The sequence below is a fragment of the Lepisma saccharinum genome, chromosome 1, assembly GCF_977018435.1.
Source record: "Lepisma saccharinum chromosome 1, izLepSacc3.1, whole genome shotgun sequence".
NCBI lineage: Eukaryota > Metazoa > Arthropoda > Insecta > Zygentoma > Lepismatidae > Lepisma > Lepisma saccharinum.
Genome location: NC_139229.1, coordinates 86,165,632 through 86,237,720, shown reverse-complemented (window position 1 = coordinate 86,237,720; position 72,089 = coordinate 86,165,632). Strand labels below are relative to the sequence as shown.

At 39.1% G+C, this 72,089-nt stretch overlaps 1 protein-coding gene and 1 non-coding gene across 3 annotated transcripts; both read right to left on the bottom strand.

Annotated features, from left to right (window-relative positions):
* Window positions 1-17,748: 17,748 nt before the first annotated feature.
* TRNAL-UAA (transfer RNA leucine (anticodon UAA)) lies at window positions 17,749-17,832 on the bottom strand. The gene has a single exon. It is a non-coding gene; the product is annotated as a tRNA-Leu (tRNA).
* A 10,544-nt stretch (window positions 17,833-28,376) lies between these two features.
* P5CS (Delta[1]-pyrroline-5-carboxylate synthase) lies at window positions 28,377-58,359 on the bottom strand. Of its 2 annotated transcripts, none has more exons than XM_083134282.1 (16): window positions 58,230-58,359; window positions 54,313-55,113; window positions 51,733-51,909; window positions 50,966-51,109; window positions 49,427-49,534; window positions 45,561-45,728; window positions 44,934-45,149; window positions 43,552-43,714; window positions 42,198-42,407; window positions 41,883-42,034; window positions 38,950-39,087; window positions 36,992-37,187; window positions 36,072-36,196; window positions 31,090-31,276; window positions 29,833-29,928; window positions 28,377-29,148 (listed from the first exon to the last, which is right to left on the bottom strand). In XM_083134282.1, exons 2-16 carry the CDS (start codon window positions 54,565-54,567, stop codon window positions 28,949-28,951), a joined length of 2,535 nt encoding a protein of 844 aa, XP_082990408.1. In that variant the 5' UTR covers window positions 54,568-55,113; window positions 58,230-58,359; the 3' UTR covers window positions 28,377-28,948. The 2 variants fall into 2 exon arrangements, with proteins under 2 accessions (XP_082990408.1, XP_082990417.1); XM_083134291.1 differs by lacking the exon at window positions 49,427-49,534 and adding an exon at window positions 48,769-48,873.
* Between the last annotated feature and the right edge of the window lie 13,730 nt (window positions 58,360-72,089).

Sequence of the window (72,089 nt, the reverse complement as noted above, 5' to 3'; positions counted from 1 at the left end):
TCGTCACGAAAAAGATTGTTCATTGTTGTATGATCACACATGTATATCAATCTCCATATAAAAGTAAACAAACGACAAACAGATTAACGTTAGTTTATTTACAGTATCCACTTAATGCCTGAAAGGATGAAAAGATAACATTCTTGTAGAATTGAAAGCACTATCAACTAAAACACACGAGCATTCAGATTAACGTTGTGCATATCTTAAGAATCACTAAAGTTTCCGTGCGTAATTCATCCCATGCGTTTGCGTACCGCCAAAAACGAAAAAGGCAAATAAAAGCTGTTTTCAGCTTGCCATGTTGTTCATTCCCTCCGTTATTTGCTTTCTCGACCCCAGCGCATCGTCAGGTAGCAATACACAGGCGGGTCCATTCGCTGGGTCTGGAGAATTAGAAGTTTGACGTCATCAGTAGTAGATTATGACTCCAAATTTCAGGAATAATCTTTGTTCTTGCATTTCAGTTATTTTGCCTTAGGGTAATGCCCATCTACCCTGAAACAATAATAATTAGTTTTCCTTTCCCTTTCTTTATTTGCTTACACTTACAGAGAATTTGGACGAATAAGAGGGAAAGAAGTGCTATGACTTTATTCAACAGAAGATGAAAACATAGAATATCACGCACAAAGGCTCAAACGATAAATATAATGATGACTGTTCCGTCATCCGGAAGTGATGAGTTAATGGAATGAATCCTATGTTCCAAACTATTCGTGCGTTAAGAGCAAAACACCAACATTCCATTGGGGAAACTTCCACAGCAGCTGAGCCCTTAGGGGTTGCAGTTGCAACGTATGTTTTAGCTTCTCTTTTTGGTTTCGAAGATTGCAAAGCGGGAAGGAAGGAATATTGCATGAAAGGAAATTGGAAACTGTGCAGAACGGGTTGTATTTGGAAAACGCGATAAGAGAAGTACTTGCTCAACGTTGAAGGACAGTAAAGATTTTATGGTAAGGCACTGTCAAGGGTGTCGAGAGGAAGTGAGGGGGGATCGATCTGGCCTGTTGACTCCCCTTGGAAACTGGCGTCTTCATTCGTTTAAAAAGGGAATATTTATTTATGGTCAAAGAAAGAAATGCATATCAGTTAGTACTGCAGCAAAATCACCGAAGTAAAAATTGAGTTTGAAATTTTGTTTCAGTCCACTTTTATGAACAGATAAGCTAATAGGGACTTGACCTGCAGTTTATGACAAGTTGTGACTTTGAAACCTTATACTGACTAAGACTGGAACTAAATTCATCGTTCGGCTCGTCCCAACTATGCGCGTCGGCACGGCTTCCTTTAGAGTAGACTGCTATTGGAATGGACATGCCGTGTGGCGAGTCGGCAAGGCCAACGACATGTACCAATTTGGTACCCGTCATCTCCAAAACTAAACTCTTAACCTAACTACGTAAAAGTATAGCTGCCCATATGGAATTCCGTGTTGGGTGCTATATTCACTTGAGCGAGTCCTTCGAGCTGTTCTGCTTCACTGTAAGGTAACACGCTAAGGTAACAGATGTACTTTATTTCACAATAACACATTTCCACGAGCTAAAAACAACTGAAAATGTTCATAAACAACAAAACATTCATAAAGCATACAAAATACTTCACTTTCTCGAGGGGGTAGCCTACAGAGGGTGAAGGGCATAAAGGTCCAAGAACCCATAAGTTCTATTGGGTTCCGCTGTAGGACCGGAACCTTTTTTCTTGCACAATTTAAATTCGGTCCAAGTTGCGTATTGTTACGTTGAAAAAAGGTTCCTGGACCTTATTTAAATTGATGCGGGAAAAAAGGTTCCTGGACCGAATTGAAATTCAATCTGCAAAAAAGGTTCCTGGACCGAATTTAAATTCATCCGGAAAAAAGGTACCTGGACTGTATTTAAATTGATCCGGAAAAGGGTTCCTGGACCGAATTGAAATGATTTAAATATGAAAAGGTTATACACTGTCTAGAACTCATTTACGTTTGCTTATTCTCTCTCCCAGTCAGGGATTGAATTTATTTACAATTACAGACCAAGGTTGACCGATTGAAAGTTACCTCCTAAAAATGTCCGCGAGTACGTTTTACATTGGAATGTCACACTGCGGTTGTAGAAAACGTAGCGCAGGGAATAAATCAAAACGCTGTTGTTCTCTCGTGGGCCAGATTAAAAAACTCCCTTGTCGAAGAGTTACTGTACATAACGCAATGGACTATATGGCGTCACATTGAGTTCAAACAAACCCGTCACGTTTTGCTCCGGAATCCGATCCAGGAACCACAGCCAATAAGAGCCGTCGATGAGGTAACGTGAGGCTGCTGTGTTCCAAGCAGATATTACTGAGGGAACGGCAGTGCTACTACGTACAACCAAGCGAAGGAACGCGCGCGAGAGAATGGGGCTATGTGGAGAGTGGTAACGTGTTTGCAGCGTTTGCGTGTTTGCAGCGTTTGCGTTTCGCCCATTTCTACCTTGTACCTTAGATTCTCGAGACAGCCAGCACCTGGATTACTCTCTCATGCTCACAAGTGGATAATTGTTTATCGTCAGGTCCGTATTCGATCCAAGTTGTGTATTGTTTCATTTCAATACAGAATGTGGACCCTATTTAAACTGATTCGGAAAAAAAAGTTCCTGGTTCGTATTCAAATTGATCTGGAAAAAGGTTCCTGGACCGAATTGAAAATCTTTACAGATAAAAAGGTTCTTTACAGTCAAGAACCCATTTACGCTTGCTGATTTTCTCTCCTTCACCGGAATTGAATTTATTTAAAATTCCTGGACCTTTAACAACCCTGGTCAAGGGTACCGAGTCTTTCTCAATGGCTTAAATTGGCGAAAACTTACTTTTACACTATATCCCAGTGGGACTCTGCAAGATTCTTCGCATTTGTTAAACAATTTGATCATAATTCAGCAAAAATCATGAAAAACAAAGTTTATTAACGTGTATTAATTTCAGACTCTATTCAAGGTTAAATAACAGTTTACCAAGAATTTCGGATATATCATTTCCTTATCCAATAATTCACATTAAACATTTTATAACACTGACAAGCATACATTCGTAAAGAAGATGCTCATTTAAGGAAGAGTTTCTATGCAAAATTTAACGGGAGTGCAAGGTTGGTAATCTTGAGCATTGGATTTGAACCACTTGCTAACTATAGTTAGCTATGCGGTGACGTAATACACGGTTACAAAGCTTCAAATTCACCGTACGTACATTTGATTCCCACAGAACGTAACAAGTAGTAATCAGTGGCGTAGCGTTATAGTACGCCCGTACGCCCGGCGTTCCCAGATTTAAAATTTCAAAAATGCTAAAATGCTGTGATTATAAAGTAAAACGTGACTAATTTCAAATATGTTTGACCTTCATGGCATTATAATAGCTATTTTTCGCGATCCGCTTGCAACGCTCCACTCTCAACACTCGTTCTAGCATATCTTTTCAATGCCTTTCCCGGCCGGACGCCGAGCAGGTTCGGCGTACAGGACTCCTATATTCCTTGCTGCCTTTATCGAGGGAAAGCTTCGATCTCTACAGCACGCGCGTAAATGGGCTCTCTTACGCTGGCGTACGAGAGGTCTACCGTGATTGGTTCATGTGACCCTTCCTGCCTTCTGAAGCAGACGACAGCGGTAGCATTCCTACCCGGTTCTTCGCTCTCATGCAACTCGTGCTATGTGATGCTACAATACGCAATATTGACTGACGTAACTTTACCAATCTCAAATATACTGCTTCTTAATGGTCACTGCATTGTATGATTTATCGCACGAACAGCGATGTGCATTAGAAACTAAAAGATCAACACAGTTTTTGTGAAGTAAGTTGGTGAAGTCCTCGTGGTAGAAATTCAGCGTGTTGCTGCTCTACCACTTAACACGCAAAACTATTAATTTTTTTTATTGTATTTTTTCGTTATTATCTAACTGCTTAATATTGTGTCAATAGAAATGTTTAGCATTCATTTGAAAACTCTTAACATCGAATGGTCTCTGGACAAAATTATTTTAAAATGTTTATCAGCATTCTCAAGATGTAATAAACAGTGGTATGAATTACTAATCGGCACTGTTACGTCAGTAGTGTGTACGATATTTGGATCATCTACTCTGCTTTGCACAGTGCGCCAAGACGACAGAGGTCCCAGGTTCAAATCCCAGCGTGAGCACGGGTGTTCTTTGTCAGTGTCCGTTCATCAATATCATCACTCATATTCATATTCGCGATTAACCAAAAGTGGTAGAAAAGCGAAGTAAAATAAACCAAATCAATGAGTAGTTGGATCAACCACAACAATGACGTCTGCTGTTGTTCAAAGGCGCTTGTGATTCAAGTAGGTTTTCTAATAACTTGCGTCATGCGGAAAGGTATAAAACTCCAGAGTTCAAAACATTTGTTGCTGAGTGAGGCATCTCATTTTCTAGCTAAAACATGCATGGATGATGTTTTATTGAAAACCCAGCTGACTTCAGGCAAATATACAATACCTGTGGCGACTTATACCATAAGTAAATTATTAAGCAAGAAAGGGCCGACCCTTCCTTCGGACTTGGCGTTCCCACCCGAAATGTCCATGCTACGCCACTGGTAGTAATACACGTACAATGATAATTCACATCGTAAGTAAGACGAAGAAACAATTGACAAATGTTTCCAATTCGCAAATTTACTCACGGTTAAAATGGAGTTTGCTCGAAACGTTGATAAAATAGACAACATAGTTATTAAGTAATCTACAGGACGTGATTCGTGCTTTTTATCTCAATCAGATCTTGAAAAAAGATGTACGCTCTGCTAACAATATCATTTCTGTAGAATGGCGACAAAAAATCCATTTAAAACATATGGCTCTTCATCGCGTAATAGCCAAGGCTTACGCTTTAAATTCAGCAGTGGGACATTTCAATGGTATTTAGCACTATCTAGTACTAAACGCATTAATTTGTGTTCTCCCACTAGAACGAGGTGTTTAGTTGTTTGAAACAAAGCGTCGTAAAAAGTGGTCAAATTTCGACTTCTGCAGAAGCACAAAATAAAGTCAAAATATACTTTACGTAATAGTCGTTTCAAGACTTGCTTGAGAATGTACTAATATGTATTGTATTTTTGTTAAAACTCTAGAACGATCGACCTATTTTGGTCTATGATGCGGTAGCCCAAGGGAAACTTAGACTCGGGAAGGCATGACGTAGGCTGCGTACTTCCTCGTTCTTTAGGTTGAGATTGTGAAGTTTTCGCATCAGCGTCGCCAACCTCTCAGCTACAAAAAGTGCTGTTCTAGTTGTGATATGCCAAAGACTACTCAATTGTGCTAGAATTTGTTTATGGGGTGGTTCAAGCATGCTTGACGAAGGTCTTCGAAGCACGTTACACTCATTGGCGCGCCCCAGGGAAGGGGAGTCATACCCCACCTTTGGCCCAGAATTTAAAAAAAGTATATGTAAATCACCCCACCATTGGTTACACTGACCACTCTGCAAAAGAGGCAGACCAAAATCACCATTTACACGTATCGTTATTGTCTGTATGTAACTTTCTCCTAAATATGCAGTCACTTTCCCACTTCTTTCTGTATTTCTGGGCACAAGACTCCCAGTTTTGATTTCAGAAGTCTCGCATTTACTTCTTACATGAGTGCTATTAGTACACATTTTTAGAAAACTGCAAAATATTTACAAAAAGAAATAACGGGTCTCCCCAATGACGTAGTGGTAATTTCATCGCCTTGCAATCAAGGCTTTTCTGCCATTTTTGGCTACTCGCGAAGATGAGGATGAATGGTGATAACATGAGTTGAGTAAAGTTGGTGTTTTAAGTCCACTTTATGCACAATAAGGCTAATCGAGACTGGACCTACAGTTTAAATTGGAATCCGAACCACTATATAGGGCTTTGCCTTCACTGGGTGCGTGTCTCTTTTAAAAAGAGTTGGATTTATTGTTGATAAGAATTAATTGAAGTTACTGCTGTATAACATAATAAGAAAATTGCAAAATCATGTAAATAAGGCAATATATCGCCATTGAAATCGTAATTGTATAACATGGTCATATTTTTTTTTTATTGGAGGAAGGAGAATCATAATAGAAAGATATGGGGAGGAGCACTGTTTGGATGATATCATCCACTTCCTCACAACCCTCTCAAATCCCTGTGGAGATGAAGGAAACATGATTTTACCCTTCCCGTTCGGGATGGGGGATGGTTACTCCAAAGCAAGTGACATCAGAGGAAGCGAATATGAGAATCAGAATCAAGGAAGTGGGTGCAAAAGGCTGGATCTCCTTTGTGGCCGACTGCATATTCGTATTCGTGACGTCACCTTGTAGTGACACGTGTAGGACCCGCCCCCTACACTTTACGATTGCGGAGAAGCTCATAGACGAGCAAGCAAGAATTTAATAAAGGCAGCAAACGTCGTGTAGGCGAAAAGAGAGAAACCAAGATAAAGGCGGGAAAAGAAATGACGGGAAGACATAAAAAGGCGGGAAAAGAAGACGCCATATGCATTTTGATGAGGTCAATGGTATTGGTTCCACGGGAAAGGGAGCAAAGAATTCATGAATGTCTTCTACCCACACTTCTGCCCTTTGAGTTTCTGCTGTGAGGTCTTCACGCAGATGTAGTAATTCCTGTTCGATTTCTTAAGGGACTACATCTATAAGTGTGTGCTTGGTCGGACCTATTGAGCTCAGGAAGAACGTCCAGCAAAGTTAGTTAGTTAGTTATGTACCACTACCGGGTATCGAACCCGGGACCCCTTGACTTGATGACAGTTCAATCGGATAAAGAAAGATTTCAGTTCATCTCACTGTTTTATTGTACTGGTGGGCAGCGCCGGATTAAGGTGGGTGCTATTGATGCTGCAGCATTAGGCCCATTCCTGAAATAGGCCCAGATGAAAACAGACGAGAATTCTCCTGAAAGCTGAACAGTTTTCTTTTGCTATATTAACCTGAAAATAAATCTTAGAATGAAATTAGACCACAATTTCGGACGCCTAGACACAGCGTTACTTATTATACACTAACTATTATTCTTTGCGCTGTGAAGTAACTATAACGTCGTTGTGTTTATTGTTGCCTGCAGTATCAGGCCCAATTTCGTCTTAATCAGGCCCTGCTGGTGGGTATGGAACAAGGCGTATACAGTGTGTCTGGACCCGCAGAAAAGCACTGTATTAGAATAATTCAAACTTCCAGGGCACCAGCGTTCTTTGCCCCTCCTTTATTTCCCCCCTCTATGTGGTCAAAAGGTAAAATTCCCCGTCCATATAGCACCGTGAGATGAAGATACATTTAGGGAATGGGGGGTAGGATCTCAATGTAGGTCATTTTGGAGGTGATCAGCACCAGGCTCCGCAGCGTGGACGTCCACGTTATTACCAGTGCCAAGGGTAAACCTTGTCTCTTTCTGGACGGACATCAGTATCTTGTTGGCCGTAAGACTGAAAATGTCTGGAACACCTCTTTGTGTGAAATACGTAGGAAAACACTGGGAACAACCCAAAATCCGATTGGTAGTTCCGAAATCTCCTTGGATGAAAATGTGTTGAGACTTTCCGACGGGACGAGCTTCCTTATGCTTGACCTGACAGTGGACAACGAAAAGAGATGTCTAGTGTTTGCAAGTAACAGTGGCAAGAAATTATTAACATCTTGTGATTCTTTCTACCTTGACGGAACATTCAAAAGTTGTCCGAAACAGTTTGAGTAAATGTATTCAATTCATGCTGATGCAGGAAGTTCCGAAGAGGAAACAACCATCTGGCCAGCCGTTTATGTTTTACTGGAAGATAAAAAGAAATCTACATATATGCAGTTGTTTACGGCGCTCAAACATTGTGGTTGGACTCCGCAGCATGTTAAAGCAGACTTTGAGATGGCAGTAGTAGAAGCAATAAGAGAAGTGTTTCCTCAGGCATCAGTATCAGGTTGTAATTACCATTTTAATGACTGCCTTTGGCGTCATATACAAAACATAGGTCTAGCCACAACATATACGGAAAATGAAAAATATATATATGCGCGCTAATCCCACTAACACCTGAGATCCTATTCGCTAGTCCCACGAAATCTTTGCTGTACGCTGATCTCACGTGCGCTCCTCCCACGTAATCTGTGAGAGTGTTAATAACAAGAAATTTGCTGAAGAACGAAGTTGGATATTTCAATTTCAGGTGAAAGTATGCAGCTCCGTAGTTCCATGGAACTTTCGTCAGCTTAACATTTAATTTTGTTTAATAACGGTAATAATATTCTAAATTGTAAGTGAGAGTATTAGGGGACAACTGCTTCCTATTGCCCCGTGCGCACGCTTATGGAAATATGGGTCACTGGGATCGTAAGGAGTTAGGGAGAATTCACACCGAAGAAACACGCAACATGCAACATGCGACATGCGACATGCAACACGCGACACGAGTGTTTCACACCGAAGAAACAAGATGCACGCGGCAAGCGACACTTGGTTTCTTTGCTCAGTTTGCATGATGGTACCGATATAATTGCATTAATCAGTTTATTAGTCACCCGAAAATAACGTAACAAGAAACACTGTTACATGTAAGCTGCGTTGTAAAATTTGTACAAGGTATTGAAACTTGGGAGAGACATGTTGTGCACGAGAAAACTGAGAAATAATATGGACTGAAATCAAACTGTATACGCTAGACTTTTCAGCCTGAATAAAGCGAATACCTAAACACTAGAGAAATGGTTCTCAACCTTCTTGAAACCAGTCACGGTATTCTTTTTAAGTCAATGCCCTTAGCCGAAGAATTTTCGTCGCAAATCTTTACAGTATTGAAGATTTTATGCATAAATTAACATGTATCTATGAAATTAAATATTGATAAATAAATTCTGGCATAATTATAAGAGTAATAATAGTTTGATTACGTGTGTATATTTGTTGACAAATATAAAAATATGGAAGACAAAGTGGTAACGTCGTCTCCTTGTAATTAAGTGATCCCGGGTTCGATAACCGGGGAGGCACCGGGCAGATCCAGTTCTGATTAGTCTTTTTGTGCATACAATGGACTTAAAAAACGAAAACTCACAACTCAAATATGATATTGGGATTATGATAGTTGTCAACCAGTTTCAGCAGATCATTTCACAGCTCAGTATAGTTGATACGAGGGCACGGTATCGGGTCGCGGCCCGTTGTTGAAAAACAATGCGCTAGAGTACTTTACCATGTTTACTAATATAGTTTGGACTAAAGTGCTTCCATAAGCTGACTTTTTCAAATAAAAGCAGTCAGGTAAATGGCCAAAATACGGCCTCTTTTCACGATGTTGAAGGCAAATTACAGCCGATAGATTACTGCATCAAAAAACTTGATAAAGCGAAATGAACGTTGTGTTTAAATCTTAAAACATTGTACAAATCGATACTTTATTATATCAACAAATTAGAGGATCAAACATAGTGCAGGTTGGGCTCTCTTCTAGAGTCTAAATACAGCTCGTTCGAATGAAGCATTCGCTGCGCATGCGCGAACAACAAACTGACGCAACACGATGCACGGTATTGAGAAAACGGCACAGTCCGAGAGGCACGTAAGCGACATTTCGACACGTGCATCTTGCCGTGTTTCTTCGGTTCGAAAGGTTGCATTGATTACTGAGTGTTGGCTTCCAAGCGACACGTGTTTCGTGTTGCATGTTGCGTGTCGCGTGTTGCGTGTTTCTTCGGTGTGAATTCTCCCTAAAACAAGCTAGAACATGTTTCTCTGGGCGGAGCGAAACGACGCGACAAACTGCCGCAAATCATCCTGAAATCTGTAAATCGGTGTCGAAAAATGTTTTCTATTTCGTACGTTTTTGCTGCATTCTGCACATGTGTAGTTCTGTGTTTCATTAGTGTTAGCGCACATTGCCAAATGAAAATGTCCTTTGATGTGATCTGGTGATTACACCAATTAAGCATAGTTTCACACTTCACTGCCAGTGGTATTTCGCAGTATAAAGTACTACTGATATAATTGTGTACGCACATACGGAAGCAAGAAAAGATACTAAGACAACACAACAAAACTAAGCTGAACAGAAATAACACAATAAAGCAAGATCACAAACAACAGCTTATTGCAATACACCAGTGCATAGGCACGATTGTTAGAACGTAAATCTCTTCGTGGTCACATTTCGGGGTTAAAATATTTTGCTTATTCGTGGTTTCTGCATGTTGAAAGAACTTTCAAGCAGCGAAATCTGTAGATTGAAAAACAAAAAGTCGAAATTTTCGAGGGTCTGCGGGACAACAATTAACGAAATGAAAATACTGCACAATTCTCTGCAGTAAGCAGCAAAACAGAACATGAACTGAACACTTAGTTATGCTGTTAAATGCTTACCTGAATTGATTATCGTAGTGCAGAAAAAACTTACACCAAATAGGGTATTTCTTGATCTGTACACACGCACACGAACTTTTGCACGTCATAAGGATAATGTATGCACACGGAGAGAACATTATTAGAGCCAAATTTGCTTGTTAAGTCATCAAATCAACGCGTAAATCCGACACATTTTTCCAGCCCTCACAACCACTTGTACGAGTCTTCGCCTCAACTGCCAAACATTAACGCCGCAGGGCGCTGTTGTCGCACCACGTTGTTTGCATAGACAGGCGTTTAGTATCAACCCGTCAAGACAGATTAATAAGCTCATGCATAACTTGGACCGGCTGCATAATGGGATTTGTATTCTAAATGAAAGTAATTGATAGGAAATGAATATGATATAGTAGAAAAACATATTGTTTTCTATTTTAGGGTTTTTATTTGACCCTTGATGAAGGGATTTCAATGCCAGTCTTGTTAGCAGCAGATAAATTGTTCATAGTGGCCCAATTGCAAGCATCATAACGGGTAGACTACCAGCAGCAAGCAACAGATGTTTTCGTTGCTTTGAATGAGTGGTGTTGTAAGACATGGATACGAGTATAATTACTTTGATTACTGGGACTTGGAAGTTGATGAAAAATTACCTGTTTTTCAGTGCCTTGAGGACAATGCTAAACCTGATGGTAGTACGTTTCCATTCAGTTATCGGCCATCTCCTGTGGCGCAGTGGTAGCTAGGCTTGGGGCCCCCTTGTAAATATTTTGGGGGAAGTTACATTTTAAATATCATGTGTGAAACTAATATTACTGGTAAAAGTAAGGTCATGAATTATCAAGTTTGTTTGTTTAGGTATTGTGTAGCAATAAGGCATCGACTGGTTGAGCAACTGAATCTCTCTACTGGATTCATAACTGTCCTACACTACACTACGTTTACGACAAACTGCGTAGCTATAGGGAGAGAATTTTCTTATCGATTGCCATCTGTGAGCAAGTAAGTTAATTCTGCATTTCGGAGGAGACTCATATGTCAAGTTGCCCGGGCTCCTCTGGCTGAGGCAATACGCCACTGCTTATCATTGCAGACGTCATCATATGATATGTTAATGGGAACCAGAGTTCTGATTCGCAAATCCATTTTTTTTAAATAAGCGGCACTATGTAATGAATTTTTTCTATTATGTACAATTTCAGGAGCACACAGAGAGAGAACATTGAGGGCCCCCCTGCATTGCGGGGGTTGCGGGGCGGCCGCTCGCCGCTGGATCACACTAATAATAATAAAATCGTGTCTCTACAGCCCGTATGACCAAAGTAAGTATATAATATAGTTGAGAAAGTAGCGCAGTCTTCCCTCCCGAAGCTGAAAAAAGAGGGTCGTGGGCGGTCCCAACCCTGACGTCACTCACGGGACAGGGGTGACGCTGTCACAGACCATTCCGCTTGTTATAGGATCTGCATTTGTGCGAGGGAGCGTGAAAGTACTTTGTGTTTCATTTTTCTGTAGCTTGTGTGAAGTGGAGTTTTTTCCTCAACAACAGTAACACTTCGGCCCGACCCTGTGGCCGAGTGGTTAGCACATCGCGCTGCGACGCCAAGGGTCCCGGGTTCGAATCCCGGTCGGGCTTGGTTGTTTGTGAATGTCCATTCATCAATTTCATCACTCATCCCCATCTTCGCAAATTAGCCAAGAGGCACAAAACGCGAAGTAAAATAAACTAAATCAAATCAAATCAAACAGTAACACTTCAGGAAGATGCCGTGCAATTGTGCTGTTTCATTGTGTCCGGACAACGCAAGAAATACAGTAGATTGATTGATTGATCTGCTTTATTTTACTTCGCTTTTTGTGCCACTTTTGGCTAATTTGCGAAGATGAGGATGAGTGATGACATGATGAAATTGATGAATGAACACTCACAAACATCCATGCCCAGGGACCTCTGGCGTCATAGAGCGATGTGCTAACCACTCCGCCACGGGGGACCGGCAAAAATACAGTAGGTGTAAGCTATTTTTCGTTTCCAAAGGATCCGATTACGTGCAAGATGTGGGTTTCAAAGTGTAAGAGATTAGATCCTGTTAATACCAAAACAGCTGGATGCCGATTACACGAAACTTAAAAGCAGAACTGGTGAGCATTACGCGTAGACCGCAGCTTAATATAAACGCAGTACCAAGTTTAAATTTGCCTGGTTGTATGGTGAATTGTAGTGTGCAACAGCCAAATTACATAATTGATCGAATCGAAGTCGACGTGCCAATAAACGTCAGATTCGAAAGCGAGCAGCGTCCCCGATGGCGCAGTGGTAGCGTCATCGCCTTGTAATCAAGGGGTCCCGGGTTCAATACTTAAACAAGACTTAAAACAACAATCCAATCAAAATTGAGCAGTGGGAATACTTGAAGAGTTATCTCCTCGCAAAAGAATTACGTGGCACATAACTCAGAGACTTTGAGTACTGGAAATATACTCAATACACTCAATCTCCAACAAAATAATGAGTTGGAAAGGGAAACTCTGAAAAAGAAATTAAAACGTGCTGAAGAACAAATGAAGAAACTGCAGACACTACAGGAAGAAAATGCTAAAAAAGTAAACAAAGTAAAGGAACAATGCAATAGTTTATTACATAAAGTGAAGAATTTACAAATTAGCAATAAAAGTTTGAGGCAACAGTTATAGTAAAACCTCACAAATCAAAGCAATCTGCTTTCAACTTGACTAAGAAAATAAGGGAAATTCTTCGACCAATATTTTCCTCCAACCAAATGGAATGTCTTCTTAGTCACAAAAGCAGACCGAAACTGTTGTCGAGAAGTGATATTGTAAGTGCATTAGCACAAGAAAAGCTTTAACCTACTGAAGATTTTTCAAATCGTTGAGCAAATGGAAAATGTATTTTGTTTATACAATTCTCCTGGCGATTTAAGCCGGAAATGTTGAGTAATGGAAACAATGAGATCATTATTACTTTCCATGTTTCCTATGATAAAAAGGAAATTATAAATCTCTTTGTCAAAACTCGGACAAAAATTCGTATCAGGCATTTAAATTCGAAAATTAAACAAAATCGAAGTCAGGTCAAGAAAGGTAAAAAATTGTTGTTGTCCAATTGATGCCAACCTAAACCTGTAGTCAAGTCAGGCAGGACTATCTTTGGAGGGGAAAGCTTGTAATCTAGTTTAAATTAATGTACTATATTTGACTTTGAGAACAAATGAGAAACATGTACTCAATATTTTGTGTGTGTTGACGCTTCACAGGATATAAAAATCCATCTATCCGGCTCTCAATGGAGCGTGAACAGAGCGTGAAGTGAAATAACAAGAGTGTTTGGATTATTTATGTCTGCTACATGTGTACTTTTTGTCTATTTCCTGCCATCTTGTTAATGCTTCTTTCCTGGGCATGGTAAGTCACATTTATCAATTAATTTTAACTTATGCAGGGTAGTACATTTTCTTTCTCGTTTGTATTTACATTCTGGTATGTAGCACCACTTTTCTGCTACTTTGGATTATGAAACATGCAGTTGTACTGTCTCTGCCCCAGTGATTTATCCACCAACTTCGCCCTAACACCCCACATGATTTTTAAAAAAGGACACATTTGTGGTCATTTTGGCTCTAAGTATACCTTTTCACCAGGCACGTATCTAGAAATATGTTTGGGGGGGGGTTCGAACCAAGTGTCTCAGGAATAATAATAATATTAATAATAATAATGATTATATTAAAATAATTATAAATCAAATTAATACTAATTACAATACATGAATTAATATTATATTATTATTACACGATTAGGTAAAAAGACTGTATAAGAATAGAGATATAACAGCACATATTCATTACGTAGGTTACCTGTAGTTAAGATCAGAATAACTTACATAAAAACAAGTGCCCTGACAAATCAAATTAATGTCAAATAGATGAATAATTCAATATTTATCGAATAACAAAAATGATGTTACATGTAGTTGGAGAAAAGTAAGTTTCGTTTACAACTTTATGCATATTATTTTGAGTAGTAGTGTACATAAATCTTCTTTGTAATGTCATTCAAAGCCATATGATCCCAACATAATCCTTGCCTTCTAAAAAGTTCATAGGAAATTACAACAAATGATAAACGAGTATATTTTAATTATTTAATTATCGTACTTAATAAGTATTTCGGGTGTGTGCGTGTGTGTGTGGGGGAAGGGGTTCTGAACCCCCTAAACACGTCCTTCGTGTCCTTCATAGCCTATGATTCCAATAGTGTCTTCCAATAAGTTCAGAGGAAATTATACAACAGAAAAACGAATATATTTTTCATTATTTAATTTTAGTACTTGATAAATTTTTCGGGGAGGGGTCCGGTCTCCCTGGACCCCTCCTAAATACGTCCTTGCTTTTCACCCTCATACACCCCTCAAATAGAAAATTATGAATAAACCTCTGCTCCACCCCCGAACCGGCTTTTCCGCTTTTCATTACATGTTAATTCTATTGATAGTTAACCTTCAGCGATACAGTTTACTAGATATACTCTGCTCCTCTATACATATACATTTACTTACACACACACACGTCAGAACATTCATTCGATTTTTAAAACAAATTTATTTTTAAAAACACGGAAGAAGTGCGAATTCCTATACCGTTGCTGGTGCTCGTCTTTGAGATGTCCCGTGGCTGACGTCATCCGTGGAGGTTCACGAATGGTTCCGAACTTTTCCGAACGTCAGACCACCTCCGTGCGTAACACCATGTATTATATACGTAGATCTCCCTCAACGAGGAAGGAAGGAACTGGCGGCATCTGTGAGCAAACCATGAAACTACGTCGACCCACACACAAACTGATCACAGATGTATAGAACTATGAACATGAACAGGAAAGGGAGGGGGGGGAAGCTGTGTGGCATTTCTTGAGCACGGTTTGACGTAGATGTGACGTTTCTTTGATTTAGCGCAATAATGTAGGCTAGTATTATGGTGCGGATAATCCTGATTTGATTTCAAATATTTCGATCTAGATTACCATCGTAGGCTCAACGTCATGACGGAGTGTTTCAGGTAAGATTTCTATATACTGCTTAGAAGAACTTGAAATCGTTGAGTACTGCTATGCAACTCGTGCCCATGCTTTGTTCTAGTGGCGGATTAGCAACCTCTCGTTGGGACTGATGCATTTTTATTGCCTGCACACCGCCAGGATCATTTAACCTTTGTTTTAAACGTTTTGATTTTGAATATCCATGGGGCCGGGGAGAATTCGATCACCATTTGCTAGCTAATGTTTGGGTGAAAGGAGTTTTACAAGTCAAGGCAATTGTCCCCCTTCGACCTCCCCCAAATACTTCTAGAACTTAATCTAAGCTCGTGTGGGGAATGTGTTCAGATCAGTGGCGCAACCACAGGGGGGTGGGGGGAATTGTCCCCCCAACCTTGGACGGAAATCGATTCATGGGTGGGAAATATTGACTGCCAAGGGCAGCTGCAGGGGGTTAATTGCCCCTCTCTCGATTTCAAATTTTGTGCAAATAGAAATACATTTTGTAAAATTTTCTTGCTCGCTTCGTTCGCAGTCCTTCCTCTTCTCAGTGTTATCAAGTTCAGAGTCGTAGCTAGGGGACGGAGAGGTCGGGCCTGGGCGTTGAACGATCTAAAATTTAAATCATTCGGCACCTAAGCCCGACAATAGGTTTTTAAGACACAGTGAATAAATTTTCGAGCCAAACTTCGCGACCCACCAAACGCCCCCTCGGGACTCACGCCCCATAGGTTGAGAAACGATTATACAAATTAAAACAATTGTGAAAGAGAGAATGCCATGGCACCCCGTGAAATTACTTGCACCCTATTAAATCAATATTGTTTTCGGTTTGCAAAAAATTTGATCTAAAAATGTTCTTGCTCGCTTCGCTGGCAGTCTATATTTGTATTCTGTAATGCATTGTAAATTACCAGAGAGAGAAGAAAGACATCCGTCGCGCAACAGCCCATGAAGGGCCTAGGCATACCTACCGACTGCCGGTCTCCCTCTCACGCTTTCTTTCGTCACCTCTAAGCGTGGAGATCTTCAACTAGTATTGGAATAGTCGGGGGGTCAGCCCGACGTATCCCCAGCCGTTATAGTAGGTCTCCGTGACCGGATTACGCTCACTCGCTCGGAGCTCCCCAATTTCCTCACGATGGTGGGTTGCCACCGGCGCTATACGTAGGCCGAATAAATTCCGACCAGAGCCGGATTCTAACCTACGCCGTCCCGCAGCGAACGATCTCAAGACGAGTGAACGCCTTAACCCGCTCGGCTACGGAGAAGGACTTGTTTTCTATTATTAATGTGAAATTTAACGTTTTGAAAAAAAAAATCAAATCGTTTGTTCCAACACAAATGCTTCAGCGCCGACCTCTATCTCTTTTTTGCGTAGTTTACAATAATAACGTCTTTGATAATACTACTACTGCTACTACTACTAATAATAATAACTACTACTGCTACTACAAAGGCGTTCACTCGTCTTGACTTCGTTCGCTGCGGGACGGCGTGGGTTCGAATCCGACTCTGGTCGGAATTTATTCGGCCTACGTATAGAGCCGGTGGCAACCCACCATCGTGAGGAAATTGGGGAGCTTCGAATGAGCAAGCGTAATCCGGTCCCGGAAACCTATTATAACGGCTGGGGATACGTCGGGCTGACCCCCAACTATTCCAATACTGGTTGCAGATCTCCACGCTTAGAGGTGACGAAGGAAAGCGTGGGAGGGAGACCGGCAGTCGGTAGGTAGGTAAGCCAAGGCCCTTCAGGGCTGTTGCGCAAAGGATTATAATTATTATTATATTATTATTATTGTTATTATTTATTACTATTATTATTGTTGTTGTTATTCTTATTGGTACGTTTATCCTGGTCTGGTACTTGCCGCCCCAGACAAAAAATCGTGGTTGCGCCTCTGGTTCAGATTATAAGCAGCAACAATACTAGCCCCAACGGGGAGGGGGAGATATTAAATGTACTTGTATTTTTCATAGGAGATTTATATAGAGAAATGCATTTCATGCATGATACTTATACAAACATGGTTTCGCTAATCTGAAATTCCCCATATTTCAAACTATCTCCTATTTCCTTCCTCCGTATTTTCAGTGTCACCAGTTCGGGCGACGTATATCTATTTAACGTCATAATCTGCCATCAACTTTGGCTTTCCTAAACCGCATAAACACAAGTATATTCTTGGGCAAAATTGATCCAATCCAATTTTATTCAGGGCCGCCTTAATAATTGACAACATCTTTATTAACTGTAGAATGATCACACCTATCACAATCGCCAGCCAGCTTTGACAGCAAGAGAAATTCGTATCAAAATGTGAAGTGGCAAAAAACAAAAAGTTTCTCTGTCAGGTGTGGGGTTCGAACCCACGCTCCCTCTCGGGAACCAGAACTTAAGTCTGGCGCCTTAGACCGCTCGGCCAACCTGACAACTGTGCAACTTGCCTTTCTAACTTGTATACAACTCACTTGTTTCCTTCATTTCAAGGTTTGTAGGCTTCGTGCTTGGAATAAATTCGTTATCGTTGTTCATTTTAAATGTATTCAATTGTTCGGTGCGTTGGTTGTTCTACCGTGAGACTTGCAACTGTTGATGTTTCATCACCAATCAGAATATTGCCAAGGGCAGGGAGCATGAAATAAATAAAAATCTCGTTTCTGGCATTACAGAAGTGCTATTCTAATTAAAATTCACATTTACTAAGCAGTCCAACATCAATTGGCCTCAAACTTTGTAAATAGAAAAATTTGCAAAGTAGTAAAGACGTAGATCGCTCAAAGCCAGTGTAGCCACAATCTAACAACTCAATTTCTCTTTTTCAAGGTGCAAAATTTCCCTTTTGCCTTTTTGGTCTAACTTTGTTCTTCATAGAAAATTATAATAATAATAATAAAATGTTATTGTCATTAGGCCAAGTACAGCAATAGACAAAGTCAATACTTAAGATATGCACATAATAGTGTGAAACCTATAGGCTATGCAAAGCCAATTATGTCCAAAAGTAAATCATATATCTACTAGCTAGACGTTCAAAAAACTCATTAATATCATAAAATGGGTGTAAAACTAACCAGCAGTGGCGTAGCATGGACATTTCAGGTAGAAACGCCAAGTCCGAAGGAAGGGTCGGCTCTTTCATGCTTCATAATTTACTTATGGTATTAGTCGCCACAGGTATTGTTTATTTGCCTGAAGCATGCCTGAAGTCAGCTGGGTTTTCAATAAAACATCATCCATGCATGTTTTAGCTAAAAAATTAGATGCATCACTGCCACAAATGTTTTGAACTCTGGTGTCTTATACTTTTTTCTTATACCTTTCTGCATGACGCAAGTCATTAAAAACCTACCTGAATCCCAAGCGCCTCTGCACAACAGTAGACGTCATTGTTGTGGATGATCCAACTACTGATTGATTTGGTTTATTTTACTTCGCTTTTCTACCACCAGTGGCGCAGGAACGGGGGGTACAGGGGTACATTGTACCCTCTCAAATTTTTGAAGGCGGTACTGTACCCCCTAAATCCGTAAATCCAGTTGTACCCCCTGTACCCCCCCTTAGATAATTTGACAGACGCAAGGTGCTAAAGGAACATATTTTCAATTCGCTCAATAAAAAAGGTTTAGGTATATTGTTTATAACTTACAAGCATTATCTAATTTATCTTAATTAGCTACCACAGAAATTCAAACCATTGTAAACTTATTCTACTACATTGTGCTTGCTACTATGTAGTTAGTTCATTGACCTGTGTTCTTGGAAACCTCTTTAAGGAGATGAAAATTGTGTAAAATTTGTGTGAAATGATGGAATCAGATAAAGTTTACTCTCAGAAAATCAGGCTCCAGATGAATGCTCCTTTGTGTAATTGGGGGTGAGGGTACACTTTTCTAAAGAAGTGGTCGCGTCGATTCAAAGATAATATATAAATCTTCATCAGAAGAGTATATGACTGACCTTTTCTTTTAAATTTTTCAAATGGAATTTTCCGAAACGAAATACTTCCACAAATGAGACGAGACATTTGGGGGGGGGTACAATGTACTCCTGTACTTCATAACTTTGTAAGAGGGAAAACTATTCTTAAACCATATATATTAAGAGATTTTTTAACATAGAGGTGATACTGAGACAAGAAAAGTCTGTATTTCCTTTCAAATTTCGAAACGAGGCTGAAATTAATCTGTGCAAAATCAAAGCGAGGCGATACTTGATGTCCGAGATGATCTCGTTCGAAACTCTGGTATCATATTTGAAGAAATTGATAAATAAAAAATTAAATTACTGTGTGTCTTTTCAGACATACCAAGCATACAACGTATTGACTTCTTTTTTTCAAAATGTCGTGTATTTTGTTTACTGTAATTGCGAAGTTAATGCATTAGTAACAATTGCGAGCCTGTGCTGCCCGGTTTAATCTATGTATAATATAATTCCGTATTTCGTCGGTTTACAGCATCGAAACAAGATATAAAGCCGAAAATCGTTATTAAGAGAAGTTTTGCTTTAATAACATATACGTTGTGAAACTTTGAGTGGTGACACAATGTGCGTGTTGCTTATACTAAACATTTTGTGGGTCAGGACGAAATATCTCGGCTTGTAATTGAAGGGTACAACATGCACAGAGCTTTGGATTCCACTTTAAACTGCAGATTTAGTCCCGATTAGCCCATGAAGTGAATATACATAGAATAATTTTTAACAACTTCTGAGTGGACACCGAAACAAAAGAAAACCACAAACAAGAACGAGAAGGACCTCACCACACAGGAGGGCCTCCCGATGGTGCAGTGATAGCGTCGTCGCCTTGTAAACAAGGGGTCCCGGGTTCGATACCCGGTGGAGGCACATGGCACAGTGGCTCGGATCCCACTTTAAACCGTGCGCCCAGTCCCGATTAGCCTTACTGTGCATAAAGTGGACTTAATAACACCAACTCAATCAAACTGAAACTCACCACACAGGAGACGAGATGAGGCTGTGACAATTCTCGACTCGTTCATCTCGATGTCTTTCCTAGGTCAAATGAAAGGTCCCCCTTTCCTAGACATTAGAACAGGGTGCAATTTGTAATTTTATCAGAGGACGTCAACTTACTTTTACCTAAGTATTAGATATAGTACTTAGAATTGGACATTAAGCGCTTAAAATCTAACTTTGCTTTGGAATGCAACAAAAACACAACGCCATTCGAAGTTAAACCCTAAAGTCAAACTGGAAGAAAATTACATTAGTCAAATGAATACACGGGATAAATGAGACTCACTGCAGGTCCTATGGTTTGCCAGTTGGCTTGTCAAGGCCACTGTGTTATCTAAACTAGACTTCATTCAATTTCTTGCAAATTTTTCTGCATGAAAGCAATGCACTGGGGGTATAAGAAAAGTAAAAGTATGTTTAAAACTTCCAAATTATTTTTCTAATCAGTTAAGGTTAGGTTTATGACATTTCACATTCGGGTGGTATCGTAGATATTGGTAGATTTTGGATTGAAGTCACAAGGTCTCTGAGCAAGATGGGAATGTTTGATTGAGTGATTTTGTTAAATTTACTTCGCATTTCTGCCACTTCTGGGTAATCGCGAAGATCAGGATGAGTGATGGTATGATGAAATTGATGAAGGGACACTCACAAATAACACCCATGCCCAGGCCAGGATTCGAACCGGGGACCTCTGGCGTCGTAGAACGCTATGCTAACTCCTCCGCCAAGGAGGCTGACGAGGTGGGAATGTGTTTTGGATTTTCTTTGTAGATGCGAAAATATTTAACTGTGACGCGCACAAGCTTTTGCTTACATTAATGTTCGTTCACCTTTTCACGTAAACGAGGAATTGACAAGTCACCCTAAAACATGCATGTATGTGCATTTACTACTACTAAATACGAAAGAAACCTTGGCCGGCTCTTCATATTATCCACCGAAGATTGAAAAGAGAAATGAAACAACTTTCGAGTGTTTGGCTTTCCTTGCTTGCTCTGAGATCTGAAGGATTTCGGTTTTGTATATGTAATGATAGTACTTTTAGAGTTGATAAAACGTCGTTAGGTACAAATAATTATGTTACAAATAAATGTTTTGTCAAATGTTTTACAAATATTCCAAACTCAATTAGACCTCTTACGAGTTGATCGGGAACCATCTCAACTCAATATCTTTTTTTAAAAAATACAACACCCTATAGATGTCTGAGGAAATACCGAATACATGGCTTCTAAAAGGCATTGGATGTGGTACACATCTGCCATAAATTGTTTAAAGATATTTTTATGCTTAGCTATGGGACTTTAAAATTAAAATTAAGTGAAATGATGTGGACTCTATAAGTATGAAATATTCAATAATATGGTTTCTATATCCAGTTGGTGAGAGACGATTATTCCTGGTTGGGATGGCTGAAGATAGAGGAGAGGGGGAATGCTCCTCACCCCCTTTAATATCACCCTGCATTAAAAATCAATAGATCTATCTTTGTTCGCAATTTTCACATTTCGAAATCCTGATGTTCCAATTCGTTAAATTCAAAATGAGCCCTTGAACAAGGTCCAGAGCTTTATATTTTTCGGAATTGTTATCTGGTTAAAATCTGTTTTTAAAATGACCATAAATTCTAAGGAAAATAAAGAAATAAAAATTATTTATGTCAATTTTTAATTAAAAAAACAGGAAATTCGTGTGCTGTTCTAAAATGGAATATTTCCGATGCCTTCACATTATACCTATAGTAGTATACCTTTGAAGTACTATATGCGTAGTATATGTGTGTGTGTGTGTATATATATATATATATATATATATATATATATATATATGTAGTATGTAGGAGGCTGAATTTTGTACCCCCCCAAATGAAAAACGTTCCTGCGCCACTGTCTACCACTTTTGGTTAATCGCGAATATGAATATGAGTGATGATATTGATGAAGGGACACTCACAAAGAACACCCATGCTCACGTCGGGATTCGAATCAGGGACCTCTGTCGTCTTGGTGCGTTGTGCAAAACACTTTGACACGGAGGTGGGCGGATGATCCAACTATCGTACACTCAACTGACGTAACAGTGCCGATTATTAATTCAGACCACTGTTTAGTACATCTTGAGAATGTTGATAAACATTAAAAAAAAAAAAAATGTCCAGAGACCATTCGATGTTAAGAGTTTTCAAATGAATGCTAAACATTTCTATTGACACAATATTAAGCAGTTAGATACTAACGATATAATAATAATAATAAAGGATAGTTTTGCGGGTTAAGTGGTAGAGCAGCCTCAGGCTGAACTTCTACCACGAGGACTTCACCAACTTATTTGAGAAAACCTGTGTTGATCTTTTAGTTTTTAATGCACATCGCTGTTCGTGCGATAAATTACACAATGCAGTGGCCATTAAGAAGTGGTATACTTGAGTTTGGTAAAGTTACGTCAGTCAATATTGCGTATTTGTAACATCACATAGCACGAGTGGCATGAGCGCGAAGAACCGGGTAGGAATTCTACCGCTGTCGTCTGCTTCAGAAGGCAGGAAGGGTCACATGAACCAATCACGGTAGACCCCTGCTCCGTACGCTGGCGTACGAGAGAGCATTTGCGCGCGTGCTGTAGAGATCCAAGCTTTTCCTCCAGAAAGGCAGCGAGGAATATGAGAGTCCTTTACGTCTAACCTGCTCGGCATCCGGCCAGGAAAGGCATTGAAAAAAATTCTAGAGCGAGTGTTGTTAGTGGAGCGTTGCAAGCGGATCGCGAAAAATAGTTATTATAATGCCATGAAGGTCAAACATATATGAAATTAGTCACGTTCTACTTTATATTCACAGCATTTAAGCATTCTTTAAATTTTAAATCGGGGAACGCCGGGCGTACGGGCGTACTATAACGATACGCCACTGCTAACCAGTTGTACAGTTTGTTTTTAAAACCCTGTAACGATTCATTATGCAAGTAGAATGGAATTTTGTTGAAAAGTTTTTGGCCAATTACTTCATAACTATTTAATGACTTAGACAATCTCTGATGAGATAAGTAAAGTTCTCTGTTATACCTTGAATTGTAATTATGTACATTTTGTTTATATTTCAATTCAGGCAACCTATTTTTAGTATAAATCAAAACAGAGTAAATATATACATTTATTACAGTCATTATTTTGTAATGAATAAACAAAGGTCTACAATGTTCTTTAGGTATAAGAAGAACCTGAAATCTCCCTGATGGCTTTCTTTTGCAATAGCAAAACGTCATTGACCTGACAGGAATCCCCCCAAAGGATTATTCCATAAAGTATAATACTTTGAAAAAATGAAAAATAAGAAGTTCTAATATAGTCAACAGGTACATATTTTTTTAGACGCCGTAGCAAATAAATAACTCCAGACAACTTACTACTAATATATTTAATATATGCTGTTCTCACGTTAATTTGTTATCAATTTGTATTCCTAAAAACTTAACACTAATGTTGTCATCTAAAGGTGGCTTATCTCTTAAACTAAAGATTAATTGCTGTGTTTTATTTTGATTTAATAAAAACCCATGTACTCTAAACCAATATGATGCTTCTGATATTGTGTCTTCTACCATAGTTCCAAGATCGGTAAGATCCTTGCTAGTGTTGAAAAAAAGTGGTATCATCTGCATATAATGTTGTGTTTTAACATATGATGGCACATCATTTATCATTATAAGGAACAAAAAGGGGCCAAGAACAGATCGTTGTGGGACTCCTATCTTAACCTGTTTAAAATTATATTTCTCCTTAGCAACAGAAACTATCTGCCTACGGTTCTCTAAATAAGAATTCATAAGATTGAGACCATATTTAGCCAGTTTATCTAGTAATAATGTATGATCCACACAATCAAAAGCCTTACTCAGATCACAGAAGGTGGCCTGAGCAAAGCCCTTGTTCTCAAAAACCTCAAAATAATTTTAACCAGAGGAACTATAGCATCAATTGTTGATTTCTTCTTCCTAAAACCAAACTGTGATTCGTTTAAAAAATAGTTTGTCTCAAAATATCTAGACATCTGGGAATATATAATAGTTTCAAAAATTTTGCCGAATACTGACATGAGATTGGCCTATAGCTTGAAGAGCAGTTTTTATCAGAAAGTACCCTTCAGATAAACATAAATTTAGGAAGTATGTTAATGACGGAGGAACAGTGTGGGAGGGAGACCAGCAGTCGGTAGGTAAGCCAAGGCCCTTCAAGGTGCTGTAGCGCTGTGGGTTATGTTATGTTAATGGGTAGACAATGGAGTCAATTATTTTCTTAACAAGGTTACAAGAAATATTATATATATCTACACTATCTGATAGTTTAAAGTTCTTAACTACATCCATAACAGTTCCAGGAGAAATTTCAGAGAAGGTAAATATATCTGGCAATGGTAGCGGTGTAATACTATTTTGTACGAGCATGTCTGAGGGAGCCGTATTAGGTCTAACTATTGAACAACTTATTTCATTTACAGATTCAATGGAATAATCATTAAAGTCATCTGGAGAAATAGTGGAATTGTGATGTCTATTCTTTGAGACTTTAGTTATTGAGTTTATCATGTTCCATGCTGATTTACATTTGTTATCGGAACCCTCAATAGACTGTATGTTGTAAGATTTCTTCGCTTCTGAAATTGCATTTTTATATTCATTTCTTTGTCTAACATAAGCTAACCTTGCCCCATTAGTTTTAACCTGTCATATACATCTAGTAATAACATTACATGATTTTTCATTTTTACAAGTTGAGGAGTATACCAAGAATTGTTTTTTCTTGTGGTTTTACGTTTGCTCCATTTATTAGTTACTTTACATTTTCTTACTGGAATACAATTTTCAAATTTATTTAAAAATACTGTAAAAAAATCTTTAAAAAAAAAAGCTTAGCTGGTATTTTCTTATTATAAATATTAAGCAGACCCATAACAATACACCAATCAACATAGAGAAGAGAGTTCCTAAAGTTCTCAATTTTTTTCACAACTTATGGGTCTTGTTACAACTATTTTTGGGGAAATAGATAAATTGCTCAATAAATCTAACCTAATAATATAGTTAAATAATAAGGCCTTGTGATCTAAAAATGGAAACATTACTATTTGACTTGAGTTTTGTGTAATATCAGCATTAGTAAAAACATTGTCCAAACAGGCTAGGTCTCTGGTAGGTTCTCTATTAACAAATTTAAGATTGAACTGCTTAAGTAAAATCCTCAATTCATACACACTACGCTCTCTCTTGCTATATCAAAATCTGAATTGACATCACCATATCATAATCTCTCCAGCAGGGTTTATTCAAAAATAGTAAAAGTCTTTCAAAGTGTTCAAGGAACACTGTATAACTACCATCTGGTATAACACACAATAATTGATTCATTTAGTGTTTTAAACAGTGGCGGCCGGCGGCAACTATGATTGGTAGTGCCAACGTGATCAAGAAATCGAAAAAAAAGGAAAAAAACTCTGCAATGCCCACCCCCGCCCCCTCCTTCAAGTTGAGCCACTGGCCAAAATGTTTATCATCGTTTGGTAACGTGGAAAACAGTGCGTGTTTAAGTAATAACGCATAAATCCGATTCATCTTCACTCACTAACCTATCTTTATACACTACAGGACAGCGGTGGCTCAAAGGGTAGAGTCCCCGTGCCATGAAGAAACGCATACCTCGCCAAGTATTGTTAAATGAATACATTGATAGTTTACAGACAAGGATATTCGAATCTTTCAATCGGTCAAGCTGACGTGACGACCGCCCCAACCTCCTCACTGCAACGCCAGCTGTTTTGTTCGTACCCTCGCGAGGCAACAGTCCGTGCCGCCCAAGAGCTGGCCTAACCCATGGACCTAACCAAGTTGACACACGTGCAGAGGGTTGAATAAGTCTCAGCGAGGAACATTTCCACCATGAGCCGAGAACAAAGTGGCAGAGGGCGGGGTTAGCCCTTAAGAAATCGTGCCCATCCTCGCTTGGCACGGCGAGGGAATTTTCGTAGTGTTGACACAGTTGTCACCTTCAGAGAAAAGTCGCTAAATATGACTGATTTGTAAGACCCATTGAGGAAGTAATTTCTGCCTACTTTTGGAGAAACGAACCTAGTATTTTTCCAAAGTTAAATGAACATTTTTGATAATAGATAGATGCACCAAGAGGGTCATCCAGACTTTTTTAAAAATATAAAAGTAAAAAATCCTATGATGATGCGAGTTTCCTTTGGCATTTCGACAATTTATTTTCATAACAAAGATATTTTCGACATCCAGTTAGAATACATGTGCATGGAGGAGGAAAAGCTGATAGGATTTGTTTTTCCTTTCCTCTTGTAATTGTAATTTAGTACGTTATTACTTAAACACACGTTGTATGCCAAGTTACCAAACGAGGATAAACATCTTGGTCACTGGCGGAACCTCAAGGACGGGGTGGTAGGGGGGGGGCCTTTGCGGAGAGGGTTTTTTTTCGATTTCTTGATCATGTTGGCACTACCCACCATAGTTGCCACCGCCGCCACTGCTACAGGACACTTCCCTAAAAACACAACAATTACAAGAGAAAGGGTAAAACAAATCCTCTCACTTTCTTCTCCTCCATGCACACGTATCCCAACTGGATGTCGAAAATATCCTAGACTTTTGTTGTAAAAAGAAATTGTCGAAATGCCAAAGGTAACTTGCATCACCATAGGATTTTTTAATTTTATATTTTTAAAAAAGTCTGGATGGCCCTCTAGGCGCATCTATCTATTAACAAAATGTTCATTTAACTTTGGAAAAATACTACATTCGTTTCTCGTTTCGTAAGCCTCACGAATTACTTCCCCAATGGTTCTTACAAATCAGTCGCATTTAGCGACTTATCTCTGAAGGTAGCAACTGTGTCAACACTGCGAAAGTTCCCTCGCTGTGCCATGCGAAAATGGGCATGGCTAGTGTCTTTTATGGGATAACCCCGCCCCCTGCCACCTTGTTCCCAGCTCATGGTGAAAATGTTCTCCCCGACGAGACTTTTCAACCCTCTGCACATGTGTCAACTTGGTTAGGCCAGCTCTTGGGCAGCTCGGGCTGCTGCCTCACGAGGGTACGAAACAGTTGGCGATGCAGTGAGGAGGTTGGGGCGGTGGTCACATCAGCTTGACCGATTGCAAGATTCGAATCTCCTTGTTTATAAACTATCAATGAATTAATTTAACAATACTTGGGCGAGATATGCGTTTCTGCAGAGGGTAGTACCATGGCACGGCGGCTCTCCCCCTTGAGCCGCCGCTGGACTTTTAAGTCCACTTGATGCACAGTAAGGCTAATTGGGACTGGGCCTACAGTTTAAAGTGGGATCCGAACCACTATGTGCCTCCACCGGGTATCAAACCTGGGACCCCTTGATTACAACGCAATGACCCCCTTTCTGCAGGCGCCATTTAACCATATTATGTATTTACAGTTTTAATGATGAAAATAATAGCCTCGTTTTTTAAATACTTTAAGCTTTAATGTTAAAGAACATATTTATTGTAGGTGTATGTTTATTTAATACAAGATTTGGCAACATACTTATTATGTTATGCAGCAGTAATTCCAATTAATTCTTGTTAACAATAAATCAACTCATATTAAAACAAATAGCCACATGCCCGCTGAAGGTGCATAATGGTTCCGATCTCACTTTAAACTGTGTGCCTTTGTGTTCATAAAGTGGACTTGAAAATAAACCCAGACAAGCAAATAGCCATCAGAAAGAAATAACGATTTGGTGCTATCAAGGGGGATGGCCCAGTTTAGCATCCCTCCCCCACAACCTTAAACCACTCCTAGGCATCGAGTAATGTCCTCAATGTAAAATGTCAGAGCCGAGGCAACATTGTTAAGTTTGTGAAATTATTTATATTTATCGATCAAATTAACTGCTCCATTTCAACATCACAGAGAACAATGGTTTCTAAACTAAAGTCAAAATTGTGATAATTAAACTCAATTTTATAAAAAAATATTTATTTTTGCACATAGAGTGGACTTTTTATATACATCTTACATTTGTGGGATGAAATTATGAAAATGATAACAATAATGAAAGTTAATGTAACCAGACCTAGATACAAGCAATGAGAAACATGCATGACTGACGTATACTTCAACTCCAAAAATCGCATAATACAAAAATAATCAACATATAATATTACTATGTACACAATATTGACTAAAATAATAATACAATAATGTAACAAGTATTTTACATGGTTTTTGAGCAATATTTTCATTACCATTCTTTTTGTCAGCCAGTTTGATGTGAAGCACAACCAGCATTTGTAACTTCCTTTTAGAATACCAACATTATAAATATTGAATCTCGTAAACTACGCAAAAAAATAGCCCAATTGTACATTGAACATAGTGGCAAGGATGCACTAACATTTGTTCAATTTTTTAACTTTCATTTTAAAATTCAGATAACATCAACCTATAAATGGATTTTTCATTTGGTTGATATCCTTTGTTTAGACAAGCAATTATATTCACAGTATTTTTCATATGGATGAGAGAATTTATCTATTGAGAACCAAAGCTTGTTTGTTCCTCTTCTTTGTAATCCAGTGGAAGAGTTTCGTGAAGATATTGCAAACCACCATCAGTGAAGTCAGTTGCAGCATGACCACTTCCCCTCAACACCCACTTCGTTGTCATCAGGCCCTCGACGCCAACTGGACCACGGGCATGGATTCTGGATGTGCTGATGCCAACTTCAGCCCCTGTTATGAAGTAAGTGCAGAAATGCAAATTAGCCTATGCCTTAAATACTACACATTGTTCTTCTATCTTTGTAAAGACATTGGTGGGTGCCCCTTCATCAATTTCAGGTCATTAACATTGCATTCTCATGAGATTAGCAAAGAGTGAATGAACAATACATATATGTTTGGAAAAAAATAAAGCAACTTTTGATACCTTACTTTGTTTTTCAATTCCCTAACTCTCCTTGAAGCTTTATTTTACTTCTTGTTTTAAGTCCAATTTATGCACAGATAGACTAACTGGGACTGGACCTACAGTTTAAAGTGGGATCCGAACCACTATGATCCTCCACCGGGTATCGATGCCGACAGGGAGGCCCTAACTTTGCTTGAAATATGAACAGATAATAAGATTACACTTTATACAATAACAAGTCACTTCACTATATGTGCCTTAAAAATAATCAGTAATATTAATGACAGATTCTCTCGGGATATCGACCAGGCAAGATCTGTCAAAGTTACCAAGCCTTCGAGAGCTAAAGTTGCTCTAATATTCCGAGTAGCCCAAGACACAAGTGAAGCTTTTTATCATTCGTCGTCAGGAAAGCTTGAAAACTTACTTTAAATAATACGAACATTGTGTCATTCAAGAACACAGCAACAATTCGACAAGTTAATGTAAGTAAACTGCTTACTTACCAAGTCCAAACCTGTAGCCATCTGAAAATCTAGAACTGGCATTATGGAAGACACATGCACTGTCCACAGCTTTCAAGAATTCCTCAGCCTTATCATCTGAAACAAGAAATATTTATGTAGCTTTTACAAAATGCTTTTATAAGCAGTAGTATATACTCTAAACTTATAACTCTGGCAGTAGACATGCAATGTTTTCTTATGCTAATTTAGTATTTAGTGATTGAAAAATAAAATATCTCAGTCATGTTCAACTTTATGCTTGTATACAATGTTGCATTAATCTTGTTTATGCTGAAGAAATATTAATCTTTTATCATGAAAATAGATAACTGTTGTTAGACTTCTTTGGTAAATTTACTAGACAAGTCATTCCACGCAGAACTGAAAACATTATATCTGTTTCAAGGCCTTCTAAGCAATTATATGTGTTATTTGGTTAAAATACAAACATTAAAATTGGGTGTGTCAATTCTGTGGTGCATATTTGTAGGATTCGTATTTTGAAACTGGATAAAGGAACTTCTAGCGATAAAATGAAAGATCTTATCAAATCAATATCAAAAACATTTATACATTAATTTACTTAGTAATTATTCTATTAACATAAAACACTAACTTTTAAGATGAAAAGATTTAAAGTTTTATTAATGTCATGCAATTTTGACAACTACTGTGCTGTGTTGTACAAAATTACACATGAAACATAGTGTGTTATTTTTACTATGTCAGCTTACAGGCAAACCATTCACGAGACTAAAATATTTTATATTTACAACAAAAAAAAAGGTTCACTCATGTGTCAATAAATTTCTTTTCTAGCAAATTTCTAAAACAAAACTGTCTTTTGCAGAACTATTTGTCTGTTTGTTTGAGTTGGTGTTTTAAGTCCACTTTATGCACAGTAAGGCTAATCGGGACTGACACACAGTTATAAGTGGCATTCGAACCACGATGTGCCTCCACCAGGTATCAAACCTGAAACAATGATCACAAGGTGATGACACTACCACTATGCCATCGGGGAGGCCCTTGCAGAACTATTGCACTAATATATGCATACATATTTTAAATTTAACTTGATATTTAATAAAATCTCTCAGGAGTATTTTATTGACTACTTTTCAGTTCCTCCCAATATTGCTTCATTTATGATTTTATTTGTTTGCTACATAAACGTTGTTCTTCAAGCACAAGTTATTTTGGTCATCTCGTGATGTTTCAACTCTCAGTGTGCCAAGTATAATCATAAATACTTACTATTTTCTGTGACAATGGCATCAGTGTGCGCACTTCCATATTTGTGGATGTGCTGAACAGCTTCATGGAGACTCTTCACGACTTCAATGGTGCATTCCAAACTGCTGTACTCAATTTTCATTGACTTGGCTGGTGGTGGCCCAAATGTTAGTTGCTTCGACAAGTTTGGCCCAGCGTAAATGGTAACCTGCAGGAAAAGGAAATTGATTCTTATAACTTTAAATAGAGATTTTAATATAAAAATACACTTCATTAGAAATCTGAATACACATAAATATGAAATTTTTGTGGGAATGTCACAGCAAGTTCTTATAATCATGTATTACCTTAAACTCACCTCATTCACCTCAAAGAGTGAGTTTACCCTTCTAGGAAAAAAGTTGGAGGTGGAAAAAATTCGAAACAACACGATGGTCTAGTTGGTAGAACGTCTGACTGTCGTGCTGAGACCCGGGTTCGATTTCCGGGGTGGGTGATCTAAGGTCGGAATTTTTCCAGCCTTGTTCCTGCATAAAGCGGCTCCAGGGCTCATCGAGCCTAAAATCAATGGGTACCTGGGGGCAACCCAGGGAGGCATCCAGATCATGGTGCTGATCTCATCACCACCAAAATGTCCGAGATCGAGAATGTGTGGGCCCTACCCTCACATCCTCTAAATGTGCCTTCATGGCTCGGTGCTATATGTACGAGTAAAAATTAAAAATACATATCACACGTGAACATAAGAATAAATGGTTTTACCTCTTTCTGAGGTCTAAAACTAAGCCATCAGCCCTGAACATGATGTTTAAAATAAACACTAAACTTTTAATAAATCTAAATGGCCAAGAAACGAAAGTTCCTCCCTTGGTTCTTGCACAAGTGCTATTAGTATTGCCTGATGTGAATAATCACAGAGAAGGGGGCAAAATTGTATTTTTGCCCCCCAAATATTTGGGAAAAAACATTGCACTAGATTTGTGAACGTGCACTCAAGTTTCCATTAACAGCAAGAAGCACGTGACATCGGAGTCAGGTCTCTGCAAATCAAGCACCCCCGTAGGAATTCGCTGCTTCTCTTTCCTGCTTTGCTTTGAAGCCTACAAGTGCGCTCGCATATAACAATACACCAGGGTAGGAGACAGAAGACAGCTGAACTTTAAATCTTCCGATGCACTTTCCGAACACAAGCTTTCTTTAATGACCCCTTGCCTCCAAGAGGCCATAGGCCATGAGAAAAGGTGCACCTTGTAAGTTTTGGAAATTCGTCTACGCTAATCTTCCTTCCCTTTCCAAATTTAGACTTAGTCAGACGACATATTATTGTTTAGAGTAGCATAACCGCAGAAGGTGTGTCTCGGCATTTACTCTGGAAATTGTAGTGATGAGTATGGATTTCCTTCCACACCAAGTTATATAACTGTGCATATACACATGTAAATCACTTGCAGAAAGTACACCGACTGCAAGTTCGCGTCGGATTCACTGTACTGAGCCGCCTGATGTAGAATCAAAAGACTATTAAGTTTTACTTCTCTTCTTACATTTTTTTTTTTTTACTTATTTATATTCTCTGTGTGAAAAGACAGAAAAAACGGGACTAGAGACAGACAAGTATCATCTTGATATACCATCAGTTTTCTGCTCTTATGGCTTTAACGCTGCAAACTGTGGAGTGAATGAACCACCTCCTCTCGTGGGAAGGGAGAAACTTTTATTTCTTGGCCATTTACATTTTTTTAAAAGTTTACTGTTGATTTAAACATCATGTTCAGGACTGATAGCTTAGTTTTAGACCTCAGAGAAGTAACACTATTTATTCTTATGCTCATGGGTGATTTATTTTTATGTTGGGAGGAGTAATTGTTTAGTTTTAGGTGGCAAGGTCGAGGCGTGATCGATATTTTAGACTTCTCGGATAGGGAGGGTGGGGGGGGGCGATCAACTTCAGTCTTAGGTTCTTCTCTCAAATCTGAAACATCTGAGAAGGGCCACTGATCTGAAAAGACATGTAAAGTTCAGACTGATTTCATTCAAATGCAAGCAGTTGGCGTAGTGTAGTGACTTGCCCCATATTTGACACCTTGGCCCTCCTCAACCATGCACTATATTTGAAAGTTTTCGTTGCAAAACTTTAGCCTACCAAATGCTCTCAAATTACTGATAGTTTCATTTCTTAATCTCAATGTCTGAACAGCAGTCTGAGATTTGAAAATATCAGTAAAAGGTGAAAGAATTGTTTTTGTACGCCATTTAGAAGCAGAAATGTTTTATATGTTAAATATGAAAAAGATAGTGCTTCACTCTCATCGACTGCCTTCACAATTAGCCAAAAATGGCAGAAAAGTGAGGTGAAATAAACGAAATCCAACATTAAATTATTTCTTTTTAACTCTTTCATTAATGTAATTCTTATTTAGTATGCGACGTTTGTGTTAAAATTATACTACGATTTATAAAATGATGAAATGGCAAATGAGAACACGGGCAACTTTCTTTCCAACACATCGATCAGAAAGTTTCAGAAACATAGATTCTCTCAATACGTTTTCACGTGTACTTTGTCCCCTTTTAAAAGTAACGTGTTTTAACGTGTCACTAATCATTAAAGGAATGCCTCCATACTAACATGCTTTACTGCCTGCGAACATCTAGTACCAGGCAGGTATGGAAATTTACGGTAATTATCGTAAGACATAATATGTTAGTGTTCTCGTATTAAGCGCCATTTAATGGAATTATAAGTAATAAAATAGTCCATAATAGAGGCCTCTGGTCCTCCTCTTATCTCTTATGAGGCTTCGTCACTGTGGATATATACAGTGCGTCCATTTCGATCTGCAGCCGAGAGATCGGGAGAAGCGTGGCGGGCGGCGTTGACGGAGATGCCGACATTTGCGGCCTGTAATGCCCGCTTATTTTTATAGACATATGCAGACATTTATATAAATATTGCAAAACGAGCACTAACCTGTGTTATAACACGCAAAAGTTCTTCTGTAATTCATCCAAGTTCTGCTCTTATATACACAAATAAATACGCTATAGAAACGATGTTAAGAGCCACAGATAATAAAGCATTTTAATCATAGTTTTGACCAGTAACGTCCTGTTTAAGTTTATATCCTTGAAAGAGTTTTGTGGCCATGGGAATCGTTTGGAGGTTTCGAATGTGCAACACTGTATCAGGATTACACTGCAGACGAAACCGATAAAAGTGAATGGTTTTCGTGAGCTTCCTTGCAATCCGAAATATCCGAGCTCGAGTTTTTTGTTCCTTCGCGACTAGATGAAGACAGAGTTGTAAATATAGTGGCGAGCAATGTAAACCAAGAGCGTGTTAATTTCGTACTGTGCGCAAGAGTGTTATTCTTGGTTACTTGCAGTTACTTGTTTGTGTTATTGTAGTGTGTATGTGTGACGTGTCAGTGAGACGATTGGAATGCCAGCCGCAAGATTCACGTTAGAACAAAGATTTTTTATGTATGACACGTACGTGAAAACAAACTCGTGTCGAGACGTGTGTAGGTAATTTGTACAGAAATTCCCATGCGTTTCAACTCCACACAGAGATATGGTTAGACATACGAGAAACTGTATCGTTAAATTTTAAAACACCTAAGCAAAAACGACGGATTCTAACCGAAGCAAAACTCGATGATATTGGTGCAGCGTTAGAACGTTCTCCAAACAACCTCTACGCCGTGTTTCACAAGAGGTGGGCGTGTCAAAATCATTGGCACATACAGTCACTAAGCTACTAAAATTAAAACCATACTCTTATAACACAGGTTAGTGCTCGTTTTGCAATATTTATATAAATGTCTGCATATGTCCATAAAAATAAGCGGGCATTTCAGGCCGCAAATGTCGGCATCTCCGTCAGCGCCGCCCGCCACGCTTCTCCCGATCTCTCGGCTGCAGATCGAAATGGACGCACGGTACATATATATATATTATATTATATTATATATATATATATATATATATATATTCAATAACCATATATTTATCATTTATGTAATAAATATATAAATATAACAATACAATATAATAAGCTCTTTCGAATCCGGCTCTGGTCGGAATTTATTCGGCCCACGTATAGGGCCGGTGGCAACCCACCATCGTGAGGAAATTGGGGAGTTCCGAGTGAGTGAGCGTAATCCGGTCACGGAGACCTACTATAACGGCTGGGGATACGTCGGGCTGACCTCCCGACTATTCCAATACTGGTTGAAGATCTCCACACTTAGAGGTGACGAAGGAAAGCGTGGGAGGGAGACCGGCAGGCGGTAGGTAAGCCTAGGCCTTTCAGGGCTGTTGTGCAATGGATTATTATTTTTAGTTATAATTTATATACATAAATCAAAGAAGGAGAAAGGAAACTCCCACCAACAGTGGAAAAAATTCGAATTTTTGCAGTCTATTGTTGCATCTTCAGTGTATGGGGGAAGATGTAAAAACAGCTTGTAAAAACAGAAGTGTTTAGTATAGTACTTTATTGTTTAATCAATTGTTATTGATTTTTCTTGTAACTGGAAATACATGCATTATGTGAATAGTTCTTGACACAGATACATGGAATTTGACAAAATATTGAATAGTTAAAAAGTTTAGTCACTGCTAAAGTATTTTCTTACTATTACTAATACAGTAGTGTTCAATTGGTCAATTGTTTCTTTTGTGATATGTATGCCTTATAAGATGCACGGTAACTCGATTTTGGTTTCATCCACAAGAAATTGTCTACAAACGTTCTTACTTTAGGCAACTGAATGATCATGTGAAGTATGGCCTATTCAGATCAACTTCAATCAAAATTGATTCATTTGGTTTATTTCACTTCATTTTTCTGCCACTTTTGGCTAATCGTGAAGATGAGGATGATATGATAAAATTGATGAAGGACACTAACAAAGAACACTCATTGCCAGGCTGGGATTTGATCCCAAGACTTACATAACAAATATAATAATAATCCACAAAATTAGAAAGATACTTACGCCTTCCTTTTTCAGCATGTTGCAGACATCTACAAACAATGATCCAGAATGTATGTGGTCCTCATGAATCAAAAGCGTTTCCATGGCATTGCAGGCTGCAGGATAGTCGCATTTCGAATCTCGAACTGGAATAAAAGGGAAGTAATGTGAAACTTTCGTACTATATCAGACTACAGATAAGTTGCCAAAAATGTTACAAATCTCTATATTTTTTTAATGCAAATATTTATGTTTCAATTACAGTTGCATATGATGTTGAGGATCATGTGTGAGTGTGTGCACATGCACACAAAAGATCTAAGTAGGATATCTCTATATTTCCTCTCTCCTGTAATGATAAATTGGAGTTATGTCCTCTGGTTCTCACACAATGATTAAAGTACAAAAATAACTAATTTGTTATTATTTTGATTACATTAACATTTATCAACACTGTCATTACTTACCTGGTCCTTTCCCTCACACTGAAAATAATGAATAAATGTCTGTCTTTGTGACGTTACCTATGCTAGAAACTTCTCATTTCATCATCATGTGGCAATAACAGCAGCTGGAATCACAACTAGTAGTAACTTCTCACTGTTAACACATTACAAGTTACAGGGCTTCCCTGATAGCACAGTGGTAGCGTCGTCGCCTTGTAATCAAGGGGTCCCGGGTTCGATACCCAGTGGAGGCACATAGTGGTTCGGATCCCACTTTAAGCACATAGTGGTTCGGATCCCACTTTAAGCTGTAGGTCCAGTCCCGATTAGCCTTACTGTGCATAAAGTGGACTTAAAACATCAATTCAACATCAACAACATTACAAGTTATGGTCCCACTTAATTCTGTGACAATTGTACAAGTTATTCAAATATTTACATGTACACTAACATCCTATCGTCAGTTTATTTTATATATAAGCACACACAACATACCTATCTTTATTGCTTTCTGAGGATCAGCTTCACTATCGATGTAAACATGGCAGATTCCTTCCGCATGCCCTAAAACGGGAATATGATGACTCTGATCCTGGATACTTCGAACAAGTTCATTTGATCCTCGAGGAATGACCAGATCTATGTGACTGTCCATCGCTAGGAGATCACTAATGTCCTCCCGAGTGGATACCTGAGAACAAAATTATTCAAGATCATCACCATTTGCTCACTCTTTTAGCAACAATATACAAAGCTGTAATGCTACTGTTTTTACTGGCAAACAACCAATTTAAGAAAAGATAACAATGTTTCCTTTGCTAATATAATTTTGAACTTATAAGGGTCGTTCAAGTGAAACATAGACAGAGCTGGCAACACTGCAAGTATTTGATAGGGAGGATAGATGGTGGCAGCACTGTAGTACTTGGTGGTTCGTAGTAACAGAACATAACGTGTGCAGTCTGTTGCATGCATCTGCTGAGTAGAGGAGGAAGTAAAAGCACAAGGGGTGTGGAATGGATACACCCAAGTGCATACAACGGGGCGTCATTCAATTCATGTGCAAAGAAGGTCATGTTGACAGTGTTTTTCGATGTCAATGGACTTCTGCTGCTGGAGTGGCTGCCAGCCGATGCCAAAATCAATGCTGAACGTTATTGTGGCACCTTAGAGAAACTCCGTAGGGCCATAAAAAACAAACGGCTGGGAAAACTGTCTCAAGGTATGAGCATGTTCCACGATAACACACACACACACTGCCAATGCAAGGATGGACACTCTGCGCCGTTGGGATGTAATGCCACCGTTCATCCCAGATCTTTCCCCTTGCGACTTCCACATCTTTGGTCCACTGAAGAAGGCCCTGAAGGGTAAGCGTTTGGTCTCGGATCAAGTGGTTCAAGATGCTGTGGAAGAACCAGCATCCATCTTTGCAGACAGTATCCAGAAACTTGTTCAGCATTGGAACAGTTGCCTGAATGGTGGGGGTGCTTATCTGTAGCCTCTGTCGAAGTAATACCACTACACTATCTTTGTGTATTTTCTTGCATACAAACTGTTTCATTTGAACGACCCTTATATATCCCTAGTGATTCCAACATTTGAACATTTTAGTAATATAATATCACTTAGGTGAGCATTGTGTTGAAATTTTACTACGCATTTGTACTTTCCCCTTTTTGAATCAGTGATGATGATGAAGAAATTCATACCTGAACCAAGACTAGAATACGTGAATGTAATATGGTGAGATTGTGAAGTCTTTAATATGTAAATCCCCCAAATCTTCTCTCAAAAATATATGTCAGATGATCAGAATATTTAAATAGCTGTCACTTATTGTGATTCAAAAGTTACATATTTTCTTCATGACATTAAAAAACTTCTTACGTCACGTGCCGGCAACATTCTTGTTAAAAACCACATAAAACACTTAAACAGCACTTACTGTAGTGTCATCAGAATCTCGGCCATGTCTTCATCACCACTCTAAACCAGCCGTGATGATGACTCTGGAATGGAGTCAAACGGTTGGGCAAACTTTTAAAGTGTTTCGTATCATGCTGTTTGTATATTTTGTGTGGTTTTTAACAAGATTATTTTTCCTTATTAGTTAGTGAGTTTCTGACCATGATGACAATGTAGCATCTTGGAACCTTCATGCAATTTCGGGATAATTGTTGCATTCTAATTATTGCATCTGCCCGTTGTGTGGTCAAATATTATTTTCGTTCATTTGTCACCAAAGTCAGTCTAGGAAAACAGACCAAAAGTGCTCAAATGCACTTTAAATTTTAAAAATTGAAATTTGTAAATTCAAATTCATTACATTGATTCCCATTTCTAATATAACAACACAACAGTGTTGATTATGATGAAAAATTACTTAATGATGACAAAGTTTTGTGCTTATAATCTGATTTTTCCTGTAAAGACAGAACAGCTGTACTCACCAAAGAAACAGCATTGCTTGCGCCAACTGTTGTGAGAGACTCCTTTACCAATTCCATTAATGCCTTGTTGCTGTACGATGCTTCTTTGCCTCCCTTGAGCAGCAGGCCATTTGCAGTACTTACTGCAAGTGCTGCCACCTGTAATGAAAAAAACTGAAGTTTAGAAAAGAACACAAAAGGAATCAAATTATTCTATGTCTCTTTTTCTCAAACATTTCTAGATTGTTCTAGATTATGAAAAATGGTAATATGAATGTGAAAGATCAAATTATCTAAACAAGCATTTGAATAACACCTCAAAAAATACACATATAGATTCAGAGAGAACAATATAACCTTTTTTGTATCTAACTCTATATCTTTTTAAGAAGTTACATGAGGAAGAGAAGATGCATGTCCTACGGGTAAATCAATAATGCTGTAGTTATGGTGTTTCAATTAAGAAATATAGCTAGTAATGAATGTGTACCAGAGCATGTTATGCCCGACCCTGTGGCCGAGTGGTTAGCACATCGCGCTGCGACGCCAAGGGTCCCGGGGTCGAATCCCAGTCGGGCTTGGTTGTTTGTGAATGTCCATTCATCAATTTCATCATTTCATCACTCATCCCTATCTTCGCAAATTAGCCAAGAGGCACAAAACGCGAAGTAAAATAAACTAAATCAAATCAAATCAAAAAATCAAATCAGAGCATGTTATATACTACAGATGGGGCTGATCCAGTGGCGTACGCAAGGGGGGGGTTACGGGGTTTAAACCCCCCCCTTGAGCTTGTGAAATATTATGAAAAATGCTCTGGAAAAAAATTAAATTGCCAATTTTTCACAGTCAAAGATCTGGGACAATAATATTACTATTACTTCTTCTTCTACGACTACTACTACTAATAATAATAATAATTTGAATTATTATTTCCATGTAGCATGGAGAAAAGCACAGCATTCCAAACACAGACGTCTTTCAGAGTGATGCCTTGAAAATAAACACGAGTTTCTGAGGTTAGGTTAGGGTAACTATGATTTAAAAGAGAAAAAAGTTGTTCTGTATCTCAGTTGCAACAATGTTCAATACACTGGCGTACACAGGATTTTTTTTTTCGGGAGGGGCTGGAATAGTAAATGTGGATAGCACATGGCTTCGTTTTGGAAGGCAGGATGCATAATAAAATATTTCGTATTTTTGGGGCTTTTCAGTCTATTAAAATTGTATTCAAAGACAAAAATGGTAATCGGGATTCACTTTAAAAGAGGTTTCGCATTTACACATTTTGATTTTTTAAAGTTCTTAACGGATTTTTATTTGAAAATTCTGATTTTCTCAAAATTTCGGTAGGGGCTGGAACACCATCGGCCACCCCTCTACGTACGCCAGTGTTCAACGAACATGTATTTTTTTGTGTGTGAACAATGAGAATTAACTAAATAAAGTTATTGGCTAAGAGGCTAATGTATAGACAAAGGCTAGGCAGACAAGAATACAGTCACCAATTCGTCTTCCCATTATATTGTTTACCGCAGCACGTTTGAATGTATCTCTTTAAAATGTGTCACCTTGTTGACTAGACAATTATTGAAACGACAATAAGATTAACTATTGTAAAATGTTTTGTTGGTAAGAACAGCGAGTTAATCCAGATGTGAATTATCGGGGACATTTATGCGGGAAAAAAGTCGGAAAAATTCCAACCAATTTCGGGAATCGAATCCGGATCTCCCGCGTGATATCACTTGTCAGACGCTCTACCGACCAGATCACCGCAGCTCCTTGGATGAGTTCCATACTTTGATTATTTCAATTTATTGTAATATATTTTCTTGTATTTATGGATCTTCTTCACCCTTGAAATGTCTCACCTCGTTGACCAGACAATTATTTCGTAACAAAGAAACAAAAAAAATGCTCCCAGGATTTGCTAAAAATCGAATAACTAGAAAGTAATTTCGTTCTATTGTTTTCATAAATACTATATTTATGTAATCTCTATTACTTAATAGTGGTATTAGTAGTATTAATTCAGCTAATTAATTAATTATAAGTATTATTAATTAATTGTGATTATTATTATTTAATTAAAGTATAATAAAACAATGGCAATGTGAATTTGGAAAAAAGTTTTAGAAATAACACCCCCCTTGATGAAATCCTGCGTACGCTACTGGGCTGATCAATAGCTGAAATCAACATATTACTAAAATTGCCAATAACACCTATGAACAGTTTACACACACAACTTCCTCACATAATTCAATTTTTCCTAGGAATATAAAATGATATACATGTACATTGTTAATTTAAATATTTCTTTACTTGAAAAAAACAAATAGTTTATTTTTGAACTACAGAACATGTCGGGGTCACTTGGTAAAAACACTGATTAGAGGCCTGCACTAGATGCTGGACTGATATGTTTGAGTTTGTTTTCAAGTCCACTTTATGCACAGAGAGGTTAATCGGGACTGGACCTACAGTTTGAAGTGAGATCCAAATCATTATTTGCCTCCACCGGGTAACAAAACCAAGGTTATTTGATTACAAGGTGATGACGTTACCACTATGCCATCAGGGAGTCCCCAGGGGACCAGTTCAGGATGCATGACCCTCTCCCACCAAGTCAAACCACCCTAAAATTCACAAGTAAAGCCTTACTAGTGTTAGAAATAGATATTCTCACCCTGTTGCCCTCCACACTTACTTCATGCTGGCAATGATACTCAACTTAGATAATCCCAGCTGTTGTTAGAATGTTCGTATCTTCCAATTGGCATTCTGATTTCTCATAAACTGAAAGTTCATTTCGAAAATTTTCTCTGGAGGACCTTTTAAATTTTTCATAAATTATTATCCATAAATGATACATGCCTTCCCTCCACAATTTTCCAGTTTAATTATTAAAATAATATTAGAAAGGGTTAAGGTTCTTATGTAAGGTCTACCTGAGGTAAGCAGTCTGGACGGGATTCAAAAATCACTAGCAGTACACCAATAGGAACAGTGACTTGCGTCAAATCCAATCCATTGGCTAGTCTTGTCCTTCGCAGAACACGGTTCACATTTTCGTGACTTGATTCTGCTATTTGTTTTAAACCTGAAAGAAATAAGGAACAACAAATTACATTTTTGACAAGAAAAAAAGTTCAAAATTTCAAATGTATGCATATGTAGGTTCAAATAGACAGAAATAGTTTAATTTACATGTTATTGAACTAGTGGAAATTTCACCTATTTTAAAATGAAAAATTTGAACATACCTGTTGATAAGTTTTTCAGCTTGCTTGGTGTGAGAGAGAGTCTAGATAACAATGGTGCTGAGAGACCACCCTTTGTTGCTTCTTCAAGATCTTTTGCGTTTGCATCCATAATATCAGCCTGTTTTGTTATAAGCAAGTCAGATAATGTATAAATTATCTCCGCTCGATCAGATGGTCGGAGATTCTGCAATATCCTTCCGCCATGTCGTGCTGTAAAGTATAATACACTTAAATTACCTTTGCAGTATAATTAATACTAAGGATGATATATACAATAGTCATTCGAAATTCATAAGCAATTAATCTATTATTGACACTGCAGCCTTGGTGGCTAAGAGCAATGGGTCATTAACTCATGATCTCACCACTAAAGGTTCCAGGTTCGAGTCCTGCCACAGTCATGAATGTTCTTTTCTGAGTGTTCGTTCATCATCATGATTAGCTCAAAGGATAAATTGCATAAATTGGAGAAAACACAAATATTACTGATACTTTAATTGTTTAAATAATCAAGCATTAAATACAATCACAATTTCGTACATGATACATGATGTAAGATTTGAATGAAAAAGCAGAATATACAGTGAAACATTGACATTATGTTTTTCAAGGAACCGTGCTGAAATAACTTAAAATATGGGAAAATGTAAAATCATGGAAAATGTTATAACTATGTTGAGACCATCAAGTTTGAATGTACAGAAAATGTAAAATTCCACACCGTAAAATCGGGGTTTCACTGTACCAAGGTTTGCAAGAAAATATAAAGCAGTATTTTCATAAAAAATCTTAAATTTTTGCAGAATGACTATGCAGTTATATTCATAGTAGAACTTATATATTTTTTCAAAACACATGCTTGTCCTTACTGAAGGTTCCATATCCAATGTTTCAATACACTCCCGAGAAAGATGCACATGTGAACTGTGTTCAAATGTTCAGTGAAATAAAAAGTGGAGTTCATACAAGTAAGATTTTTCTTTTAATATCATTAGTTTGATTTATAGAACAGAGTTAAAATATATGTTCACATTATTTTGTTGATTTATAGAATAGTTAAAATATATGTTCACATTATTTTGCCATCTTTATATTCACTATTCTGCCAGTTTCTATTTTTCTTATTTTCATTTCATCTTAAAAATTAAGACTAATTTATTAAAAACATTTATTTTTTCATCAGAAAGAAAAGTCCTTTCACAGCAATTTCAAATTAAGATATTCACTGCAGGTTATATTTCAATACTTGCTTCCAAGACAACACATATACATGTATTTCAAGCAATATTTGGTAGTTGATAGGTACAGAGAAACAAATACTGCTTTAAGGAAGCAGAAATGAAGGAATACATACCATTTTCTGCCAAAACTTCTACAGGTGTTCCTACACTTTTAGAATCTGTGAAAAAGGTTCCAAGTTTCCTTCCATTAATTATTGTCTTGATAGCTTTTTCCTGCATCCCATTGCAGATGACTACAGAAACTCCATGATCCAGAGCCCATGTTGCAGCCTTTACCTATGTAAAATGAATGTGTAATTAATGTTATTGGTAATAAAGATACATGTGTCTATTCGTCTTATCTACTATCTCCATCATTCGTTCATTTAATCGATGGATCTAGCAGTATATATACACAACATGAAGTAATCAGTTCAATTATAGTACACTGCACCAACTCTCTAGCTGTGATAGTGCCAATTCTGTCTCTCTTAAGATATGGATTAAGGGAAGGGCAGAGGGGGTGTTTGCTTCACTCCCAATATGTCACTTGCCGACCTCTGTAGCAGTGTGATTAACACAGCGTGGTATGCTGCCAGCGGCCTCGGGTTCAAATCCCAATCTCAGCCTGGGTGTTCCTTGTGAGTGTCTCTCATCAATTTCATCATGTCATCACTCATCCTCATCTTTGCGATTAGCTCAAAGTGGCAGAAAGCTGGGTAAAATAAACCAAATCAATCAATATGTCATTAATTACAATGATGTTTGCTTACCGCTTTCACATCTAAAGAGAATCAATTACCTTCTGGACTAAAATGAAATATAGCCTGAGATGTCTCAAACCAATAAATTGTGATAAGAATAAATGAGGATCACCCAAAGCTAAACTAATGATAAAGTATCAGTTAGCATATGGTGATGATGATCATCTCACCCTTAATATATGAAAAGGTGTTCCCCTTCCATTTGAGAAAAGCAATCACTCCCTTTGATTTCTAAAATTAACTGAACACTCCTCCTAAAAGTAACAACAAATTGCTAATTTGCCAAAAAATGAATAGCTATTAAAGTCTAAAATTTAACAATCATCAGGTCACTAAAACTAATAATACTAAATAAATAAAACTAAAACTAATAATGCATTTGCTTCTTTGTTTAAGTCCTCTTTATGTACTGAAAGGCTAATCAGGACTGGAACTACAGCTTAAAGTGGGATCTGAACCACTGTGTGCCTCCACTGGGTGTCAAACCCATGTAAAATTAATAATGAGCCTAGCTAGAAAAAAAAAGTCATCTATTCCACTCAAGTGGTAGTTAACCTATTAGTGTATTAGTTCTCTAAAAGATATAAATTCTCCTGAAATCACTTGATTGTTAAAATGAGAGAACTATTCCAAGTCCCTACTTTCAGTTTCTTTATGAATGCATATTATTTCCCCTTCTTTTACACTGAGAAAACAGAAAGTGTGTATATGATGAAATGCATGTAATGCATATTCTAATTAAATGTGCTTACTTTTGAATCCATACCGCCTGTACCAACTCTGGACTTCGAACCAAATTGAACGTTCTCTCCCATATCAGGTGTGTACGTATTGATTAGACGAGCCCCTTCTTGGCTGGGTGGGCAGGTGTATATGCCATCAACATCTGACATCAGGATCAGAAGATCAGCCTGGACTTCTGCTGCCAACATAGCTGCTAAGCTGTCATTATCCTTTATGCTGATGAACTAGATGAGAAAAATATTGCATTAAAGTGTTTGCTGTTTAAAACGAATGATGTAATATTATTTATCAATGCACTTCTAGAAAATTTATGTAAGTAGGTTTTGAAAACAATATATATATATATATATATATTTATATATATATATATATATATATATATATATATATAAACACACACACACATCTATATATATATATATATATATATAGATGGCACAATAGTATTTTCAGGAATGAATTTTGTTGGAAACAAGACACAGAAATGGCCATTAAGCAAGAAACTAATGTGTCGTCTAGATTTGAATTTACAGTGTGGAAAAAATCTACTGTCAACCATCTTCAATACTGTAAAACTGACATTGTTCATGATACTTGGAAAAAATTACTTGAAAATTAAATCAGCAAATATTTACTTTTCTGGAACCATATTTTGAGACATCTTCATCCACTTGTGCTGGGGGTGATACAGCATCATTTGTATTGATGATAGGAACAATGTTGAGACTGATCAGTTCAGAGATGGTGCTGAATAAATTCTTTCTTGTCTCCTCGTTGTAGAAATCAGGCTTGGTCACCAACACCTAAGGTAATGAAAATATATATGTGTAAGACAATATTATCTATAGCATAAAAAATTAAAAATGATATGATTTTGAATGAAAATCACTAGTATTCATTATACATGCAAGCAAAACAAAAGCAAGACAAAAAGAACAAAAAGAAGCAAAAAGACACAAGAAAAGATGGTTAATTTTCTAGGAACACAATCCTGAGTTTTCAAAACAACTGAAAGAATTTCACTTGATGCTACAAAAGGAGCAAACTTTAATATTAGTACATTCCTATTGTCGGGACGCGCTAGCAAGCGGCGTGGGACCACCCACTCTGGTAGCGACGTGCTGTTGCCGGATTTACCTACTTCAGGATTCTCGCGAGCCCACAGAAACATGAGGAAGGCTGAACTACTGCAGCTCCTTATGTTACACAAACCCCAGTTCCCCATATATCGAATAGACAATCTTGCAGAAGAAGCGGGACATACGGTGGTCCGTCTCCCGCCTTATCATTGTATGTACAATGCAATCGAACTTATTTGGGCACAGGTCAAAGGGCTGGTAGCACAAAGGAACACTTTGCCACCTTTTACACCGTCTAAAATGTTGCAATTGACAGAACAGGCTATCGGGGATGTGACAGCAGATAGGTGGCGTTCGGCTATAGAACACGCAAGGAAGATTATTTCCGAAGCATGGGAAAAGGAGGGAGTTGAAGAGCAGGAAATGGAGGATTTTGTAATTTCACTTGGGCGGGAAGACAGCAGTGACAGTAGTAGCTCAGATGAAGATGTTCCTTTACCAACCAACAATGAAGATGATCTTGGGATAGCGCCACTGCAATGGTAGCCGGTAAGCAAAAACAACTGATTCTTTAACTACTACTTCTGTTCTTTCATTCATTTTTTTATGTTTTTACATACAGGTAGCTCAAAGCATTATAACACATGTACCAAATGTATCATTAATGTTAAGGAAATCGAGCAATTGCCAAGCGTTTCGTTGTAATTTATTGAACTCTGCATTGCCAGAGCCTGTATTCTCATATAGCTCCCAAATTATCTCACTTCACACACCCACATGTGCCTCCCCGATGGCACAGTGGTAGGGTAAGTGTTGTCGCCTTGTAATCAATTGATTGATTTTTGATTGATTTAGTTTATTTTACTTCGCGTTTTGTGCCTCTAGGCTAATTTGCGAAGATGGGGATGAGTGATGAAATTGATGAATGGACATTCACAAACAACCAAGCCTGACCGGAATTCGAACCCGGGACCCTTGGCGTCGCAGCGCGATGTGCTAACCACTCGGCCACAGGGTCGGGTGCCTTGTAATCAAGTAGTCCTGGGTTTGATACCCTGTCGAGGCACATAGTGGTTCGGATCCAACTTCCAACTGTAGGTCCATTCCAGATTAGCCGTAGTGTGCATAAAGTGGACTTTAAAACACCAACTCAATCAATCAATTCACACACAATTGATTTGTTCTTGATAAATTCTTCTCCGTAATACAGTAACTCAGTTCTGTAAAATTCTGTTTTGGAGGTGAATTTTTGTAGGTTCCTCAAAATATAATTTAAAAACGTGTTAACGAACCGAAGTTGTACGTAATTTGTTTATACGTAATTTGCCCTAATTTTCAAGAAATACATTTCATTTGTACGTTCTCAAGCTTCAACAATCGCGGCGTGATAAAGAAGGCAAAGAGAGGCGGCATGAAATCAAAGGAGAACGATTTGCCACAATGTTGTTCATAACGCAAGATGCATTTTCTTTTGTTGGTAATTGTGATACGATACAACATAAGTAAAAAGATGCCGGTAGCTGATGCTTGCAATGTACCATAATAAAAACACAACAAAGGTTCTTTCAGTGAAGGTTTTCGGTTGCTGTGTAGAGCAGGAATATAAAATGTTTCATGCTTGCCAGAATGCCCGAGCTTGCCAACAGCTGACTAGCCTGTCCGTGTGTTTGTGCGAACGTGGCAACGTAGAAATCCCCCAGCCACATGGCAGCCAACGAGGAGACAGAATTTGGTCACGTTCTGCCGTTCTGCGTTCTGATTGCACGCCGCTTCTTATCGCGTCCGTACAGTAATGTACTATACTTCGGGAAATTGCGAGTGCTTATTTCACCTTTAGCTTTTCATAAAGAATTAGTTTGCAACGAGGTTTGATAATTTATATATTTAGGGAGCATTTTGGTATCTTCAATTATCAAACCTTTTCTTGTTTTGTGATTACATTAAATTAAACTTCCCAAAAATGAAAAAAAAATGCTAATAATTACTCCTGTTAAGTTACTTTTGATTCCAATTGAAATAAAAGAGAGTGTAAGTTTGCTTAGTTGTGATAAGAAATTACCACCATGTATATAGACTGCAGCAATTTCCATTAATTATGAATTTTAACTATGCATAGCAATTCAACAATAAGGGAGGCATTGATAATATGGATTGATATATTCGCATGCATACATATGATATGTTTAAGTGATATTCTTGTACTTGAATGCTAAATTAAATACACATTTCAACAATATGGAAAGTTATATTATAATAAACAAGAAAAGAAAGAAATATCGTCTAATTGCAAATACTTTAAATGCTTTGTGGTCAGTTACATATAAAACATTCTCATCAAGATGTTCTCTCAGAAACATATTAACCAATTGATTTATTTCCAAACTAACTTCAGATTAATAATCTCACTGCTTCAATTTAAAACAGAATGTAACTTTTAATACTGACTTCTTAAGTGAACGACTCGTATGTTAAAACTTTTTATAAACTTCAAAAAAATTAATTTTTACATTTTTCCTAAAAGTTCTTTGAAAGTTCTAAATATTTCTTGTAGCTGAAATTTTAATTGCAATTTTATACATTATTTTTACATACACCCAATTTTAACCTAGCATACCAACATTAACCAGAGGAAGAATGTTCACAAATTCTCCATTCTTCAATATTCTTTACTCCTGTTCACACTGAATTTTAGAACTAGAAGCCCCTTGTCCCACATCCAAACAATTATTTTGCACACACACACTGCCAAATTCCATGCACACACCTGGGCTACAAGTATTCCGTAATTCCTGAACATTGCTTCATACAAGGATTGAAGGCCACTCTGACCAACAGCAGCTGGTGGTCGCTTAGTTGTGTAAAGGGTCCCCTGAAATGTAAATTCCTACATGCAAATCCATTTATACACACACTATCATGCTGCCCAATTGTGTTCAGCTTTCCCAGTAAGCACCTGCTGTTAACTGAAAATGCATTAGATGTTTGTTGGTACAGAAAAGTGAAGGAATAAATCAGTAGGTAGGAAGTCTTCATTCTCTAAGTGAGATTTCATACACAAGCGACATATGCCATGTACCACTTGAGTACTGACCAATCAAATGCAGACTTCTGCAGCATGTCAACCCACCATAGGATGAAAATTACTGATTTGTTCATTCCCAATTGACATGTGTCATATGTTGCTTGTCATCTTGGTGTGAAAGCTCTGTAAAAGGGCTATATTTGATTTTTTTTTTTTTTTTAAATAAATTAATAGTGTGTGGATATGTTACAAAGTGTCTATTACTTATACAGGTGATATTTCTTCAATGTTCTGATTCCTCATGTGAAGAAATTCATCTGGATGTTCAGAATAATTGCCGCTTGACAAATTTTTCCATCACTTCTCTGTACTACATTGAATTCAACTTCTGCAAAAGTACCTGAGCGAGTTTAACTCCGTATTGCGCAAACATGGCATCATACAATGACATAAGTCCTGATTGCCCCACAGCAGCAGCTGCACGGGGTTCAAGCATTGTGCCAGCATCCTGTAATATAATACATTACTTATAATAACAAAACATTTCTCAACTCAAACTATGAAATTAGTGTAAAATATACTAGAATATGGCAACCATGGCTTCATAGAAAGGTACTGAAGGGAAGGTGGAGGGTGAGGGAGAATTGTCTCTAGTTATTTGCAGAATCATTTCTCACATTTGGAGAAACTTTGTGTAAATTCACCTAAAACATGAAGGTTAACCATTCATATGAATGATGTCTGTATTAAATGGAAGTTACCCCCCACCCCCTTAGGCACATTCTGGGTAATACGAATTTCAAAACTTGTACAAGATTGAATCAGCAATGCTTCAATGGTACAGAAGAAAGCACCTGAATTGCATTAAAATGTCCATAAGAAGACGTAGACTTCACAGGTACATGGAAATAGTTGATTGATTGATTTGGTTTATTTTACTTCGTTTTTCTGCCACTTTTGGCTAATTACGAAGATGAAGATGAATGATGATGTGATGAAACTATTGAAGGAACACTCACAAAGAATACTGATGCCCAGGCCAGGATTTGAACCTGGGGCCTCTGGCATCATAGAACACTGTGCTAACCACCCCACCATGGAGTTCTGCACGTGGAAATAGTTGATTTATCAAAACCATAATTACATGGATTGTTGATGTTTTAGAATTTAGAATTTCTTTATTCATGGGCGAAGTTCAGCCTGTGGCTGCTCTACCACTTAACCCGCAAAATCTACTACAATAAAACAGACAAAATACAATTACTACTATAACATACAAATTCCATTACATTTTCACTTCTAAATATTTCAGTAATTAACACACTAAAAAGATAAAAAAAACAATTTTTCTCATTCACACACATCAAAATGTTCATCTTGGGTTCGAATCTGCTCATTTGATGTGAGCATCATTGCCTACTACAAAGTCTCCTTGCATAAATCAAACATGATAGCAGATTGTTGTGAATAACATATACAGTCAGACCATTTATGTCAATTTGTGAGCCAGTAAAATTTTTGTTTGCATGTTGCACATATCCAATGAAAATAAAAATTGTTCAAAGTATACAGTTTTCCAACGAAAAGTAATGTAGTTTACTATTTAATGCCAGGTAAAAATAAAAGTATACTTAAATTTCTACATCAAAACTTTTGATCTCTAGATTCAAGATGAAATTTTCTTTTTAAATTTTATGTCTGCAAATACATTCATGAAAATTCACAGAATTATATTTTGTAATTATGTTGGTGTCTATAAACACATTCATGTCAATTTACAAATTTAATTTATTGATAAAGTGGATTTCTATAAAGATCAAAGTAACTCAATAAAAATTAGAATATTATCTAAACTATTCTTAAATTTGCATTGTGTTTATAATTTCTTTATGGCTGTTCATAACCAATGAAAGCACAAATAAATATATTTTATCCTCACCTGTCTTGTGTGATCCTTAGGAGAGAGAGTTTCACGCATACTGAGAGACATCAGTAACTCCTGAGTAAGTTTCTGTTTACCAAATGCAACGGCCCCACTAGTAACCATAATACACTCTCGTCCTTCATTTTGGCATTCTGCAACCTGCAAATATAATATGCAAAGTAATCATCTGGTCCTACTATTACACACTTACTGAATATGCTTTCAGAAAAATACACAAACTTTCCTCTGGGCATTGACATGTGGATATGTTGCTTCATGTTTTAGGCTAATCTTAACCAGCTTACATAAGATCTGTTGCAACTAATTCTTGTTGCATGTAAGCAAAATAATATTTTTCTAATTGTTAGTTTGTTTGAGTTTTTGTTGTAAGTTCACTTTATGTACAGATAGGCTAATTGGAACTGTGCTTCCACCGGGTATCAGGACCCCTTGATTAGAAGGCAATGGTATTACCATGCACCATCAAGGAGGCCGTATATTTACTTAATGTTATATTTACAACATAGATAATTTATATTTCTTGCTACCTCTCTCTTTCAACTCAAAGCATTACAATCCCTGAATTAGCAACAGCAACATGAAAAATGGTGATCTTATACAGTAATGGTGGAGAAAGGTATAAAATTCTGCCTAGTCGGCAGAACTTGCTGGCCTGCTTTCAATGCTGCATATTAACAACATATCAGTACCAGAAAAATATCGTGAGTCATGGTCGTTCTGGTCTTGGTCAAGCTGATCTTTTTAAAAAAAAATGCACGTACCTGTTCTACAATTGATGCTAAGCGTCCAAGTGCAAGGCCACACTCATCTTCTCGTGTTATCACAGCACTTCCAAGTTTTATTACCAATCTGCGAGCATATTTTAATTGACTGCGGTCTGTGAAACCACCTCTTCTGGGTTCTGTTGTCTGGAGTGTCCTTGTACCACCGTGTGAGTTCTGTAAAACAAAATACTGTTTAATACAGTGAAATTCTTACCAAATAGTGTGTTAAATATCAAAGTGATCTTCATATTTAATCAAACTTTATTTTTTAACCATGTAAAGGGCAGTGCTCAAAGTGCCTAGACAAGGGGATGCTTGGTAGTTTGGGGATAGGTGGGGTTGCTTATAGGATTCAACATGGAGTCAATGAAGCAGGTAGAGGATACTCACACAAATTATCCTATCTGGGTGGCACTTTTGGCGAATTTTCTTAACTGGTGGGTAAAGATGTTCTCCGCTACTTTGAACACTGATGGAAGGACAGATACTATAAAATAATATTCGCTTATATCAATGCAACAATTGTGATTACTTGTGCTGAATGTCAAGATTTCTAAAATGGAATGGAATTACACAGTAATGTTTCATTTAAGGTAATTATGATCAAAATATTAAAAACAAGTATGCAGTGATGAAGTGAGGCCATTCTTCAGAAAGTATCACTGATTCTATCATGAAATACTAAAAAAAAGTGTTACTCCAAATCTATTAATTTAAAAACTAAACTCCATGGTGCAGCAGCCCTCAAAGGGCCAGGGCCTGCCAAGTGACTTTTCATTGAGTGACGCATGGTCAGCGCATCGAGTTCCATTTCTCTTGTTTTCTGGCTTTCGAGGCCGAAGCCCACTACTACTTCTCAAGTAGCTCCCCAATTGTCCTCATGATGATCGGTCAATACCAAAATTTTTGGAGCTCCCTCCAAGAATCGAACCTGGGAATGCTTGCACCAAAGGTGAGAGTGCTAACTATTTGGCTAAGTGGAAGCCCAATCTATTAATTTTACATTAAATTAGTTAAATGGAATGTATACAGAGAATGAAGGAAGGAAAGTTTACTCTATTTACCTACTGAAATACAACTAAAAAGCTGCTCATGGAAAAATATTGTAGAGGAAATCATCCTCAAACTATCTGAGCAAACAGCTCTCTTTTAATGTAAATGATAAATTCTGATGAAAAATAAATTCAGAACACATCATTCTATATTCCACTTTTCATTAACTTTCATATGATTTCTTTCTAAAAGGGTTATGTCCTGTCATGCACCGAGAAACATGTGTCAAGGTCTAAGGAATTACATAACAAATTTTTGAACTTTCCAAGTTCATCTCTGTTATCTTAGTAGCAAATGTTAAATGCCACAACCTTTCATATCTGAATTAGTTGATACATATGTGTAGTTTATCCAAAAATAAATCAGATTGCACTATAACCTTGGATCTTTTTTTTGCTTATTTCCGATCTACAACACATCGATATCCTAGATATTTAATTACAAATTCTCAGCAAGAATTTCACATCAGCTAATTGTTAAAATTTTCTGAGATTTATAAAAAAACATAGTACATAAATAAACTCTAATACAAATAATTTAACCTGATCTAATCTAATGTAGTGGGCGCAACAATGTTTTCAGCAGAAAGCTGAGGTAGATCAGCATATCTGAATAGCTCACAGAGATTATGAAATCAATTAGCATGCATTTACAGCTTGTGATTAATATTTTTTTGAATTTAACCTTGACCTCCCCCTGTCCCCCTACTCTCAATATTTCTTGTTGCTGCTATGCTCACTTGCTTTCTTTAATTAAAAGATTATCAAGTATTTTCACTTTCCGAAAACAAAATTTTATCCAAGTGTCATGACATGTGGAATTTACCAATATTACACAATTATGTACATTATCTGGTATTTCCACCCCTGCTCTAAAATCTAATGGAATATAACCCAGCCAGCTCAGTTTAAGTGAGGGGGAAGGGGGCTGGAGTCAGGCACATAGCCAGGGAGTGCACTGTGGGGGCTGAAGTCCCTCCCAAAATCCTACAAATATTTCGTTGGAATTAGTGTATAGTGGCAATTAATTTTACTTCCTCTGCAGACTTAAACATATTGTATAATAAATTGTATTATATTGAGAAATTTATCTTCAGGGCTTCTACCCCTCACTTTTTCGTCTTTAGATGGTGGCTGCTGATAAGGGACATCCCCTCGAAATAAAATTCTGGCTACAAGCCTGGCTGGAGTGGTGAAATGGGGTCATTAAAAAAAAAAAGAGATTTATTGTTAATTTAAGATCAGGAGTTTGTCCTGAATTTGCCATTTGGGGGCATAAGTCCAAATTTAGGGAGGTAAGGGCAAATTTCGAGGCAAAATTACCATAAATTATGCGTTTGTGAAAAATTCTAGGTAGTATTGCAGGTGTGTGGATAAATAACTGTTTCAGATGAACGTTCAGTTCCCATAGCATTTTCATGGGGCCATAGCTGTTATGTTCAATTTTAGACCTTTAAATTCCTGAGTATATAGAAGCAATTTAAACAATTTTGACAATTATAAAGAGTTTGTAAACATTACTCACCTGAAATGGTAGAAACATGGACCTGTGGGAAAGGTTTCTGCTGCTTACTAACATTGCATTTCTGTTATTGTATCCCAGGATGTTCCTAGATGCGGTAAGCTGCATAGGAAACTTCGGAACCTCATCTCTTCCAAAAGACAGCACACGTCCATACTTAACAATTTTCCCGCTCTTTTTACTGTTTGTCCTCGCCCAGTACACTGTTTGCACAGCGCTCCTACCGGGCAAAACTCGAGACGTAGAACCAATAATCATTTTGGCTAAAGTATTAGGAACTTTAAGTGTATCAGTAATATAATCTAAATATTAATACGGTGAATATCTTTGGAGTAATGAAGATCGTTGACTAGACTTGTATTGATGCAGTAATGATGGTGAATGATTCTAAAGTAGCTACGTTCTTGTCACTCTTTAGGTATCTTCCTTTGATAAAAGTAGTACTTAGCGCCTCTTATGAGTCCAAAGCAAGGCAGTTCCAATCTAGTCCACGTAGGGGCGGTAGATTGCGTTTCAGAAGATAATTTCTTCCACAGACTTAATTCGGAATGGTCGAAATTTTCGGTCGACTCAAGGCCTAAGAAGCGACGTCCTCCAACTCCCATGGGCTCGAAACGGTTGCAGTCTGACGATTAAAACTGGTTGGTTGCTGATCGCTTGGACTTGTATTTTGTTTTGAAGTTGGAGTCTCAGGTATTTTTAACGTCTGACTGCTGTCCTTGTGCGCAAAGAATGTAGTGTACTTTCTCTCCCGTCTTTAGTGATGCGAATCTTCGAATCCACTGAATCAAATAATTCAGCCGTCTGCAAAATAAGAATTAAGATTATTAGTAGAGAGGACTTATTCTCTAAGTCGTTTTGAGAGACAAAAAAAACATTATTTTTTTACTACAGCTAGCTTATTCATAGTTCTTTCGGTTTTAGATACATTTAGCTAGTGGCAAGTACACAGTTCTTCGTTTCGATAGTTGCTTTTCCAACTTTATTCAGTCATTGATTAGGGGAGGTCGGAGAGACTGTTCTTCGGCCACACGTTGGAAACAATTTACACATCTATTTTTTTACATAAGAAGATTCACTTGTACGTCCCAAGTTCAAATCCTGGTCAAAGTATGCACGTTTCTATTGTGTTTCTCCCACCATTCATTTCACCGATTCATCATTAATCCTCATCGCCGCCATTAATCTAAGAGGTAGAAAAGTGACGTTAAATAACAAAAAAATCGAATAGAATGTATCTTAAAGCTGTAATCTAAACGTACCTCAGTTAATTAACTTAGGGTAATTTACAAAAAAAATGAGTTTAAAAATGGGAGAAAGAAGTGTTCTTTAGAGATAGATGATTAATCTTGTAACAACATTAATGTGGTTTTGGAATGAATTGGTTCTTAATAGTTTTAGATTAAGGAACGTGATCGCTCTTCGAAACATAGAGAACGATAAATTTTCAATTAATGAAAGCGTAATGGCGATTCCTCCTTTTTATGTATACAATATTTGGTAATAAACAGAAGAGCTCATAACCAAACTTTTTCGGATATATTCAAGAGTTCTGGAAAAATGCGAGATCTTAGTCCCTAGTCTGGAACACCAGAATTCTAAACGATATAATAATTAATAAACTATTAATTTACAGATGGCGTAGGGTCCACTTCCTACTCCCTTCTCCCCTGTAGATATTACTTGAGCTGAGGACAGTAAAGGCAGAAGATGTTTATTAATTTTACTTCACAGTGTCATTACGTTCCTTTCGGTCACTTGGCCTAGTAAAGTGTATTTAAGAAGAGAATAACCTCTTTCAACGTTCACATGCTTAACCCTTCTTATCTACACGAGCAAGGGACTCTTCACATCAAAATGTCAATATGTTGACTAAGGAAAGAACAATAGTCCGCTTGTGGCGTAAACAACTCCAAAAGTACTATCACTTCGGTGAGAGAGGTTACTCGAGTGGGGGGGGGGGGCGTAAAAACAGAGAACTGGAACAAGTATGACAAGAAATATTGTTGTCTTGTGTTTCGTCACGTGACAGAATCTGTGTTCGAAGATGTCCTAGGTCTGTGGGCTGGAATAATATAGGTGGGGCCTGCAACCCAATTTCAAGAGCTCCGAAAAATCCTTCCTCGGTCTGACATATGGATATCCTATACAGACACAATATACTTAAAATCGTATGTTATTACGTATTATTAGATTAAATAAGCTGAAACGCTGAGTTACCAAGAAATGTCTGACTATCAAAAATTATGTAAGGCCGAAGACTATGTAAATTTCAAAATCGCTTTGTTTATTTTCATTTTCGGAACGTTACTTGCATGGTGTTCATTTTTAATTACAAAACAGTTTTAATGCAAAACTTTATTATTTTGCCTATCAAAGTGGAAAATCGTATTGATATTCAACCATTATTTCTATGATAATTGTTAAAATTTCAATATTCAACAATTATTTCTATGATAATTGTTAAGTATTTACGTAACACTTCTTTATGTGATGCATTGGATTTACATTTTTTACAAAATATACAGCAATCACAGATAATTTCCAGTAGGATCTATTCTAAAATGACACAACAAATATTTCCCACTCTTTGCAGCCGCTTGGCACGCACTCTTTGCAGCCGCTTGGCACGAACTCTCTAAAGCGCAGAGTAGGCTCTGATTGTACATAACGTTTTTGTTTCTTTTACATGCTGACTTTTCTTACGTGTTTTCTTGCCTGAAATTATTTAGTATTTATATATGCAAATGTATATTTTATCTATCATAGTGGCATTGTAATTTTTCTTTCGTTTATATCGGTTTTGAAGATTAAGTTGTAGAGAAGCCAGAGGCTGAACATCGCCCATGAATAAAGATAAATTCTTTACTATTAATTATCTCTTTTCATGACATAAGGTTTCTAAATGAACCGGATATTATTGTCATTTCTTTTAGTGTATATTTTAAAGAAGCATTTCAATTGTATATTCTTAAAAACAAAAGAAATAAAACGTGTTCTTGTTTGTTTCCGTCAATCACTTATACAGGACACATGATGGCTCGTAGATATGGTTGATTTAAATATATCCCGTGTCAGGATGCACCTCTGTTTAACTGCGCTCTCTTTTGGAAAATAAATTAATTTCACTTCCGCATACACGTGATAAATGTTGAATGTTGATAGAACAAACCTTAGGATAACACTTAAGCGTCGAGGGAGGGAGGGGGCAAGGGACGGTTGGTGCCCCCCCTGGGAAAAAGATGTCACACATACAATTTCAATTCAATTACAGTAATTACAATGGACTCATACTTACAAGTAAAACACAAATCTGTGGAAGAACAACAAGACAGCTTCAAACTCAAGCAGTGCATTAGTGGGAATGCCTTGCTTGTCCGTGCAGAAAAAAATCTTTCTTGAACCCCTCAGGGAGGAAGACCTTCGGAAGCCAATGACACAGCGCACACCCTCAGAAATCATCCTGACTTTGGGCCTAGTAGGCACCAGAGCCTAATTATATACAGTCACGGACACTTCTGGGTTGTAATGATTCCATTGAAAGTCAAGTGACTGTACCATGTCAAAGTTTTAGTCGGGATTGAACCTACAGTTTAAAGTAGGATCAGAATCACTCAACTGGAAATCGAACTCGGTACCCCCTTTTTTACTCTAGCAAGGAGGTACGAGTGTACCACGTGGCGAGAGAATGATATTACGATTTAAATTTGATGATTTGGGTGCCACTCCCTCCAAAATATCTTTCAGCTCTCCTTGGATTGAAATTTGTAAATAAATCGCTGCATACTCTTAAAAGTAGTATCATTCCTACTCTTAGCTTTGTAGCAAAATTGAAGATTAAAAAACTACTCCCACTAGTCACCGATCGCACAGAAATCACTAGAAACACAGGACTGGCAAGTGTATCCAAATTCACCTACCTGCATAAACTACGTATTCCAATGGCGTAACATGTAGATTAAGCCGAACTGATCACTAGAACATCCAAGCGAGAAAATGATGGCTTCTTCAGGCGAAATCTCTTTATAACGTACCAGAGATATGGCAAGGAAGGGAGGGGGGACTGGATTTCGTATTGGAGGGGGGCGGGGTACTGTTGGACTTGGAGCTACGGGAGGTCAACAATTCTTCCGCTACTTATCACGTGTCTCTATGATGTCGCAAGAACATAGCAACGAATGGTGAACACATATAGCCTATCAGTCTTTATGCTATCTGAAAGGGATCGATTATTTTTATTTTTGACGTTGTTTATTTTAGCGATTGCTTCTGCGCAAGGTTTTTCCTCTTTCTTTTTACAATGAAGTTGAGGAAAAGTAAATATTGTAATCGGTGATTTTCTTCCTTTTCTACGTAATACAAGGAAACCTGTTGCAATTTTTTAAAAACAATGTCTTTTCCTTACTATTTAATATGCTTTCTATCAAGATACATTTATAGTGCCAGCGTCAGATTTTCAGGCGTATGCGGGCCAACGGTGGGCAACCAGTTGCTTGTCAAGATTTGTGAGGCGCCCATGTGACAGAAAATGATATGCACATACAGACACATGTGTATCTTTGAGTTTTTGTTTTAAGTCCAATTTATGCACAAATAGGTTAATCCGGACTGGACCTACAGTTTAAAGTGAGTTCCGAACTACTATCTGCTTCCACCGCGTATCGAACACGGAATCCCTGGATTACAAGGCGACGATCTTTCCAGCACGCGTATTTCTTCAGACACATTATTCATCTTGCACTTTCAGCGAATTACTGATTGATTTAGCCGTGCTTTCAAAATGGTTATTTGCACTCCTCACACAATACGAGAGTAGATGAAGTGGGCCGGTTGAAGAACATCATGTGGGGTTCACCGAAACCTCAAAAACTCACTTTCTCTCCACGTTCCGCGCCTCATTTATTGCGCTAACGATGTTTCACAGCGAAGAAAACAGCAACAAAACATCAAAAATTCACTCTACTCATTTGGGGTTCTGGAACCTCAAAAAACTCATTTTTATTAATTGAGGTTCACCAAAAATCTCAAAAAAAAAAAAACTCGTTTTCTCTCCACGTTCCGCGCATTTATTTGTTGCGCTGACACAGCGTAAATAATGCACTCTCTCTTATTTTTGAAGGATGAATGCATTTTATCGTAATTTTCCAACTCCGGGACCAAATGTTTGTATATCGTGACCTTTGTAAACCTCATTTAAAATTCAAAAATACCTCAAAAACTCCACGTTCCGCGCTTTTATTCGTTGCGCTGACACAGCGTGATGAGTAAATAATGTACTCTCTTATTCTTGAAGGATGAATGCACCTTATCGTAATTTTCCAACTCCGGGACCAAATGTTTGTATATCGTGACCTTTGTAAACCTCATTTAAAATTCAAAAATACCTCAAAAAACTCCACGTTCCGCGCTTTTATTTGTTGCGCTGACACAGCGTGAGGAGTAAATAATGTACTCTCTCTTATTCTTGAAGGATGAATGCACCTTATCGTAATTTTCCAAGTCCGGGACCAAATGTTTGTATATCGTGATTTTTGTAAACCTCATTTGGGGAACGATGTGCCGCACACACACACGCGCGCGCGCGCGCCTGTAACGACAATTTTGTTCCCTCTCTCTCTGCGTGTGCTATCAACGTTAACACAATGACACAAATTCAACAATACGTAGGCCTTGGGACGACGGAAGTTATACTTCCTTGTTTGTTTTTTTCAATAGCCGAACAATGGAATTCCCTACATACACATGATGCTTAGGTTACAACAGTTGTTAACATCAGGTCTGGCAACTGTTGAGAAATAGTGACGTCAGTTAACAGCATTGGTAGCAGTGATGCGATGCGATGCATTAACTTGTGAATTTTCGAACTCGCAAAATGATGTGGCTGAAATGTGGGGGAAGAATGTTCTAGAGAAGATTGTCTCGGATTTCTATTGGTCCACGTTGCGTTGGCTAACATTTCACTTTTGACGTCATTAGAAAACCGTAAAAAAGCTTAAAGCGCTAGTGTGGAAAGTTCTATTTTATTTTGAACGTCAGTGAATGAGCATTTCCGCAGGATTTTCCAAAAGTAAGTAATTTTGTTTCTTAGCTTGCATGAGTTGGCTTTGATTTATAAGTATGGATGGCATTGCTTTTGTGGAAGAAAATATACTCACAAAACATGCAAAAAGAGAGAGAATATAGAAGGTGTTTCATGTCTCTCTGCTTTTATATATTTGAAGCATGCATTTTGGTAGCTGGAATATCTTTTTTTTCTGTGCGCCGTTGTTGGTAGGTAGGAAATATGTGTGCGGGGCATATTTCAAAAAAATAAATATGTTAAATAGTAAGAGGAAGGCAAGAAAAAATGGAGGAGAGTTGCGTGTTTTTGATATCTAGTGGAAGTACTGATTGATTTGATGTTTTAAGTCTATTTTATGCACAGTAAGGCTAATCGGGACTGGACCTACAGTTTCAAGAACCACTTATGCGGGTATCGAACCCTTGATTACAAGGCTATCGCTGTGCTAACGCAGAGGCTAGTGGAAGTACTGATTGATTTGATGTTTTAAGTCTATTTTATGCACAGTAAGGCTAATCGGGACTGGACCTACAGTTTCAAGAACCACTTATGCGGGTATCGAACCCTTGATTACAAGGCTATCGCTGTGCTAACGCAGAGGCTAGTGGAAGTACTGATTGATTTGATGTTTTAAGTCTATTTTATGCACAGTAAGGCTAATCGGGACTGGACCTACAGTTTCAAGAACCACTTATGCGGGTATCGAACCCTTGAATACAAGCCTACCGCTGCGCCATCGCAAAGGCTGGTGGAAGTACATAGTTATTCGAATCTTATTTATTTAAAATATTTAGTTTTTTTTTTTATGCACGCTTATTGATTTTAAACCTAAAATTAAATAAAATCCGGCAATTATATCCAATTATACTTATGGCTACAACGAGCATTTGCAAAAAAAAAATGGCTTGAGATTTTTTTGCTACGTAAACAAAATGGCCGACATGCCAAATATGAACAGGCTATATAGATTTGAGAGAGAGATGGATAAAAAAAAAAGTTAATTAAAATTTAATTTTATGATTGCAACACGGAACTTAATGATTGATTTAGTTTATTTTACTTCGCGTTTTGTACCTCTTGGCTAATTTGCAAAGATTGGGGATGAGTGATGAAATAGACATTCACAAACAACCAAGCCCGACCAGAATTCGAACCCGGGACTTTTGGCGTCGCAGCGCGATGTGCTAACCACTCGGCCACAGGGTCGGGCAAGTACTGGTATATACATAGATCAAAGTTACATGGTTCTAGGCCCCATAGGAGCCGAGAAAATCAACGTCTTGGAAAATGTCTTAAGACAAATATCTTAATCTTTAAGAAAGTCGACTTCCGGTATCTCAAGATGTTACTTCCGGTCTGTCAAGAAAATTTTCTTAAGACAAAAATCTTAAGACGTTTTCCAAGACATTGATTTTCTCGGCTCCTAATTGAGCTAGGATCATGATTTTAGGTTTGTTGGATAGGATTCGACGAGAACTATTCGACTAGCAAATAAAATCGATTCTACCCCCTCAAGTTTCGGAAATACAGACATTTTTTTATTTTTTTGAGAAACTTGATTTGCCGGCTTAGTTTTTACTCTAATTCGAAAATTTTAACAGCATTCGATACAAAATTAGAAGTACTCTACAACCTATTGGAGGGATGATGACTAGTGCCTGCTGTTTTCGAGTTATTTTGGATTAAAATTTCAAGATGTAATTTCTAAGATGTTTTGTAATTCATAAACTATGGGTTGTAGGAAAACGATTTTTGCTCTATCTGCTATTGCTCGACGAATACTATAAACATAAACAAAGCTTATGGTTTAATTTTAAAAAATGACGACCTTAAAATAACTCTGTTTTCTGAAATTATGATTTATACTTCATACGCCAAGAGGGCTGAGGGTTAGAAAAAAAGTTTGTTTGGTAGAATTATGTACACATAATATTTTTGTGTTTTCTATACGCAAACTTAATTATTTTTTTTTCAATTATTTACAGGATTGATTAAGAAGCAAGAAGTAGCATATACATAAATAGCACACTCACACCAAACCCAGCACCATCGCGAATTATTGCACAACATTTATTTTGTGGCACTCTACTATATATATAAATAACATACCCCACAAATATTATTTTTTTCAACAAGATGCAATCGGTAAAAATTTGTCCCACTTGTGAAACTGGTGTTTCAACTAAACATTTCCAAAGGCACTGTCGTACCTGCGCACCTGGTAAGCGTGTGACCGCTACAAAACCATGTCCCAGGTGCGACAAACATATTACCATTAATAATTTAAAAAGGCATATAACATCATGCAAAGTCGTCGTCGGAGCACCTGTTCCACAACCGTCGACCAGCTCGACCAAGAGAAAAGTGGAAGCCGACTCGTCACCATCCACCAAACGTGTCAAGCTTGTGGCGAAAGCGAACCACTCTGCTTTCGAGCGTTCGTTGGAGGATTTTGTAATCACTTCAGAGGGCTCATGCGACGTTCGTAGTTTTTTAGAGGAGAAGCGAGCAGAGATAGTTTCTATTTTTTGTAATGCACTGGCTACGCACTCCTCCACTAAATTCTACGCATCGCTACGTTGCCAGTACAAGAAGTCGTCTGATGAAATTTACAGCTTCTGCCACAACAGCAAGGCGAAGACGCTGCATCTGGCGGATGTTGACAACCTCGAGGTCATCTACAACAAGTTTGCCGAGGAGCTGGAGGCGAAACAAGAAGAACATCAAGCTAAGGGCTCGGGGGGTTCGCTGTGTGGGGAGCCTCACGAACTGTGCATCAAACTTTGCAAGTTTGTGCCTCTCTCTGCCTCCAGCTACGCCCCCTTACCACCTACCATTGCGGCAAAGAAGGCCGTCCTGAACATTCAGAACAGTGACGCCAAGTGCTTCGTATGGTGTGTGCTTGCAGCGATGCACCCAGTTGAGCCAAAAAACCAACCACGCCGGGTTACCCACTACCTACCCTACGAGTCGGAACTGGAAGATGCTATGGCTGGGATTGACTACCCGGTGGAGGTCCCGGACATTCGCAAGTTCGAGGCCCGTACACACAACCCTCGGTTGGCCATCAACGTTTACGGCCTCACTGACAAAAATGTGGTGTACCCCATCCGGGTGAGCGACGTAGACGACGATGATGCTCGAGAAATTCATCTTCTGCTCATCAAGGACGAGACCCATCACCATTACACCCTCATTCGCTCGCTCTCTCGGCTTGTTTCGAGCCAAACAAGCAAACACGAACACCACATAGAAGTTTGTCGCAGGTGCTTGTCAACTTTTGATGATCGAGAACAGCAGGATTACCAGCGCATCGGAGGTCCCAACATCGCTGCAGAGAAGCTCGCTCGCCACAAACTTTATTGCAATGCCAACGAGCCGGGTGTGGCAGTCTTGCCCAAACCTGGCACCGTGGAGCGTTTCCACATGCACGGTGCCATGGTGGAGCATCCCGCTATCATCATCGCGGATTTCGAGGCCTTCCTCAAACCCCTGTCCACTTGCGATCCAGATCCCGAAGTTTCCTCCACCACCCCTTACCAACTCCACGAGGCATCCAGCTTCGCATACGTTGTGGTGCGACGAGACCAGCACATCGCCCCCGAGCCCTACGTGTATCGCGGTCCCGACGCAGCCAAACACTTCCTCGAGAGGATGGTTGTGGAAGCCAGCGAGATAGGGAAGGTACTGTTGGCCCCAAGCCTATGCTCCCACCGTCCCCCGACGATCAACGTAGACACGACGAGGCCATCGCTTGCCCCGTTTGCGTCGAGGAGTACACCGCCAACAACCGTAAAGTCCAACACCACGATCACTTTGACGGTAGGTACGTTGGTCCTTGGTGCAACGGATGCAACCTCATGGCCCGGGACCCGCGCTTCATCCCTGTGTTTTTTCACAATGGCTCGGGATACGACTTCCACCATCTGGTGCCTCACTTTGGGTACGACGACATGCGAATCAACGTCCTGGCGCAGAACGAGGAGCGTTACATTAGCTTGAGCAAGTGGATGCGAATCCCGGGATCACGCTCTACCGTCGAGCTTCGCTTCCTCGACTCCCTGAGGTTCCTCCCGGCCAGCCTCGATGCTCTCGCGGGGAAGCTTAGCGACGAGCAAATACTCATCACCTCTGCGAATTTTCCGAACTTGGACGCCGGTCTCTTCAAGCGTAAGGGGGTCTACCCCTACGAATACGTCACAGACCCTACCAAGTTCGCGGAGACGTCGCTACCTCCTCGAGCAAACTTCTACAGTCAGCTACGAGGCTCGAACATCACCGACGAAGAATATGACCATGCCCAGTCCATGTGGCGCGAGCTGGGTTGTCGAACTCTCGGGGACTACCACGACGCCTACCTCAAACTTGATGTGACGCTCCTCGCCGACGTGATCCAGGCGTTTCGTGCAACTGCGAAGACCATCTATAAGCTGGATACTGCATACTTCAACAGTCTTCCCGGACTGGCATGGTCGGCCATGCTTCTGGTGACGAAGATTGAGCTGGAGCTTCTTTCGGACGTGGACATGATGTTGTTTGTAGAACGTGCCGTGCGGGGTGGAATGGTCCAGGTGTCGCAGCGACACTCGCACGCCAACAATCACCACATGGCCACCGGTTACGATCCCTCACAACCGTCCAGCTACATCATGTACACGGACGTCAATAACCTCTACGGGCACTCCATGATGCAGCCACTCCCTTTTAGAGGGTTCGAGTGGGCTGACCCTTCCAACTTCGACATCGAAAGCTTCGACGATTCGGAACATGGGTTCTTCGCCGAGGTGGACATTGAGTTCTCCGAGAAGCTGCAGGATTTGTTCTGCGATCTTCCGCCAGTCCCGGAATTCAAATGCCCGCCTGGCTCAAACCAAGCAAAGCTCGTCATGGACTTCGAGCCCAAAGAGCGTTATGTCCTGCACTACCAAAACCTCCGGTGGTTGATGAAGCAAGGGGTTACCGTCCGCACAGTACATCGAGTTTTGATGTTCGAGCATTCTCCATGGTTGAGGCCATACATCGAGCTCAACACCAAACATCGCACAGTCGCCACTTCTGATTTCGATCGCGATTTCTTCAAGTTAATGAACAATGCGGTGTTCGGGAAAACCATGGAGAATGTGCGAAATCGTGTAGATGTGAGGCTAATATCAAACAAAGCACAATGTCGCAGGCTCGTAGCAAACCCGTTATTCAAATCGAGGACCATTTACAATAAACAGCTTGCTCTGGTGCATATGAGGAAGAACGAGGTGAGGCTCAACAAGCCCATTTATGTTGGTGCCTCAGTATTAGACCTGAGCAAGCTGAACATGTTTCAAACATATTATGGGATACTACGCCAGCACTATAACGACAACATCTCGCTTCTCTACACGGACACGGACAGCTTGGTGTACCACGTCCGCTCACCCGATGCATACGGGGATATAGCCACAGTTCCATCTTTGGTTAACCTCTTCGACACCTCGGGCTATCCCCAGCCGAACCAGTACGGAATCCTGGCCCGCAACAAGAAGGTGCCTGGCAAACTCAAAGACGAGAAGGATGGTGATGTAATTCTCGAGTTTGCCGCTCTTCGCGCCAAAGCCTATGCTATTCGGGCAGAAGGATCCATCACGAAAAAGGCTAAGGGTGTGGGCAGGCAGGTCGTCCAAGAGTACCTCAAGTTCGAGGATTACGTCAAAACTCTTCAAACTAGGACGTCAATTCCAGGAGTGGAGCAGCGCATCCAGAGCGTCGACCATGTGTTGACCACCAACCAGGTGAGAAAGGTTGCCCTGGACGCACGCGACGACAAGAGGTGCGTTCTGAAATGTGGGATTCACACGCTCCCATGGGGCCACCATCGTCTAGAAACTAGTAAGATGTGCCTCAAATGTAGTAAATAGTATGTATGAAAAAAAAAACAAAAAAAAACAATTCATGTAACAGATGTTCTAATTTAATATAGCCAAAATACTAGAACAATAGTGTTTATCTTCAAATACAAAAAAAAACAGGTGGAGGTTTGGGATTTTTAGCGGGACTAACTCCCTGCCGCGCCCTACGGGGTGAATATGGGGCACACGCAGGGCCAAAGGGGAAGTTCCTTTGTGCGTTCAAGTGTGATTTATTTCTAAAATGCATCAAAATTATTTTTTTTTATTTTTTTTATTCCAGATTATTCTCACAAATGTAAGAAGATGTTCCTCGCAGTACATACTAAACATTGCGTTGCAGGTTAATCTAATGTTTGAACCTACGATCAGTATAATTTTTTGAGAATTATGTGATTTTTTTTTCTTGTACTTAAAACTGTTCGGTCACTCTTTCATTCTTGACATCATACACAAAAGACTTCTCTGCAATCAGGATGACGCTGCATAGAGTATCCTCGGGCAAGGCATCGTGGAACTCGCACACGACCTTGATGTTGGTGCGATCGTTGACCACCACTTGCTTTCTTTTCGTGGTGTTGATGACGAACATCGGCCTGCGTGTTTTGAATTCGCTGGGCGCGTAGTACACGTCCACGCTTCCCTCGGTCACGCGTTTGTAAGCCGTGTAAGCTTCGTAAAGTTTGAGGTAATCGTCTTTGGTCATGTCGAGGTTGTAATTCTCGCGCGGGAACACTTCGTTCCTACCGTTCTTCAGATAAACGTTCTTGATCTTGCAGTCGTCGAAGTTGCTGGAATCTTTTTCCTGATTGTTATTGCGTCCGGTCTGAAAGAGCACAACGACGAAATCTGGCATGTCGAACTGTATGTTGTTGAACTGCGTCGTCACGTCGAATTCCATGTGACTTCCCGACGCCATCTTCTGCACGCACTGGTAACCGTGAAAGTGAATCGGCACCTGCGGACTTTTCAAGATCTCCGCTTTGTACTTGAGGGCGTAGTTCGTTTCGTATTCCACCACCGGCATTCTCAATTCCATGCTCCGGATGACGCATTTCGCCGCTTCGGGTAAAGTGTTGGCTATCGGCGTGATGCCGTCCGGACCCAAAGTAGCGTATCGCATCAGTGCGTCGTTGTTGTTGGCCGCTCTTCGAAACGTGATCCTCAGTCCTCCCTTCCACATGATCTCCTTGTAGTCCGAGAAGAAACCAGGCAGCAGACGCATGGGAAAGAGCACCGTGTGACTTCTCGTCGATATTTTGGTCCCGGCTTCGAACCCCCCGGCCTGGTAGTACGCTGCGTCCGTTTTGGATAATTTCAGCGTTCCCACTGCCGTCGACGTGATGCCTGGATAATCTATTCTGTCGATGACGGTGTTGTGTTTCCTCACCTCCACCTGCGAGAACAGGTGAGGCACGAAGTTGTCCACGAGTATCAAGTTTGCTGCTGCGGGAAACGCATCTCCGCTTTCCTTCTTCACCACGTCGAATTGAAGGTAGAGGTCCGCTCTGTGAGGATGAATGAACCCGTCGCCTACGTCCACGTCGTATTCGATCTCCCTGTTCGCTTCGTTCAGATTGGCGAACGTGCGACGGTTGGGAGGGAAAGATTGCAATTCGTAACTTTCGATTTGCTCCATTTTACATGTATGGTTATTTATTATACGTTGATCTCCACGATGGCCGTCGTAGTGGCACCTGCGAAATCCACCACGTCTCCTTTCTCGTTCGTCACCACCAACTCTATGTCGTCTATGCGGTTGCGACATACTGGAAAATAGATCGGCGAAGAGGGCGTGTAGATGATCGGTTCCATGAACTCGGAACTTGGTTTGAAAGTGGCTATGATTCCCGTCTGCTTGTGACTTCCTAACAATCCGTCCGAAGATTTCGTGATCATGCCTTCGGCCACGTTACAGTGTACGTTAAGAGTCTCTATGGCCAAGAATTTAGGAATGTTGGTTGCTACGTGCTTGATGCCAGCTTCGAGTTTGGTGTCGTTCTCGAAACCTAAAAGTTCTCCCATGGTGCCCAGGTCCACGGTCTCCGTCGCGGATAGGATTTCCACTTTGTGCGTGACCGAATTTTGAGAAAGGTATGTGCCTTTGGGTAATTGAGCTTGCAAAGTGGAAAGATTGTATTGTCCTGGCGTGACGACGATGTGTTCGCTTCCGACGCTAATTTTGTTGTTGTGCTGCGTGACGTTAGGTATGAGGTACATGCTGTAGAATGCACGCAGAGCCACGGATTTAGGATAGACGATGTCGTCGTGCAGCGTGAGTTTTAAGATTGAAGATTCGCTCGTGAGATGGAACACGCCCATCCTAGTGATGCTGTTTGAGGTTCCACAATGCTTTCTGGAAATCCTCGATCGTAGGGTTATTTATTTTAGAGAGAAACGCGAGCACGGAGAGGCAGAGATGACCGCAGATCACGTCTCCGAAATTTTGAATGCGTTCGTCGTTGTAATATATAGAGGTTTTGTTCGTTTTCAGATAATGAATTAAATTTGTAGGTGGAACACCTCCGAAAGAATCGAAAACGAATGCTTTATCATTGTCGTTTTTGTGGTAACATATCCAATGCGTGCCTGGATTTTCTTGACCGTCCAAGTTGACTACTCCGCATTCCCTTCTTTTGACGCTTGAAGGTAACGAGTCGGACATGAAAACTCCTCTGAAGTGTTTGATTTGTAACGGTTCGATCAGAGATTCAATGTCTCGGTTGGTGAGTGCTTCTGTTTCTTTTTTTTAAACTTCTTCATCACGCCCTTCCCCCCTTTCTTCTCCATGGCCAGGTTGTGACGTTTCTGTTCTTCCAACTCGGCCTTGTTCTTCTTCGAGTCGATGACGGTTTTCGCGATGGCGGCACTTCCGCCGGCCAAACTTCCAACGGCCCCCAATGCTGCCAGGATGGCCGGGATGCTGAATATGAAACCTCCGATTTTTTGCTGTTTCCGCGAACGCTGCAATCTTTTCAATTGAGGTGTGCTGAGCAGCAATTTCATTCCGTGTCCTTTCGACAAGCAAGAACGTTTCTTCTCGCGTTGTTTCTTGGTGAGTAACCCATCGAGGGTACCTAGATTTTTAAGATTGGAGTATGGTATCTGGTACACGACACCCTTGGGCTTCATGTTGATGCTCTATGTGTTATTTTCACGGTATGTTATTTATATATATATATTCTGAGATTTTTTCTTGTGTAGTTTTTTTACGGTATGTTGTTTATATATTTTCAAGGCCTCGCAGTCGTTACACAAATTCTATTACGTGCTTCGTTTTCTTGCCAAGAAGTTCCTTTGTCCCCTTGTACACGATTCGAGTTTTGTTCTCGATTAAAATAGATAGCTTCTCGTCGGATAACATGTTAGCGTATCGATCTGGTAAAAATAGACTGTATTGTGCGTTGAGCAACAGGCGTACCTTGGGACCATACTGGGTAGAAACGATTGAACCGGAAGTTATCGTGTAAGGTTTGTCGACTTCCAATTCATGAATTTTTACATACTCGACTGACAAATTTAGCATTTGTTTTAATGCTTGGAGATCACTCATTTTTTCAGTCGTCATATCAAAAAAAAATTTCAGAGTGTTAGAGAGAAATTTAATTGTTTTTTTTCACGATGTGTGTTATTTATATATACCGAAGATTATTTTTTTTCACGATGTGTGTTATTTATATATCAAGTTGTTTTTTTTTGACACGTATATATATTATTATTTTTTTAACAGAGGAAGAAAGTCCGTGCTTCGGAAAACGCGATGATGTGCGTAATGATATCTTCCGTCTCCTGCTTAGACTTGCGCCAATCTACTGTGTACTGTCTTCTTCCCTGCCTTGCCTCGTGCAATTCATCTAACCTATCGTTTAATTTTTCCCCTGCAGCCGAAAGCAGAATATTGAGATCACCGCACCTCAGGCCGCTGATCTCCCGAAGAAGGTTCTTGAGAACCATTTCACAAGGGATGCGAAATTCCGGCCTCGTTCTTGCTATGATTACAAGTTTATTAACATCTCTGTTTACTACTTTTTTGAATATTTTAGATAGTAGCTCGGGTGGCAAATTGGTTATGTGAGACATGTTGTTATTATTATTATTTTTTACTCTATGTTATTTATATACCCCACCCCAATTTTTGTTTCGTGTTCATGGCGATGGTGGTACCCAGTGCGGCGACCCGTTCACCCAACGATGCGTCTCTGCTCACGAACCTTTCGAAAGCTGCATGTTCCAATTTTTTGTCTGCTTCGTGACGTGCGTCCAGATCCGTCTGCGTGGTGTTGTAGGCGATGTCGTGATCTTTGCATGCGGCATCCAACGGATTCACACCCTTGTCTCCTCTCTCCAATCTTTTCTCGAGTTTGGTACCCGGTCCGCAGTACTGGTAGCCAGGTAAATGCATCTCGAAAGGTAACTTGTTGATGATGTCGTTCACGAGTCCCTTTCCTTCGGCCACGTTCCAGAATCTCGGAGGCAGCGTGTTGATGATTTTGATCAGGTAACCTATGCCCTTGTCGTCGTTCACGATGAAGTTGGAAAATTTCGTGCTGATCATGTCCACGATGCCAACCTTCTCGTTGTAGAAATTACGATTGCCTGCATTCTCTTCGCCGGCTATCACCAACAATCGGTCCACGAGTTTCCTAACGTCGTCCACCCAAACGAATTATTTGGGTAACGTGTTGTAGCGTTTGACGCCGCTGCCTGTTTTGACCTGGTTCCAAATCGGTTTGATGAGATTCCTGTACTTCTCGCCGCTGCTCGATTTCACCCTATTCTGCGAGGCGTCGTTGTTCTGGTACAAGGCATCCGTCATGATCAGAATTTCCTTGTAACTTTGGTAATCTTCGTCGGTGTAATCTTTCGGCTGCTTTTTGGCAACGAGTTCCCACAGTCCCACCGTACCCGGATACCTGGTCCAACTATCCTTCTCGCCTAAATTAACTTTAATGTCGTTGCCTTCGAAGGTCACCTTCGATTTCCCAATCTTCCACACCACACCACCGCCTTCGTTGGTTTCCATGCTGGGATACAATCCGAACACTTCATCCTTGTCGAATTTCCCCGTACTCAGGTAGTCTCGTGCCAAAGGTCCCAACTCGATCTTATCCGAAGACGACGACGTGCTACCTATGGCTCGACGTCGTGCCGGTGCATCCTTCAGTTCGAACGGCGTCGAAGGATGCTCGAAATGGGCGTGGGTACGGCGTAACTTTTAGCTGCGAGCGGTACGAGTTCGTTGATCAAATTTTTATTTTGTTCCGTGACACTTTTAATTTCTTTACCTAGACCGCTGATGGCATCGATCACAGGTTGATCCTGACGTTTCTTCTCTTCGTAGAATCCGCGATTCTCGGATTTCCAACCTTTGAAGCGTTTCGCGAGGTAATCGCGAAGCTTGAGATTTTCGTCTTCGATTTTTCGTTTCGTCATAACGTTTATTTATATACGTCGTTTCTCACAACGTTGCAACGTTTAGAAAGTCGTTGATTTTGTTTCTGTATTTTCCGTCGTTGGGTTTCCTCGTCATGTCGATCGTCGCGAATCCGAAATCGTCACCGTTCCAGCAAGTAGAGCAGCCTTCCGAAAATTGATTGTAGTTCATGTCTCCGCCTACGTAGTCATCGTACGGGTGCTTGAGGTTGGTGTGATCTTGACGAAACAAACATATGAAATTAGCGTTGTCGCGTACTAACTGTTTTGGAATTTTGGAAAACGTTTGAGCTAGGTAGAAGCAATCCATTCCTTTGTGACGACCTTGCGTGAAAAAGTTGCGAATTTCATTTTGATTTTCCAGGATGGCGTCGTCGAACACAACAACTGAATTTTCACGACAATCG

Excerpts from the sequence above, each read along its gene's own strand:
- P5CS (XM_083134282.1), bottom strand. The coding sequence starts at position 54,567 with ATGATTATTGGTTCTACGTCTCGAGTTTTGCCCGGTAGGAGCGCTGTG. Across the intron at positions 51,110-51,732 it reads TAGCATCAATTGTAGAACAG|GTTGCAGAATGCCAAAATGA; the intron begins GTACGTGCATTT and ends TTATATTTGCAG. Across the intron at positions 45,150-45,560 it reads CAAAATATGGTTCCAGAAAA|TTCATCAGCATAAAGGATAA; the intron begins GTAAATATTTGC and ends TTTCTCATCTAG.